The following is a 72,089-nucleotide window of genomic DNA, read 5'->3' as shown; positions in this document are numbered from 1 at the left end:
GTTGAATGAATCTCTTTTTATTTGCTGGAATTAGTTCAATCTAAAGCAAGGTCATTATATTGCATCATGACCGTATGAGAACTCAACCATGTTCATATGCTACCTTTGTTCTTCCCAGTCTGTGACTTACTTGCCTCACACCATGTTGCCTGAATGTTTACCCTCTTCCCTAGAGCGGTAAATGAATGTCCTATTTAAAGACGAGGTTTCATCCTGAGACAAGGTTATGCTATGAAGCCAACGTCGTCCATAATGTTACCCCTGGTCTTCCCACTGGGACTTCGACACCCCACCTGCTAGAGTTGAGCTGTTACCTAATATTTATCATTTTCACTGAGCCCAAGCGCTCATCGTTCTCTTCTGTTTACCTCTGGTCTGCCTGGTCAGTGTGACTGTTACACTCTTAGAAATAAATGTGCTAAGTTGATCCATGTAGAGTTATTTGGTTTGTCCCCATAGGCGAATGCTTTTTGGTTGCTAGGTAGAACACTTTTCTGAGGGTTCTACCTAGAACCTTCTAATTAGGGTTTGTCATAGAACCCTCTAGTCTAAATGGTTCTATCTAGAACCCTCTATAAATGGTTCCTACAAAGGACCCTTTTATCATCTAAAGGTTCTTCCTAGAATCCTCTGAGCGGTTCCACCAGCCTTTCATTAGTTATTCAAATTCAACTCTTTATGACAATACATTACGTATACTGAGTGTACAAAACATAAGGAACACCTTCCTAATATTGAGTCGCGCCCCCTTTTGCCCTCAGAACAGCCTCAATTCGTTGGGGCATGGAGTACAAGGCGTCGAAGGCATTCCACAGGGATGCTGGCCTGTGTTGACTCCAATACTTCCCAAAGTTATGTCAAATTGGCTGGATGTCCTTTGGGTGGTGGATTATTCTTTATACATGGGAAATGGTTGAGCGTCGTTCTTTTAACGTAACGTTACGTAATCAACACTGCTAGCTAGCCAGCTAGCCCCCGAATAGCAGCACTGTAGAAACTATTACACTCGACGGAACGACTTGATTAGTGTAGTGTCAACAACGTAGCCACTGCCAGCTAGCCTACTCCAGCAGTACTGTATCATTTCAATCATTTTAGTCAATAAGATTCTTGCTACGTAAGCTTAACGTTCTGAACATTCGATAAGTGTAGTCCACTTGTCATTCCAATCTCCTTTGCATTAGCGTAGCCTCTTCTGTAGCCTGTCAACTATGTGTCTATCTATCCCTGTTCTCTCCTCTCTGCACAGACCATACAAACGCTCCACACCGCGTGGCCGCGGCCACCCTAATCTGGTGGTCCCAGCGCGCACGACCCACGTGGAGTTCCAGGTCTCCGGTAGCCTCTGGAACTGCCGATCTGCGGCCAACAAGGCAGAGTTCATCTCAGCCTATGCCTCCCTCCAGTCCCTCGACTTCTTGGCACTGACGGAAACATGGATCACCACAGACAACACTGCTACTCCTACTGCTCTCTCTTCGTCCGCCCACGTGTTCTCGCATACCCCGACAGCTTCTGGTCAGCGGGGTGGTGGCACCGGGATCCTCATCTCTCCCAAGTGGTCATTCTCTCTTTCTCCCCTTACCCATCTGTCTATCGCCTCCTTTGAATTCCATGCTGTCACAGTTACCAGCCCTTTCAAGCTTAACATCCTTATCATTTATCGCCCTCCAGGTTCCCTCGGAGAGTTCATCAATGAGCTTGATGCCTTGATAAGCTCCTTTCCTGAGGACGGCTCACCTCTCACAGTCCTGGGCGACTTTAACCTCCCCACGTCTACCTTTGACTCATTCCTCTCTGCCTCCTTCTTTCCACTCCTCTCCTCTTTTGACCTCACCCTCTCACCTTCCCCCTACTCACAAGGCAGGCAATACGCTCGACCTCATCTTTACTAGATGCTGTTCTTCCACTAACCTCATTGCAACTCCCTCCAAGTCTCCGACCACTACCTTGTATCCTTTTCCCTCTCGCTCTCATCCAACACTTCCCACACTGCCCCTACTCGGATGGTATCGCGCCGTCCCAACCTTCGCTCTCTCTCCCCCGCTACTCTCTCCTCTTCCATCCTATCATCTCTTCCCTCTGCTCATACCTTCTCCAACCTATCTCCTGATTCTGCCTCCTCAACCCTCCTCTCTTCCCTTTCTGCATCCTTTGACTCTCTATGTCCCCTATCCTCCAGGCCGGCTCGGTCCTCCCCTCCCGCTCCGTGGCTCGACGACTCACTGCGAGCTCACAGAACAGTGCTCCGGGCAGCCGAGCGGAAATGGAGGAAAACTCGCCTCCCTGCGGACCTGGCATCCTTTCACTCCCTCCTCTCTACATTTTCCTCCTCTGTCTCTGCTGCTAAAGCCACTTTCTTCCACTCTAAATTCCAAGCATCTGCCTCTAACCCTAGGAAGCTCTTTGCCACCTTCTCCTCCCTCCTGAATCCTCCCCCCCCTCCTCCCTCTCTGCAGATGACTTCGTCAACCATTTTGAAAAGAAGGTCGACGACATCCGATCCTCGTTTGCTAAGTCAAACGACACCGCTGGTTCTGCTCACACTGCCCTACCCTGTGCTCTGACCTCTTTCTCCCCTCTCTCTCCAGATGAAATCTCGCTTCTTGTGACGGCCGGCCGCCCAACAACCTGCCCGCTTGACCCTATCCCCTCCTCTCTTCTCCAGACCATTTCCGGAGACCTTCTCCCTTACCTCACCTCGCTCATCAACTCATCCCTGACCGCTGGCTACGTCCCTTCCATCTTCAAGAGAGCGAGGGTTGCACCCCTTCTGAAAAAACCTACACTCGATCCCTCCGATGTCAACAACTACAGACCAGTATCCCTTCTTTCTTTTCTCTCCAAAACTCTTGAACGTGCCGTCCTTGGCCAGCTCTCCCGCTATCTCTCTCAGAATGACCTTCTTGATCCAAATCAGTCAGGTTTCAAGACTAGTCATTCAACTGAGACTGCTCTTCTCTGTATCACGGAGGCGCTCCGCACTGCTAAAGCTAACTCTCTCTCTCCTCTGCTCTCATCCTTCTAGACCTATCGGCTGCCTTCGACACTGTGAACCATCAGATCCTCCTCTCCACCCTCTCCGAGTTGGGCATCTCCGGCGCGGCCCACGCTTGGATTGCGTCCTACCTGACAGGTCGCTCCTACCAGGTGGCGTGGCGAGAATCTGTCTCCTCGCCACGCGCTCTCACCACTGGTGTCCCCCAGGGCTCTGTTCTAGGCCCTCTCCTATTCTCGCTATACACCAAGTCACTTGGCTCTGTCATAACCTCACATGGTCTCTCCTATCATTGCTATGCAGACGACACACAATTAATCTTCTCCTTTCCCCCTTCTGATGACCAGGTGGCGAATCGCATCTCTGCATGTCTGGCAGACATATCAGTGTGGATGACGGATCACCACCTCAAGCTGAACCTCGGCAAGACGGAGCTGCTCTTCCTCCCGGGGAAGGACTGCCCGTTCCATGATCTCGCCATCACGGTTGACAACTCCATTGTTTCCTCCTCCCAGAGCGCTAAGAACCTTGGCGTGATCCTGGACAACACCCTGTCGTTCTCAACTAACATCAAGGCGGTGGCCCGTTCCTGTAGGTTCATGCTCTACAACATCCGCAGAGTACGCCCCTGCCTCACACAGGAAGCGGCGCAGGTCCTAATCCAGGCACTTGTCATCTCCCATCTGGATTACTGCAACTCGCTGTTGGCTGGGCTCCCTGCCTGTGCCATCAAACCCCTACAACTCATCCAGAACGCCGCAGCCCGTCTGGTGTTCAACCTTCCCAAGTTCTCTCACGTCACCCCGCTCCTCCGCTCTCCCACTGGCTTCCAGTTGAAGCTCGCATCCGCTACAAGACCATGGTGCTTGCCTACGGAGCTGTGAGGGGAACGGCACCGCAGTACCTCCAGGCTCTGATCAGGCCCTACACCCAAACAAGGGCACTGCGTTCATCCACCTCTGGCCTGCTCGCCTCCCTACCACTGAGGAAGTACAGTTCCCGCTCAGCCCAGTCAAAACTGTTCGCTGCTCTGGCCCCCCAATGGTGGAACAAACTCCCTCACGACGCCAGGACAGCGGAGTCAATCACCACCTTCCGGAGACACCTGAAACCCCACCTCTTCAAGGAATACCTAGGATAGGATAAGTAATCCTTCTCACCCCCCCCCCGCCCCCTTAATGATTTAGATGCACTATTGTAAAGTGGCGGTTCCACTTGATGTCAGAAGGTGAATTCACCAATTTGTAAGTCGCTCTGGATAAGAGCGTCTGCTAAATGACTTAAATGTAAATGTAAATGTAAAAACCCAGCAGTGTTGCGGTTCTTGACACACTCAAACCGGTGCGCCTGGTTCCTGCCTCCATACCCCGTTCGGAGGGACTTAAATATTTTGTCTTGCACGTTCATCCTCTGAATGGCACACATACACAATCCATGTCTGTCTCGTCCCCTTGATTTACACTGAATTGTGTATGTGAAGTGGATTTAACATGTGACATCAATAAGGATCATAGTTATCAACTGGACTTGCTAACTCTTCTTGAAGTGCTCTGTTAAGGGCTTGTAAGTAAGCATTTCACAGTAAAGTCTACACTTGTTGTATTCGGCACATGTGACAAATAAAGTTTGATTTCATAGTATATGTAATTGAAAAATCATGTTTTGTAGACTCCGTGTATATCCTAAGGCCTTTTTGAGGGCATAGTCATACCCTAAGAAACACCTGGTTTACATGCCACATTAGACTGGTGTGCAAAGTGATGCTTAATTCCTATTGCAATCCAGACAGAAGATTAACCATTTTAATTTTTACTCACCGACAACCTGCATTCAAAATGACTGCCATGGTTGGAAAGATTAATAATCGAGATGACTGTAGATCTTTCTATTGTGTTATTGACCATATGTTTGTTTGTGTAACTCTGTTGTTTTTGTCCCACTGCTTTGCTTTATCTTGGCCAGGTTGCAGTTGTGAATGACAACTTGTTCTCAACTGGCCTACCTGGTTAAATAAGGGTAAAATAAAATAACCATGTAAACTGGATTAGCCATCTCAGTAACGAGTGCAATAAGTCCAATGACGAACAAATTAGATTTGTTCGGGAAATGTATTATAAACAATTCAAAAAAATCTACCTGCGATAGAGCATGCTGGGAAATGTGATAATGTGTGTGGTTGTGAGTGTTTTACCTTACACAGAGTGAAAATGACACAGTCACCCCTAGTTCACCACTTAGTGTTAATTTACCTCTTTGTTACACTGAAAAACCAACACTTGGTATCACTGGCCAATATGCTGGGCAGACATATTCTCATATTGGTACAGTTTAAAACATTCTTACACCTTTCTTTTTAAACTCTAGAGGGTTCAAGTTTAAACACTGAGGTGAACACTCATGCTCAAAGCGCTATTTAAAGAAAGGAGAAAAAATATAAAGTTTATTCAGATTTGGAAGGGTTCTGTATAGAACCATTCTTCTTTTACATTTTAATTCACCTTTATTTAACCAGGTAGTCCAGTTGAGGACAAGTTCTCATTTACAACTGCGACCTGACCAAGATAAAGCTAAGCAGTGCAACATAAACAACAGAGTTACACATGGAATAAACAAATGTACAGTCAACACAATAGGAAAAAAATCTATATAAAGTGTGTGCTAATGAGGTAAGATGAGGGAGGTAAGGCAATAAATAGGCGGTAGTGGCGAAGTAATTACAATTTAGCATTAACACTGGAGTGATAGACGTTCCGAAGACGAATGTGCAAGTAGAGATACTGGGGTGCAAAGGAGAAAAATATAATATGGGGAAGAGGTAGTTGGATGGGCTATGTACATATGCAATGATCTGTGAGCTGCTCTGACAGCTGATGTTTAAAGTTAGTGAGGGAGATATGAGTCTCCAGCTTCAGTGATTTTTGCAATTTGTTCCAGTCATTGGCATCAAAGAACTGGAAGGAAAGGCGGCCAAAGTGGGAATAGGCTTTGGGGGTTACCAGTGAAACTTACCTGCTGGAGCGCGTGCTACGGTTGGGTGCTGCTATGGTGACCAGTGAGCTGAGATAAGTTGGAGCTTTACCTAGCAAAGAAGGCTAGGCTTTACCTTGCCTTCCAAAGAATCCTTCTTGCCTTCCATAGATTCATCAAAGAACACTTTCTTCCAAAAACTGTTCTGATGATGAAAAGGGTTCTAGGTTGAATTTGCCCTACAAAGAACCCTTGTCCTCCAAAAAGGTTGGGGTGACCTGAGGCTGAAGCTGCCCTCTGAGACTTGCCCCCACTGCCCTACAGCCCGGCCCAGCATTAGAAGATGAGGCGGGACACTCTTCATTATAAAAGTTATGTTTATTGTAGATCCATGATTTAAACATAATCTGACATTTTATCAGAGACGTGACCCAGCCCTCTGAGTCCGGTTGCCCCAGCATTGCCTTTTGAGTTCATCCCACCCTAGGCCCCAGTCCCCCTGGGCCAGCACAGCCCCCACGGCCAAGCAGCCCCATGGCCGTCCAGGTGCTGAGGAGGCACTAACAGCTAACAGAGGATGTGAATAATGCAGACAGCCAGCAGATTCTGGGGCAGTGACAATGAGTCAGCAACACAGAGGCAGTAGAGGGGGGGGCACTGCTCTCTCTCTCTCTGCTCAGTGTTCCTGGTCGGGCAACCACACACCCACACAGGAGAGCAGAGTGCTTTCACACAACAAGCACCTCGCACATTCACAGCTGAAGTGATTTTGCACAATTGAGGCATGATGTGTATTTTGGAATTATAAATAGTTTTATATAATTGTTTGTAAGGCATTCTTTGGAGAATCAAGTATTACCTGAAGGTTGGAATCTGTAATGGTTTTCCAGAATATATGTTCCAGAGAACATATAGGCTGTGGGCTACATGACTGGGAAAGTCACTGTAGGAAATCCAATACTGTTTTTTAAAAGCTTGTGTGCGTGAGCGGGCTGGGTTGGCCAGTCAGATTCCTCTGGTTAAATTTGTCTTTGGCATGGAACAGGAAAGAAATCTCAAACACATAAAAAAATGATTGATTAACTTATTGATTGCCTTATTTTGCTGCAATGGTGTATTCATGCTAGTTACTGTAGTGCTTATTGCTATGTGAGAACAGGGAGACAGTAATGGACATGGTGATGAATCATACTCTGTAATAATGTGCTCATTGTTACTGTTTTTGCTGCAGCTTCTGCTCTGGGAATTGAATAGCAGTCACACGCACACACACACACACACACACACACACACACACACACACACACACACACACACGTCACTTAAAGGTCTGACATCCAGGTTTTCCTGCCTCCGAGAGGGACTGCTTGCTGCAAAATGTGTAGGGTGTTCTCTATAGCTGCTGTGCCTTATGTCTGTGCTGTCCTTGAATGATCCTCTGTTCCTGGGGGAGGGTACCATAATCCATCTCAGGAACACACACACACATACAGTACATATACACAATCCATCTCAGAATCCCACACACACAGGTTAACCCCTAGAGTCGATGTTCGCCCCTTGCGGAAATCTAATTAGCATAATACAAAACCCCCCATAAAAATCTGTCAATTTAAGCTAGAGATATCTGCAATGGATGCGTCTCAATCCGCCGCATCCGCCGATGTCACACTTCCGCATCTGCGGGGAAAGGTGACAAAGCTAGAGCGGTGTTTGTCAGACCATGAGACGTTCCGAAAATCGGTCTTCTCACAAAATCGTCTGTAGCGTTCGAATGTTTTGGCCTACAAACTACCATATATTACTGTATATACATACAGTGGGGCAAAAAAGTATTTAGTCAGCCACCAATTGTGCAAGTTCTCCCACTTAAAAAGAAGAGAGAGGCCTGTAATTTTCATCATAGGTACACTTCAACTATGACGGACAAAATGAGAGACAAAAATCCAGAAAATCACAATTGGTGGCTGACTAAACATGCACAATTGGTGGCTGACTAAATACTTTTTTGCCCCACTGTACCTACACAATGGTGTTCTCCGTTTAGCTCTACGACCCCCACAAGCGTCTTGGGACTTGTCTGAAGTAGGTACAGCTAGCAACTTCTTTCTGTAGAGGCCGAACAGTTTGGGATGCACATTAATATGACGCGTCTGTGGAAAGGTGAGACTCTCAAAAATATCATCGCCGCAAGACATGCTAACCTCTCACCATTACAAGAACAGGGAAGGTCAAAATTGTTGGGGGATATGATATTTGTGCGTCTGTCACTTTCTCACTTATTATTTTCACGATTCATTCAGGATCATCCGGCATCATGGTAGCATTCACATTAATGTAGAAGTGTTTAGAAACATATTCTATTATTATAATATTATAATAGTGACTCCAAAATGACACAACACATGATTTACCATTTATTTCTATTGGGCACAAAATCAACCAACACAGAAAATGCATCCAACAAATTGTAGTCAGAAGTTTGAAGTAGTCATTACTTGCTATGAATATGGGACCAAATATTTAAAAAAATTCTACTTGAATACACATATAAATGAATTTGTCCCAATACTTTCGGTCCCCTAAAATAGGGGGACTATGTACAAAAAGTGTGGTTTCACCCGATATGGATTCGCCCGATATTGATGAAAATACTCTCAAATGAAAAATGACAGTCGGCACTTTAACCTCATAGTCAGTCATTGTATCATTTCAAATCCAAAGTGCTGGAGTGAAGTGCCAAAACAACAACAAAAAATGGTCACTGTCCCAATATATGCCATTTAGCAGTTGCTTTTCTCCAAACTGACTTACCATTATGCATACATTTTATGTATGGGTGGAATCAAACCCACTATCTTGGCATTGTAAGCACCATGCTCTACCAACTGAGCTACAGAGGACCGCTGTGGTTGGAACTGAAAACTAGACACTGGCTGTAGGTCTGTTCTCTCATAGCCTAATATAATAGTAACTCCTGCAGAATTAGGCATTTCTTGCAGTAAAATGATACACAAAATGTAGGCTACATTTTAACTCGGGAACAGGAGTGGAGAAATAGGATTTATTTCTTTCAGCATCAGAGAACAAATGCGTGGTTAGGGATCGTCCGTAAAGGTGCTCTCTTCATCAGCATCCTAAAAGCTGATAGTGAAAAGGCATCAAATAAACATCCAAGCCAAAATGAAATCAAGAACATGTTGGGTCGTTTTTAAGAACTTAAAATTTTCTCAAAACGGTCTAAATCTTTCCCGTTCTTTTAGATTTATAGCATTTTCTTCCCGGTCCCTAAACGTCTTTGCTGCACGAGAAAAGCAGAGATGAAAGAGGAAAGAGAAAACTTTACCGATATCAACTAGATTGAAGCATTCTATCAATATATGCATTCTATCAATTTATGCCATTATTCTGGTAAGCAAGGATTTATTTAGTCTAACTATAGACAAGCTGACTAACAAATAATATAACAAACTGTCAAATTATAAGCAGAAACATAGGCCTTTGGAGAAAAAAAAATCACCATCTCTGACAGTACAGCGCACATTCCATATTTGGTGCAGAGTCGGGTGCAGGCCTCAGATTTTCACTATCACATACAGTCAGGCAGTTGCAGATGGGTTATTTCAATTGCTGGCGGGTGCAGGTGAACAAACAGCTGTCTCGGTCGTCACTAACACACAATCCATCTCAGGATCATATGATGATGGCCAGATTATAATTACCTGGTGCAGGGTGCTAGGTGGTAAAACCTGTTGGGACAAACAGCTCTCTCTCTCAGCATCTCAGCAAAAAGCACTCTTCCCATTTTTCAGCCCTGACAGACTACATCCCAAATAGCACCCTATTCACTTAGTGCATGACTTTTGACCAGGCCCAGGCTCTCTAAAGCAGAGAAAGAGATAGATTAGTCCTCTGTTGCTGCAAACTCACAACTCATAATCCTGTGGAAGGGGTTTACTGTAAATGTGCGTTGCAGTCATGCAGCTCCCGTTGGCCCACAGCCCCATTGTGTAATAATGAGTCTATAGGTCTGTTTGTGAGTCACGAAGGGAAGTTGTTTATGTTTAACTGCACTTTACTCAGTGCCCCGTCCTACAGTTCCTGGTAACAGAGAGGGAATCATATCTGGTTTCCCTGAATTTGCTATTTTCTCCTGGGTTTCCCTGTGTAAGGTGAGTCATACTGATTTGCCAATCTTGGACATCACAATATCCAACCCTCACATCACGTTTGGCCGATTACAACTAATATTCATCCCTATTTATCTCCCATAACACCAGAGTTGTAGTGTAACAACAAAGATACTCCCATAGAGACACAAGATAATGTGTTATTTTTCATTCTGTGGCTATCCCTCTCAGAGGTCAAGACCAAGTACTCTGGCAAAAAGTCGCCAAATGAGGAGGTTTTCCACAGAAGTATGTGAAGCGATACAAAATCAATAGAGAGGGAGAGGAGACCTTAGATGAATGACTTTCACACTGTGGTCCAGACAGATAGAGAGCAAGCTGCACTGATGGGACTGCCTGCTATGTGATCTATGGGTGAGGGGATGAGTGGTGGGAGGAGGAGCAGAGGGTGGAGGGGCGGAGATGGAGACGGGGTAAGGAGGGGAGTGAGTAGGTCTTGTAGATGATGAGCCTTTTCTCCAGTGATTTATCCAAAGCACTAGACTTAGCCATAGAGTCAAGAACTGTGGGCCTTGTCTAGATGTGCCTTGACCAATTAGAGGGATTGTAATGGGTTTGCAAAGCTTTCTACTGTACTGTACATCTATGGTATGGCTGCACACATTGTACAGCCTACGTCAGCATTCATTTGTGTGCTCAAACTGTCTTTTCCTCTGTGGTTTCTATTGGCTAACCCCTTATGTGCTGCTGTGGTGCAGTGTGTTATGTGCAGCGATGCTGTAATCCAATCGGTAAATTCATATAAATGCCTGGATTGGATGATGCTAACTTTCAGCTTTTCTCCCCCAGACAGGCCTGCTGACACTGCATGATGTATAGAGGGACTGTAAGATGAGATCCTTTTCCTGGGTTGGTATCGACAAGAACACATTCTAGACTGGTTTGCTGACCCAACAAGAACAGACTGGACTAGTCTGGACTGGATCTAGCTTTAAGAACCGGCAAGATAATGCAGAGGAACGGAAGGACTTCTGCTGTAGGTGAGTGGAAGATTTACACCTTAGATGGCCGCTGTCCACTGTCATGTCGTGCTGAACCTTAGAATTATGATTCAGTCACCGTCTGCTTTCGTGGTGCAGAATCGTAGATGGCCGCTGTTACAGAGGGTTTGTTTACTTTAGCAGCGTTTTACCTTTTACGTGTGTCGTCACACATATGGATGAACGAATGAATTGATGAATAGATGAATGGATGAATCAATGAAGATGTGGTTTTAGGCCACTCCACTCCACGCCTAGTAATCGATCCCTCATCTTGCTTTCCTTTTCTCCCTGGTCTGTCCTGAATCTCTCATCTATTTCTCATTTATTTCTTTGCTGTATTACTGCCGGGGTGTAGAGCTGTCAGTGGCGTGAGGTAAAGAGCAGGCACATTTAACCGCCCTGCCTGACTTCCAACAACAACAAAAAAACATTTTTGACTGCTGCGTCTCAAATGCCACCCTATTCATTATATAGTGCACTCCTTTTGACCACGGTTCATTGGCCCAAACGTGCCAGCCTGACAGCTCCACAAAGTAGTGCACTATATAGGGATAGGGTGCCATTTGGGACAGGCCCGTGGATTTCCACAAGGACAAAGTAGGGGAAATATGTCCTTAATAATTAAGCAAGTGTGGCAGCAGCACAGCAGCTGCAGCCTGCCTCTCCTCTCTCTTTGATGGAGGTAATGCAGCGAGGAAGTGGGCCACAGTAGAAATGAATGTGGGGGGAGGGGTGGGGGTGTTACATACACATACACAAAGGTATGTACACATGCGCGCACACACACACACATACACACAAAAACACTCACACACACAGACACACACACCCTTCCTTCCATCCTTCCTTCGGGGTTGGGTGGGGTAAAGGCCTAAGAGTGAGCGGGGTGGGATCAGGGCTATACACTATTCTACAGGAAGTGGAGGTACTACAGTATCGCTGTCAAAGCAGATTTTGTACATGTAAACACTTGATTGGACTGTTAGAGATATGCAAGAGGGGTTGCGTGCACTAATTATATATAATATAAACATTTTTGAATGCAGAAAACACATTACATGTGGAAATAACATGGGGTGAGTGCCTGTCTTTACCGATATTGATCTGGAAAAGTAAACCAGAAGCCTGACTCAGGAAAAACAGCAGGCCTTTGTGTGCGTGTGTGCGTGTGTCTGTGTGTGTGTCTGTTAAAAACAGATACACTAGTACATGGCTAAAAGTATGTGGACACCCCTTCAATTTAATGGATTCAGCTATTTCAGCCACACCTGTTGCTGACAGGTGTATAAAATTGAGCTCACAGCCATGCAATCTCCATAGACAAACATTGACAGTAGACTGGCCTGTACTGAAGAGCTCAGTGATGCCACCTTTCCAACAAGTCAGTCTGTCAAATTTGTGCCCTGCTAGAGCTGCCCCGGTCAACTGTAAGTGCTGTTATTGTGAAGGGGAAACATCGAGGAGCAAAAACAGCTCAGCCACAAAGCGGTAGAACACACAAGTTCACAGAACGGGACTGCTGAGTGCTGAAGAGCGTATCGAGTAAAATTGTCTATCCTCAGTTGCAACACTCACTACCGAGTTCCAAACTGACTCTGTAAGCAACGTCAGCACAAGAACTGTTCATCGGGAGCTTCTGGAAAGGGGTTTCCATGCCAGAGCAGCCATCACCATGCGCAATGCCAAGTGTTGGCTGGAATGGTGTAAAGCTCGCCGCCATTGGATTCTGGAGCAGTGGAAAGTTCCAGTGAAGGGAAATATTAACTCTTCAGCATCAATAACATTCTAGATGATTCTGTGCTTCCAACTTCAAATCAAATCAAATGTTATTTGTCCCATACACGTGTTTAGCAGATGTTATTGCAGGTGTAGCGAAATGCTTGTGTTTCCAGCTCCAACAGTGCAGTAATATCTAACAAGTAATATCTAACAACACACACAATCTAAAGTAAAGGAATGGAATTAAAAATGTAAAAATATTTGGACAAGCAATGTCAGAGCAGCATAGACTAAGATACAGTAGAATAGGACTGAATACAGTATATATATTTGAGATGAGTAATGCAAACATTATTAAATTGACTAGTGTTGCAGTTATTAATGTCTATGTATAGGGCAGCAGCCCCTAATGTGCCAGTTATGCCTCTTTAACAGTCTGATGGCCTTGAGATAGAAGCTGTTTTTCAGTCTCTCGGTCCCAGTTTTGATGCACCTGTACTGACCTCGCCTTCTGGATGATAGTGGTTGTGCGCTGGCTAGACCCTCTAGAGAGCCCTGCGATTGCGGGTGATGCGGTTGCGGGTGGTGCATTTGCCGTACCAGGCAGTGATACAGCCCGACAGGATGCTCTCAATTGTGCATCTTTGAGGGTTTTACATGCCAAGCCAAATGTCTTCAGCCTCCTGAGGGTACAGGAACAATGGTGGACATCTTGAAGCATGTGGGGACAACAGACTGGGATAGGGAGAGATTGAATATGTCCGTAAACACTCCAGCCTGCCGTACTGTGCATGATCTGAGGATTCAGCTAGGGATGCCGTCTGGGCCGGCAGCCTTGCGAGGGTTAACACGCTTAAATGTCTTACTCACGTTGGCCACAGAGAAGCAGAGCCCACTGTCCTTTGTAGCAGGCCGCATCGGCTTGTCCGGAAGCAAGCCATCGGTGTCCGCGATGTGGCTGGCTTTCTCTTTGTAGTCCTTGATTGTCTGTAGACCCTGCCACATACGTCTCTTGTCTGAGCCGTTGAATTTCAACTCCACTTTGTCTCTATACTGATGTTTTGCCTGTTTGATTGCCTTGTGGAGGGAATAACTACACTATTTGTATTTGGTCATATTCCCAGTCACTTGCCATGGTTAAATGCGATGGTTCGCACTTTCAGTTTTGCGCAAATACTGTCATCTATCGACGGTTTCTGGTTAGGGTAGGTTTTAATAGTCACAGTGGGTACAACATCTCTTATACACTTCCTGATAAACTCGGAGGCTACCCGGAACATATCCCTGTCTGTGTGATCAAAACGTGTGATTTTGAAGCTCAGATTCCGATTGATCAGACCAGCTTCAATAGTCCTTAGCACGGATACTTCCTCCTTGAGTTTCTGACTATAGGAGCAAAATCGTGTTGTGATCAGATTTTCTGAAGGAAGGGCGGGGGAGGGCCTTGTTGGCATCCCAGAAGTTGGACTAGCGGTAGTGTTTTAGCAGCTTGAGTACTACAGTCAATGTGTTAATAAAACTTTGGTAACGTTTCCCTCAAATTTGCTTTGTTAAAATGCCTAGCTACAATAAATGTGGATATGGTGGTTTCCTGTTTGGATAAAGTCCAGTGAAGTTCTTTGAGGGGTGTTGTGGAATCGGCTTGAGGGGCAAAATACACGGCTGTGACTATAACCGAAGAGAGGGATGTAATACAGACTGCATTTGATTGTAAGGTATTTTAGGTCAGGTGAACAAAAGGACTTGAGTTCCTGTATGTTATCACAATCACACCATGAGTAGTTAGTCATGAAACATACATCCCCAGCCTTCTTCCCGGAGATATATTTATTCCTGTCTGCACAATGAACTGAGAATCCAACTGGCTGAAAGAAGTCAGACAGTATATCCCGAGAGAGCTATGTTTCTGTGAAACAGAGTATGTTACAATCCCTGGTGTCTCTCTGGAAGGAAATCCTTGCCCTGAACTCGTCAACTTTATTGTCCAGAAACTGTACATTAGCGAGTAATATACTCGGAAGCGGTGGGTGGTGTGCGCGCCTCCTGAGTCGGACTAAAAGTCAGCTCTGAGTGCCTCTTTTCCGCCAGCAACAGTTTGTGGCAACAGTTTGGGGAAGGCCCTTTCCTGTTTCAGCAGACAATGCCCCCGTGCACAAAGCGAGGTCCATACAGAAATGGTTTGTGGAGATCGGTGTGAAAGAACTTGACTGGCCTGCACAGAGCCCTGACCTCAACCCCATCTACCCCTTTGGGAGGAATTGGAACACCGACTGCAAGCCAGGACTAATTTCCCATTTAGTGTATGACCAACAGTCAGTTTTCAGACAACTGTTCATATCATACCATTAAAAGAAATTAACATCAGGGAGGGATGAGATGGACACTGGGGGAGGTTTGATTGTTGTACCACTGACTTGACCGATAGTTCCTCAATTGCTGCAGCAGACAGACGGAGAGGGAGACAAGACAGTGATTTCCACCACAGTTTCAATTAAATTTTCCCCTCGCAGGCTCGCATGGATACTGCGGATAAGTGATCCCAAATACCAGGTACAGTATCTCCATGGAATTAGTGTCTCTTTACAACCTCCGGGTTTGGACACACTGTACACAAAACAAACACACACACAAACACAACACAGGGATGACACAGCCCTCTCTCACACAGCTACATGGTGTGAGACAGTTGTTTTGTGTGTATGTGTAGCTGGCTGTGGTGAAAAGTACAGTAGTACTTTTTTGTGGTATCTGCATGACATGACTATTTACAGTTCCAGTACAAAATTTGGACACACCTACTCATTCAAGGGTTTTTCTTTATTTTGACTTTTTTTTCTACATGGTAGAATAATAGTGAAGACATCAAAACACATATGGAATCATGTAGTAAGCAAAAAGTGTTACATATTACATACATATAAAACATATTTTACATTTGAGATTCTTCAAAGTAGCCACCCTTTGCCTTGATGACAGCTTTGCACACCTGGAAGGCATTTCAGTTAACAGGTGTGCCTTGATATAAGTCAATATGTGGAATTTCTTTCCTTCTTAATGATTTTGAGCCAATCAGTGGTGTTGTGACAAGTTAGGGGTGGTATACAGAAGATAGCCCTATTTCCCTATTTGGTAAAAGACCAAATCCATATTATGGCAAGAACAGCTCAAATAAGAAAAGAGAAATGACAGTCCATCATTACTTTAAGACATGAAAGTCAGACAATGCGGAACTTTGCAAGAATATTTAACGTTTCTTCAAGTGCAGTTGCAAAAACCATCAAGCGCTATGATGAAACTGGCTCTCATGAGGACCGCCACAGGAAAGGAAGACCCAGAGTTACCTCTGCTGCAGAGGTTCATTAGAGTTACCAGCCTCAGAAATTGCAGCCCAAATAAGTGCATCACAGAGTTCAAGTAACAGACACATCTCAACATCAACTGTTCAGAGGAGACTGGGTGAATCAGGTCTTCATGGTCGAATTGCTGCAAAGAAATCACTACTAAAGGACACCAATATGAAGAAGAGACTTGCTTGGTCCAAGAAACACGACCAATGGACATTAGACCGGTGGAAATCTGTCCTTTGGTCTGATGAGTCCAAATTTGAGATTTTTGGTTCCAACCGCCATGTCTTTGTGAGACGCAGAGTAGGTGAACGGATGATCTCTGCATGTGTGGTTCCCACTGTGAAGCATGGAGGTGGATGGTGTAGGGGTGCTTTGCTGCTGAGACCCTGTACCGATACCCCATCCCATCTGGTTTGCACTTAGTGGGACTATCATTTGTTTTTCAACAGGACAATGACCCAACACACCTCCAGGCTGTGTCAGGGCTATTTGATCAAGAAGGAGAGTGATGGAGTGCTGCATCAGATGACCTGGCCTCCAAAATCACCCGACCTCAACCCAATTGAGATGGTTTGGGATGAGTTGGACCGCAGAGTGAAGGAAAAGCACCCAACAAGTCCTCCTCATGTGTGGGATCTCCTTCAAGACTGTTGGAAAAGCATTCCAGGTGAAGCTGGTTGAGAGAATTCCAAGAGTGTGCAAAGCTGTCATCAAGGCACAGGGTGGCTACTTTGAAGAATCACAAATATGAAATATATTTTGATTTGTTTAACACTTTTTTGGTTATGCCATGATTCCATATGTGTTATTTCATAGTTTTGATGTCTTCACTATTATTCTACAATGTAGAAACTTGTCAAAATAAAGAAAAAGGTGTGTCCAAACTTTTGACTGGTACTGTATATTTTTGCCTACTTTAACTTCACGACATCCCGATAGCAAATAGCGTACTTTTTACTCCATACATTTTCCCTGGCACCCAAAAGTACTCGTTATATTTTGAATGCTTAGCAGGACAGGAAAATGGCCAAGAGAAGAAGAGAACAACCATGGTCATCCCTACTGCCTCTGACCTGGCAGATTCACCAAACACAAATGCTTGGTTTGTAAATTATGTCTTGAGTGTTTGAGTGTTCCCCTGGCTATTGATAAATAAAAAAAATAAAAAATTGTGCCTTCTGGTTTGCTTGATATAAGTAATTTTGAAATTATTTATACTAGTATATTTGAGCAATTCCATTTACGTTTGATACTTAAGTATATTTCAAACCAAATACTGTTTAGACTTTTACTCAAGTAATATTTCACTGGGTGGCTTTCACTTTTACTTGAGTCATTTTATGTTAAGGTTTCTTTACATTTACTCAAGTATGACAATTAGGTACTTTTTCCACCATTGCTGGCTGGTGCTGTAGCAGTGTAGCATAGAGCCGCTGTCTGTATACTGTGCTCTGTGCTACAGTACAGCAGAGCTTTGGTGTCGGTCAAAGCGTTTGCAATGGGACAGGAGCCAGCTTACCCCACCCCTGCTGCTATACTGCTGCCGGCAGAGAGAGAGAGAAGTGCTGCATTTCCTGAGGGCAATGCAGAGGACAAGAGAAAGGGAACTACACAGGGTCGCAATATCCCAAACACCAGAGAGAGAGAGCGAGCGAGAGGGGGGGAGAGAGGGGAGAGAGAGAGAGAGAGAGAGAGAGAGATGTAGCATTTACTATGATGACTGCAGAACCAAGCCTACTAGCAGTAACAAAGCTCTGCAGCACAGGCACAGCAGCAGGGGACAGTCAGAGTGGGGATGAATCATTTTGATTCCCCTAAATTTGCACAGACACAACGCATCTCACTCTCACACAGGCTGGGTGGTTTGGGACTCTAGAATTATTAAATATGCTGAGAAATGCACCATGAGTGTTGTTTACTTTGATTTGAACAGAACACAACACTCCTTGTCAACTATTTGCAATTTGCTATTTGTCATCGCTATGTCTGGATTGTAATAAGGCTGTTGGGCTTTTTGGGGTGGTAATTTACTAGTGGTTTTGTATTGGCAGTTTTCCCAGTGGTGGGAGAAGTGGGATTTGCACTCTTCAGAACCCGGAATGGAGTAATGACATGTGAAGTATGATGAAAATGAGAGAGGTCATCTCCTGAATACGGGGATTAGTGTAAAGGAAAACCTTTAAATTGGCTCCCCTCTCTGTAACATTCCCATTGGGAAAAAAATAACATATGGACTTGAAGTGTGTAGCACAATGGTAGCTACATAGATAGCTGAGCTATAGGGTAAGAGGGCTCAATTCCTGCAGCCCTGTGAACTCACAGTTCCATTCTCCTATGTCACATGCAGTAATGCTGTTCTCAGATGTCGTGTGCTTTGTGCTTCATAACAACCACATTGTGAGCAACAGGTAGGCAAGAGGTGACATGGACTGTTGCCAGGTACTTAAGGTAGTGCCTGAATGCAGGGTGGGTAGTTTTCAATCCACATTCATTAATACAGGTGTTTATCGATATTGAAGTACTAAGATGTTTGTACTTGATCAAGACTCCCCTGAATGTAATGTGAGAGTACCGGTGCAAACTGGCCCACTGACTGTGTCATTGGGAAGGTCACCAATGGGGTTTGGATAGAAGCCGAATGGGATACTTGAACTTTTAATGGCTCACAAGTACACAGTCAGCACCTATAGACTTGACTAGATAGCCAAACCTCCTTTTACCAAGTAACAAATGAAAATACACAATGAGATCCTTAAAAATTTATTGTATTTGATGTACGATGAAATCATGAGTTGTGACATAAGTAAGAAAAGAAATACCCTTGCATAGATCACAGATGATGCCTTTGTCAGACGTCTGACAAACTGAGCGTATCGTAGCATAATCCTCGTAAAACAAAACATGAATAATGACAATCAAACATAAAAGAACACATTTGCAAAGTTCAGTAGGCAAATGGACTACTTATAATAAAAAAGAGCATGGGTTTATTCAGCGACGTGAAACATTGAGAATGTTGCAGTTAGACATGTAATGGGTATAACTGATATGACTCACTGTTCTACATGACAGATGGTCATATCTCATCTGCACAATACATTTCTATCTGAATGTCTTGTAACGTTGCACCCTCATGAACAGACCCCAGGAGTCAACAGTCCCTCGTGCCACTGAGCTGTTTGCTCCAAAGCAAGCCAGTTTCCCTAAATACAATGCACTTGGTCACATTTCCATGGGTTCTTATAGGTTTTCTATAGGATGTCATTCCTCTATTCATGTAGATGCACAATGGTTGTATCCAAAATCACACCCTGTTGCCTTTTTAGTGCACTACTTTTTTAGTGCACTACTCTTGTCAAAAGTAATGCACTATATAAGTAATAGGGTGTCATTTGGGATGTGAAGCATGTCTGATGGATGGACAGGACGACAAACTCGTAGTAATCACACGTCTACCATCATATCCCTGTCATCAAACAAAAACTAGTCACCTCTCATCACCATTCTAACTAAAGTGAGGTTTGAACATATAGCCTGGTCAAAGATCTGTTTGTGCTGTACAGCCAACTCCTATGATTGTTGTCATTGGTAATTGCCAAACATGTTTGGCCTGACAACGACCAAATAGTTGGCAAGACGGCGCAAACAGACCTGAGACCAGGCTAGTTTGAACATGGTGGGATGTCAATAGTCAGAACGTATGCCTGATCCAAGATGAAAACCAGAAGGTATGCCTGATCCAAGATGAAAACCAGAAGGTATGCCTGATCCAAGATGAAAACCAAAAGGTATGCCTGATCCAAGATGAAAACCAGAAGGTATGCCTGATCCAAGATGAAAACCAGAAGGTACGCCTGATCCAAGATGAAAACCAGAAGGTACGCCTGATCCAAGATGAAAACCAGAAGGTACGCCTGATCCAAGATGAAAACCAAAAGGTACGCCTGATCCAAGATGAAAACCAGAAGGTACGCCTGATCCAAGATGAAAACCAGAAGGTACGCCTGATCCAAGATGAAAACCAAAAGGTATGCCTGATCCAAGATGAAAACCAGAAGGTACGCCTGATCCAAGATGAAAACCAGAAGGTACGCCTGATCAGAGATCAAAGTGTTTGTAAATATCTTAAGCAAACGATAATGTTTTTCAATAAAAATAAAACCAGAAATGTATAATAAAGGAGGGTATTTCATATTTAAAAAAAGGCTTTGGTGTAGATGAACGCAAGGGTTTTCTTTGAAGTGATGCAACTGTTATTATAGCTGATCCACAGTTTTGAAAAGCTCATGCAGTCTTCCGTTGACCATGCAGTTTTTGTGATCAGTAGGTTGCCGTTGAGATATGTATACATTATCTATACATTATCTGTTGGTTTTTAGTAATGGGCATTTGGAAACGCTCTTAAATGGTGTGGTTGGTTAGGATGAATTTTCCAGTATTTCTTTAAATGAAATGAGAAGACGTTCCATATATCCAGATGCTAATATAGTGCTAATATAGTGGATTGTAGTCCATATCATTCAAATGTAGGCCTACAATAAATTGATAATAGTAGGCTACTTCAGTTTAATTATCATGGCTTGCCAGAGGAACACATTATTATAGAGTATTTGATATTTCAGTATATTATGGCATGTTCTTCCTAAAAACAATCCGACAATCGTAGTACACTGCCACAGAAGTCAAAAAAATAAGACACACAATGAAAAGATAGTCATCATTGGTTTTGGCCTTTTGCAATATATATTTTCTTGCTATACTCTATTTTACTATAGCTAAATGATTTCTTTTTTAGATAGGTATGGTTTACTTATATTTTTGTTTTTGTGTTGTCATTTCTTTGAATTACATTTTTTAAAAGACCTTCTCACACACGTCTTTCTTCTGAAGGACATACATCTCTGAAAGCGTTTCAAATGAATGCAAAAAAGAAATAAAAAAATAACAATACAGGCACCTTCTCTGACTCTCCTTCACACTAAGTTCACACTAAACATACAGCCATTCAATCCAGCAGCTGGCTGTAAGTGCATTGCATTTCAGGCTATTAATTCCCTCCGGGATGGTGCTACTGACTACTTTGCCCCATTTGTCAACATAGGGTCCTAACTAGAAAACGACTCCAGATCAACCTTTGAGTTAGATGGGGATTGGATGGTCGCTGTAAAAATAACACTACACTACCGTTCAAAAGGATGGTCGCTGTTGTAAATGTCTTGTCAAGAGATCGTCTTTTTCCTCAACATCTTTTATTAAATAGATTCATTCAACTCCTATTTTACAAAGGTTTCTAAGAAACAGTTAACTGCAATTCTATTATTATAAGAATGCATTTTTTTTTTTGAATAATTGAATGCATAGCACCATACATAGATTGCCCTCACAGCAAGAGCAATAGATGCACTGGTATCGTGACATGAGGGGTTTTGCATGTGTTCCCTCAACCTCACTCTGAACTGTTGCATCATGGGTATTTGGTGGAATAGAACCTGTTTTGTCCAACCACACTTCTGGGCCATAAGAGAAACCACATATGGTAAAACTATATCATTTACCTGATGGTCAGCTAGCTACTGTACATGGTATAGATAAGGTTGCTGTGGATAATCACGTTTTATTTGTTGTATTTTGGGGTATTCTATATGTCTGTTCTTAAGACCTGATGGCATTCTCTTGGTTAGAAACCTTAAAAATCCCTGACACAGAAGTAACATTTTTTTGCACTTATTTGTCAACTCCACTGACATATTCACCTCATAATGTCAAATGAACTGACGTCTAGGAAGGCTCTCGCAAAGACAGACACCAAACCTGTTGTAGACAGACACATTCCAAGTTCCCCAGCAATACACTAGAACGACCATGAGCAAATAAAGAGAACATAGCCAATAACATATAGCACAAAACGACCAGCAACTCGATTCACAGAATCAAAAAAGGCCTTGTCCATAACCAATGTGCACATAGAGGCTTTCTGCTAGTCCACAAAAGGTACAGCCTTTGCACAAACTGATGAAAGCAAATGCTTCACTAGCTGAGACATTTTAGTTGAGGGGTTTATACATACAGTAAAGGCCAATGGAAAAAGAGAAAGGAAACATGGTACAGTACTTTTCACCAAATGACATACCATCACGAGGGCCTTTGAATCTTTAGCCATGTTTACGTGTGGTCTCATAACATCTGTCTTGTGTATAACCCCTCAACTTCAGTGTCACAGACATTGTGTCGCTACCATAGCAACATATATCTTGACCCTAAATCATCTGGTCATTTCACACACTTACAGGACAAATTTTGCTGCAATAACGAAACAAGATTCACACGGCATCAGTAAGCTTTGCGGAGAGCTGGAAGACTCAATTATGAAATACATGTAGCTATTGAGCAAATGGAACCTGCAAAAACGGTGTAGCATCTAATAATGCACTTATATTGCCCAGAGTGAAATTCCAATATGCTAAAAAATCAGTGTAAGAGCCCCTGGCTGCTCCATTGTCATTCTGTGACAGGTACACACTTAGAAATGGAATTGCTAGAATGGACATTCCCATTCAAGTCAATGTTCTGTGATGGATGTGAGATATTCTATTTCTATTAATACACATATCAATGAAGTGTGGCACACTTTCAGACATTCGCAGATAAAATTGCCCAGGGTATTTCTATGATTTAACAGTAGCAAACCTGCCTTACTTCTCAACAACTGTAATACTAAAGAATCCAAACCAAACCATTTGTATCAACAGGTTTTTCGAGAATCAGTCAGTCTACATCACTATGCTCTAGTCAACTCTACTACTATCGTAATGTGTTTATTTTATTTTTTGATTGTGCGTAGCTTGGAAGAAAAATGGGATAGGGGTACGGGTGGTTGGTGCAGTATGTCTGTCCTAAGACCTAAGTGCTTCTCTAAGGCTACTTTTAGGGGCCAATCTAAGAGTTTTAACATCCGTGTCTGTATTCATAAAGCATCTCAGAGTAGGAGTACAGATCTAGGATCAGATGAGTCTTTTAGGTCATAATGAATAAGATTACATGGACAGTGGGGGGACCTAATCCTAGATCAGCACTCAAGCACTCTGAGACCATTTATAAACCCAGGCCCTGATGACCACAGTCTACTCCACTTAGAGGCCATGTTGCATGTTTATGCATCGAAGAATAGCCTGGCTTGCAGCTCTGCAGTGAGTTCTGCAGTGACCTCACTGAGGTAGACACATTTAAAAGACTTTATGGCACATAAATCAATTGCAACAGCAACACAAGCAAGGCAAAGCAATGGATATTCACTTTTGATTTGAAGTGGTGCATGGGTGGAGAAGTATAAAGTACTAGGGGGGGGTGTTGGAATATTGTTCTAGTCTTGGGTCAACTCAACTATGGATCATGTTGGTAGTGCACCTCCATGGTTGTTTTCACCAAACATTCTCTGACTGTATTAATAATGATCTGAATAATCAATCCTCATCATCCTCATCATCAACAACAATAATAACAGCAAAATAGTGCTGAAGCAAGCAAGATCTTTTGCATCTGATCTGTTCAACTTGTCATGGATTTCCATTGTAGGCTATATACACAGAGGCACTTTCACTGAGCCTGTTGCATGGTGAGCGGGGTAAAGGCACTAGCAACTAATGTACAAAATGATTATTGGCAATATCTATTAAACAAAGGCTAATTTCAGTAAAATAACAGTTGTTTCTGTTGTTTTGTTTTGTGAAAACAAACAAACGTATCCCTAAATTTAGTGGTGAAATGGAAGGCCTGACTCATAATAGGTTTACTTTTTCTATGTTCAAAGGTCCATGCACTGCGCTAATGAAGTAATACTGTAACTTGGTGCTTTATGAGTATATGCATTTTGATAATAAGTATTTATTCTGTTTCTTTGATCTCCTACGTTTTAAATGAGAAAGTCAGCATCCCCGAGTTGGGTTTTGGATATATTTTGTCACATTTCAGAAACGGTTCAGAGATTATTATTTTTTTAAGTTTCCACGTTTCGTTTCCATGACAGTATGATACACTTTTCAGAGTGTCTGTAATTGCAACAAGCTGAATACTGACGTCATGCATTTAGATATACTAGGATACACAGTACCTTAGTCGATAGGCCATAATGCAGTTGACTTTTTCTCATGCTATGATCTTCGTTTAGTTACTGTTTCCCTTAAGATTTTTTTTAACATTCACTCGCTAAATAATTAGGAATTTTCAAATCAAAAACTATTTCAAACCAGTTCTGAACTCTAAGTGAAAACGAATAATAAAGGGGAATCGAATGAAGCCATAGGGGGATGGAAAAATTCGAAATAAATATATTTGTAGCATTATTATAAGGTTATGTCTCATCATCACGCATGCCAATATCAAAATGTATGGGGAGTCTCTTCTAAACATGCTCATGTGAAGCTCTTCTGTTATATCATTGTGCTGTCTTGCATCTAACGGGCAAAAATGCCATTGTACCACTTGCTGATATCATAATTACAGAATTTTACTGCTGAAAAATAGCAGCATTGCGGATGTCCGTAGGTCTTTCAGACTGAGGCAAGTAGATCATCAGCCTCTTTTTAACATCCAAACCAGGAGATCAGTGATCCTCCGTTATCAGTATTTTCCTATAAGGTGCTTTGCTGGATAGTAGATCCTTTGATGACAGAGGGGTAGAGGAGTCGCCTCGGACTTCAGGCCAGGTGTCGGTCGGCCTGACCACTAACTGGGTGCAGCAGATCCTGACTTGCGTGTCTCTCTCTTCCCAGCAGATGGTATTTATGATGAATTTTATCCTTGATGCAGTGTGCACTTGCTGAAATGTTATCTGTACCGATGCATAACGTTTTAATTATCACGCCTGGCGTTGTCTGATAAAAACAGAAACGTCGTCTAAGTGGTGTTGGTTAGTCGTCGTCCAAAGGGCGCGCGATTATGCGTGTGCGTGTTAAATAGAAGTTGATGTTTCTTTTTTATATATTTTGAATACGTATTTGAATGATCATTTTTAAAATAATGAATTACTCTAGCTGTCGTGTTCTCTAATAACAGCTTCATTTTCATATTTTTTCCCCTTCAAATAATTCCTTTCAAATTGGTGAGCATGGTTGTTGTCATAATGCCATAGAGCGCTTATAGGAGGCGAATGAAGCATTCAAAAAGGATGGCGTACTCAACGTGTGACGGCATCATGTAAGTCCCATGTTTTCTCATTCGATTCTACACATCTGTGAGCAGCTTGCTTTTATTTACACAGTTTTGGTTTGCGAGAGTGCAATTGCCAGTTCTGAGGTTTGCCTCTCTAAAATTGTCGATGCTATTATTAATATCTCCATCAATTTCCATGTATTCTGATTTGCTGACAGTGGACGAGCTGCGGCGACTAGAGTTGCTTTCACTAATGTTTGGTTCACTAACGTTTAAGAGTTGGGCCTGCTCCTCTCCCTCGGTCTCCCTATGGTAGAAGTAGTTGAAGTTGGACACAATGACAGGCACTGGGAGCGCAATCGTCAACACACCAGCAATGGCGCAAAGGGAACCCACTATCTTGCCCCCTATAGTGACAGGCACCATATCCCCATAGCCCACAGTTGTCATAGACACCACGGCCCACCAGAAAGCTTCCGGTATGCTGCCGAAGTACGACCCTTTCTCCTCGGCCTCTGCGAAGTACACCGCGCTGGAGAAGAGGATGACTCCGATGAAGAGGAAGAATATCAGCAATCCGAGTTCACGCATACTGGCCTTGAGGGTCTGTCCCAGGATCTGCAATCCTTTGGAGTGTCGTGACAGCTTAAAGATTCTAAACACTCTGACCAGTCTGATTACCCTAAGGATGGCCAGAGATGTCGCCTGCTCTCCCATGCCCTCGTCCTGGTCTTCGGGGTCCTCAGCCAACTCCGTGCCCAGTGTGATGAAGTAAGGGATGATGGCCACTATATCAATAATGTTCATCATGTTTTTGGAGAAGACTGCCTTGCTTGGGCACGCGAAAAACCGCACTAACAACTCAAACGAGAACCAGATAATACAAAGAGTTTCAATAATGAAGAAAGGGTCGGTTAGGATGTTTGGTTTGTAGTAAAAGGTATGATTCCCCACAGTCTTAAAACGACCCCTAGGGTCCTCTTTCAAGTCGGGTAAAGTCTCTAAACAAAATATGACTATGGAAATCAGAATTACCATTACAGATACTATAGCAATCCCTCTGGCCGGACCCGAGCTCTCTGGGTGCTCAAAAAGCAGCCAGATCTGACGCTGGAATTCCTTCTCAGGTAAAGGACGTTCTTCCTCCCTGACGAAGCCCTCATCCTCACGGAATTTCTCCATGGCATCCACTCCCAACTCATAAAACTTTATCTCTTCAGAGAACATATCCAACGGGACGTTGACGGGCCTTCTCAGCCTACCCCCGGACTGGTAATAGTAGAGGATGGCATCGAAACTGGGACGGTTTCTGTCAAAGAAATACTCGTTTCTCAGGTGGTCAAAGTAGCGCATCCTCTTCTTGGGGTTGCCTAACAATGTCTCGGGGAACTGGGAGAGAGTTTTGAGCTGGGTCTCGAACCGCATCCCCGCAATGTTGATGACCACTCTTTCGCAGCAGTCGTGGTCTTCATGGTCGGGGGGGTACGCGTCCTGCGGGTGCCCCGGTACGGCTGCGGTCTCATCCATGTTATCTCCTGCCACAACGGTCATCTTGTAGGTCCAAGGAGTTTTGGAATTCCGGTTATCCGGTTAATCTGATTGAACAGGCGGCATTCAGGTTTTGGGTTGATACAATTTACTTCTAAATTCCTCTTCTTTTTCTCCACCTATGTGTTGTGCTAGTCCCCAGATAAGGGGCTAGCTTGCTTTGCCTCAGTGCGGCTCCACTGCGGTTCTCGCTGACTCGACCATTGCTGCTCTCCGCTGCATCTGCTGCTGCTGCCTCTGTAACCCAGTCAGAGAAAAAAAGAGAAACGATTGGATCGAAGGAACAGCGGAGATATTTGCTAGCTCAGCAATTTCTGCCATTTATTTATTTATTTCGCCTCTAGGCTATATGTCCAGCCTATTTATCAGCGTCCAAAGGGGTAAATTATATTGTTTTATTGGTGATAATCTAGACATAAATTAATCGAATATGCATATTATAATTGGCAGGGTAAATGCTATATATAGCCTATATAGCAAATATATATATATATATAAATATAGGCTACCTCACGCAAATAATTAAGCGTTAAATGCACTAAAAGTCATATAGAAGGCAATACCAATTGACTGTCACAGTCTCTAAATACTAGTAACATTGTAACAATAGCCTTGAAATTATTCCCCCTGACCCCTCTTATGACAGACAGACAGACAAGAGTGCACCAGTTTCAATGCTTACCTGCGTCTTGTCCGCGACACAGCACAGTCATCCAACCGCTAGGACAGCCAGGACTGCCGTAGCTTTGTTGTCATGTGTTAAAACATGAACACTTTTCAACGCACCCCACCGCAACACATTGGAGCTTTCCTCTGTGCAGGCCCTGGTATAGACTGAAACACTCAAGACATCACTGTCTGAGCCCTTCGTATCGGTAAATACTTAAATGTCTTATTTGTCTACATCTTGATCCCGTCGCTTAATAACATTCGTTGTAAAATCACGCTGGAGTCGGAGAAACGTGAGCAACTTCTGTAGCCTACAGTCACTTGTGCGGTGGAGCACTTCGGTGTGAATGGCATAGAGCAGGATAAATTATTATGCTGCAATTCAGGGGGGAGATACATTAAGGGGCAATAAGCGAACCCTTGCCATTTCAAGACATTACCGCATCAGCAGAAATGTCCTGTTACGAGTAGACAAGATGACGAGCATTTTAGAATGTGTTTTACCTCGAGCCGGCACAGATGGAGGTATCGATTTATGTGAAGATATAATCATTTCTTAATAATGTTCAGTATATTGTTCTTATGTATTCCACATGCAAGGAGAGTGGATGAGGAGATAGAGGGAAGGGGCGAGAGAGAGAGAGAGAGAGGGAGGGAGGGAGGGAGAGAACGGGTTTCGACGCAATGCAGACTGGCTATACTAAAGCACGCTGCCACGAGTGCTCTCTACACTACAAAAAGACAAGAGTATTTGTGTGTGCCAGCACTGGTGCAATATCTGCTCCGCTGGAGGGTGATGAGCAGGTATCTTAATCATTATTTCCCAAAAACCCAACAATGGTCCTAATTATAGGCTACTTATAAACTGATATTCTGGAAAAAGTAGTCTAACTTGGCACGGTCATTACTTTATACAGTTTACATTACAACACTCAGCAGTGCGTATTCTAACTCCGCTCAAATCTGTGAGTGGCCAATGGCCGGAAAGAGCGGCCGCGGTGCAGACAGTTTCAGCACGACAAGGAGTGGCTTGATTCAGCGCCATGGACAGCGGTCGCGAGCACCGCGTCTCAGAACAGACCGCTCGATTATCATCCTCCGGACGTTCCACCCCCTGCCCTTCCTCGTGCATGGTGCAACGTTATGTTGTTGTTTGTCCTGTCAGTCTAATCGATGGGACGAAACACGCAGGTTACCGGTTTAAGATTGATTTGCGTCAAGTTGCACTGAGTTCATTCAAGGACAGGGGGCTTTTCAAAGGGCAATGAAGTGAGATGACTTTTTTTTTAGAAGGGCTGCGTGCATGATAACAAGGGGATGTCTGATCATTTGGGATAAGCTACAGTATACCTGTTCACTTGTTTTATAGAACACAATGTGAATAACTGCTTTAGTAACCTGCGTGTTTCGTCCCATCGATTTGCTATGTGTTTTTAAAATGGTCTAATAGGCCTAAACAAACAATAACATATTTCCATTACTTTTGGAAAGTAGGGGGCCTTTTCATGGATGTGAATAAAAAAACATATATACGGGGCTTCACAGGATGACAGAGAGGACAGAAGATCAGTTGGATACCAAAGCAAGCCCTCTATCATGTAGGAACTATCTTTATTTACGTACAATCAGTCAAAGCATTAGCATGTTGATTTAAATCTCAGTTGGTACATTCTAAATTAGCAATCCAAAATACTTCAATACATTCTGTAATATGCTTGCAGAGGCAGGACCTCCTGTTTCTCGTTTTACAGAATAAAAGATCCTACCTGTCACTACGTACAGGCCACATAATAGGGCAATGTTATACAGATAAACTCATCTCAATATTTCACATTGTTTTGTCTGCTTAATTTAAATCTAACATTCATTTGCAGGAGACACTTGATCAATACTTATTGCACTTAGTGCCACCAACTGGTCTGGTGCAGCCATCTGTGGTTGCAGTGACTTTGTATTCACACAGCTTCTAAGGACATATACATCGAGTTTACATCCCAATTTTACTGCCCCATGTCCATCAGTTCAGTTCTAGTGGCCAGTTGTTGCCCATGATGGAATCATTTACAGGGCTTGACATTACAGGGCTTCGGACAAGTAGGACAGATTTATTGCTTGCCTGTAAGCTCAAGTCACTTGTCCCAAAAAAAACTGTCTGTAACACCATGGGCCAAAAGGGGACTGACAGTTGTGTGTTTTATGACGCAACAGAGAATCAATGAGAATCAATGTCAAGCAAGACATGAAAGAACTTAGCTATTCCATCTAACATTTTCATGGAATGCATGATGCTTATTTTGATTTTCAACATGTCAAAATTGGATTTAGAATGATCCAATGTCTTTTTTTCCTGAAAGCGAGGTCAGTACAGGTGCATCAAAGCTGGGATAGAGAAACTGAAAAACATCTTCTATCTCAAATAGCCATCAATAGCCAACCTTCACCCAGTACCCTGCCCTAAACTTAGTCACTGTCACTAGCTGGCTAGCACCCAGTTACTCATCCCTGCACGTTAGAGGCTGTTGCCCTGTGTACATAGACATGGAACACTGGCCACTTTAATCATGTTTACATAGTGTTTTTCCCATTTCATATGAATATACTATATTCTAGTCAAGGCTATCCTATTGAACAATTGCTATACATACACTACAAGTAAAATGTTTTAGAACATCTACTTATTCAAGGGGTTTTCTTTATTTTTTACTATTTTCTACATTATAGAATAATAGTGAAGACATCAAAACTATAAAATCACACATATGGAATCATTTAGTAACCAAAAAAAGTGTTAAACAAATCAAAATATATTTTATATTTGAGATTCTTAAAATAGCCACCATTTACCTTGATGACAGCTTTGCACCCGTTTGGCATTCTCTCAACCAGCTTCATGAGGTAGTCACCTGGAAAGCATTTCAATTAACAGGTGTGCATTCTTAAAAGTTAATATGTGGAATTTATTTCCTTCTTAATGTGTTTGAGCCAATCAGTTGTGTTGTGACAAGGTAGGGGTGGTATACAGAAGATAACCCATATTATGGCAGGAACAGTTGAAATATGCAAATAGAAACGACAGTCCATCGTTATGAATGGACATGGAGGTCAGTCAATATGTAACATTTCTAGATCTTTGAAAGTTTATTCAAGTGCAGTCGCAAAAACCATCAAGCTCCATGATGAAACTGGCTTTCATGAGGACTGTCACAGGAATGGAAGACCCAGAGTTACCTCTGCTGCAGAGGATAAGTTCATTAGAGTTAACAGCCTCAAAAATTGCAGCCCAAATAAATGCTTCACAGAGTTCAAGTAACAGACATATCTTATCATCAACTATTCAGAGGGAACTGTGTGAATCAGGCCTTCATCGTCAAATTTCTGCAAAGAAACCACTACCAAAGGAGACCAATATGAAGAAGAGATTTGCTTGGGCCAAGAAACACGAGCAATGGACATTAGACGGGTGGAAATGTGTGCTTTTCTCTGCAGTCCAAATTGGAGATTTTTGGTTCCAACCACTGTGTCTTTGTGAGACGCGGTGTGGGTGAACGGATGATCTCCGCATATGTATTTCCCAACGTAAAGCATGGGTGAGGAGGTGTGATGGTGTGGGGGTGCTTTACTGGTGACACTGATTTATTTAGAAATCAAGGCACACGTAATCAGCATGGCTACAACAGCATTCTGCAGCGATACGCCATCCCATCTGGTTTAGGCTTAATGGGACTATCATTTGTTTTTCAACAGAACAATGACCTTAACATACAAATCTTTAAAATCCAGACAGAAAATATTTATACAAGAAGCAATCTAATATCACCCAGTCAAACTCTGTCATTTAGTAAGTTCACCATTCTGCGATTCGCACTGTTAAACATTGCACGTTCTCCAGGCTACACACCTCCAGGCTGTGTAAGGGCTATTTTACCAAGGAGAAGAGTGATGGAGTGCTGCATCAGATGACCTGGCCTCCACAATCCCCCGACCTAAACCAAAATGAGATGGTTTGGGATGAGTTGGACCGCAGAGTGAAGGAAAAGCAGGCAACAAGTGTGCCGCATATGTGGAAACTTTCAAAATTGGAAAATCATTCAAGGTGAAGCTGGTTGAGAGAATTTCAAGTGTGTATTTTTTTATATTGATTTCACAAATGTATAATTTGTAGTTTTTTATTAAACATTTAGTTATTTGTTATTTGACTGTGTAAAACCTAGCAGTACTACTTAATTCTCTGAGTGAGGCAGATATATAGCGTTTTGCAAAAATATACACTACCTACTGTTCAAAAGTTTGGGGTCACGTAGAAATGTCCTTGTTTTTGAAAGAAAGTTAACTTTTTTTCCATTAAAATTGTCACGTTCTGACCTTAGTTTCTTTGTTTTGTCTTGTTTTAGTATGGTCAGGGCGTGAATTGGGGTGGGCAGTATCTTTGTTTTTCTACGTTGTATTTTGAGTTTGGCCTGGTATGGTTCTCAATCAGAGGCAGGTGTCGTTAGTTGTCTCCGATTGAGAATCATACTTAGGTAGTTTTTTCCACCAGTGTTTCGTGGGTGATTATTTTTTCTGTTCTGTATTCCACCGTTCAGGACTGTTTCGTTTCGTTCTCGTTGTTTTTGTTTTTTTGTTCATATAATAAATACAATATGGACACCTGTACGCCTATGTAGATATTCCATTAAAAATAATTTACGACAGTAATGTCTACACTGTATTTCTGATCAATTTGATTTTAATGGACAAAAAAAAGTGTTTCTTTCAAAAACAAGGACATTCTTAAGTGACCCCAAACTTTTGAACTGTAGTGTATATTATTTGTCTCTGGAATGAAAGCATCAAGTGATAGATTTCAAACAAGCCCATGCCATGATTCGATAGTGATAAAAAAACATAGCAATCTCTTTTATAACTTCTTTAAACAATTAATGCACATTTGACCATTTACCAACATTTCTGATTTTTTTTCTTCTTTTCATTGGCTGATTGCTACCGACTCCTAAGAATCCCCACCTAGTTGACTACTTTAAAAATGGTGGAAGTCCTCAATTGCAATAGAGCCCCACAGTGGAAGTGTCATAATACCCATAAAACCTAGCTGTCAAACAAGGAAATGGTTCCAATCGTTTTTCCACCATTAATGTTTCCCATGGAAGATTTTAGAAATACTTAAAATAAGGACTATGTTTCATGTCGGCTTACCCTGGCGTGATTCGAAAATACTTATTAGCAAAGTAGATATCATGCAAAACTACAAATCGTTGCAATCAAATTTATTTATAAAGCCCTTTTTACATCAGCCGATGACAAAGTGTCATACAGAAACCCAGTCTAAAATCCCAAACAGCAAGCAATGCAGATTATCCATACACCTTAGCCAAATACATTTAAACTCAGTTTCACAATTCCTGACATTTAATCCTAGTAATAAATCCCTGTCTTAGGTCAGTTAGGGCCACCACTTTATTTTAAGAATGTGAAATGTCAGAATAATAGGTTGTGAGAATTATTTAAGCTTTTATTTCTTTCAACACATTCCCAGTGGGTCAGAAGTTTACATACAGTCAATTAGTATTTGGTAGCATTGCCTTTAAATTGTTTATCTTGGGTTAAACGTTTCGGGTAGCCTTCCACAAGATTCCCACAATAAGTTGAGTGAATTTTGGCCCATTCCTCCTGACAGAGCTGCTGTAACCGAGTCAGGTTTGTAGGCCTCCATGTTTGCACACGCTTTTTCAGGTCTGCCCACACATTTTCTATAGAATTGAGGTCAGGGCTTTGTGATGGCCACTCCTTAAGTGTTATCCTTAAGCCATTTTTCCACAACTTTGGAAGTATGCTTCGGGTCATTGTCCATTTGGAAGACCCAGTTGGGACCAAGCTTTAACTTCCTGACTGATGTCTTGAGATGTTGCTTCAATATATCCACATCATTTTCCTACCTCATGATGTCATCTATTTTGTGAAGTGCACCAGTCTCTCCTGCAGCAAAGCACCCCCACAGCATGATTCTGCCACCCCCTGTAATGGGATTCTTCCTGGGAAGGAGAGGAGGACCAAAATGCAGCGCGGTAATTGTCCATGTTTTTTTAATTAGAAAACTGACCATGAACACATAACCAAAACAACAAAGTGAAAACCCGAAAACAGTCCCGTGTGGCACGAACACAGGAAACAACCACCCACAAAAACCCAACACAAAATAGGCTACCGAAATATGGTTCCCAATCAGAGACAATGACTAACACCTGCCTCTGATTGAGAACCATATCAGGCCAAACATAGAAATAGACAAACTAGACACACAACATAGAATGCCCACTCAGATCACACCCTGACCAAACAAAACATAGAAGCATACAAAGCCAACTATGGTCAGGGTGTGACACCCCCGTGCTCCATGGCTGGGATGGTGTTCTTTGGCTTGCAAGCCTCCCCCTTTTCCTCCAAACATAACGATGGTCATTATGGCCAAACAGTTCTATTTTTGTTTCATCAGACCATAGGTCCAAAAAGTACAATCTTTGTCCCCATGTGCAGTTGCAAACCGTAGTCTGTCTTTTTTTATGGCTGTTTTGGAGCTGTGGCTTCTTCCTTGCTGAGCGGCTTTCTGATTATGTCGATATAGGACTCGTTTTACTGTGGATATGTATACTTTTGTACCTGTTTCCTCCAGCATCTTCACAAGGTCCTTTGCTGTTGTTCTGGGATTGATTTGCACTTTTCGCACCAAAGTACATTCATCTCTTGGAGACAGAACGTGTCTCCTTCCTGAGCGGTATGACGGCTGCGTGATCCCATGGTGTATATACTTGCGTACTATTGTTTGTACAGATGAACATGGTACCTTCAGGTGTTTGGAAATTGCTCCCAAGGATGAACCAGACTTGTGGAAGTCTACAAATTGTTTTCTGAGGTTTTGGCTGACTTTAAACTTCAACTGTAGAAGCACCTGCACTTCATCTCGAGCTGGCACATTTGCTAACATGTCAATTTAAAGAAATGTAGCCAATGTATTCATTACTACATTTAGCTAATATTACAGTTAGTCCAGATATTCTTACCTTTGCCAAGATTCGGCAGTGTCATCCAGATCATCATGGCATTTGTAGTTCTTTATGATAGCCACATTAGTAGGTCATTAGCATTTCATTAGTGGGGGTATATATAGGTGAATATATACTGTAACTGCTTTTAAATGCTAGTAAAATTAAATGCATGCTTTTCAACCAACCCTCGTAAAACTGACTATCCTGCCGATCCTTGACTTCGGCGATGTCATTTACAAAATAGCCTCCAACACTACTCAGCAAATTGGATGTTGTCTATCACAGTACCATCTGTTTTGTCACCAAAGCCCCATATACTACCCACCATTGCGACCTGTATGCTCTCGTTGGCTGGTCCTCGCTACATATTCTTCGCCAAACTAACTGGCTCCAGGTCATCTATCAGTCTTTGCTAGGTAAAGCTCCACCTTATCTCAGCTCACTGGTCACCATAGCAACACCCACCCGTAGCACGAGCCCCAGCATGTACATTTCACTGGTCATCCCCAAAGCCACACCTGCTTTGGCCACCTTTCCTTCCAGTTCTCTGCTGCCAATGACTGGAACGAATTGCAAAAATCACTGAAGTTGGAGACTTATATCTCCCTCACTAACTTCAAGCATTGGCTGTCATAGCAGCTTATCGATCGCTGCAGCTATACACAGATCATCTGTAAATAGCCCATCCAACCAACTACCTACTTCATCCCCAAATTTGTTTTTTGTTTTTTTCTGCTCTTTTACACACCAGTATTTCTACTTGCACCTCCTCATCTGCATATCTATCACTCCAGTGTTAATTGCTAAATTGTAAGTACTTCACCACTTTTGGCCTATTTATTGCCTTACCTTCTTACTTCATTTGCACGCACTGTATACAGATTTTCTATTGTGTTATTGACTCTACGTTTGTTTTATCCCATTGTTGTTTTTGTCGCACTGCTTTGCTTTATCTTGGCCAGGTTGCAGTTGTAAATGAGAACTTGTTCTCAACTGGTCTACCTGGTTAAATAAAAGTGAAAAAAATATATAGATATACTGTGTTACTCTATATCCATGTTAAAACTGGTTATATCTGTCAGGATTTGGCCAGGGTTGTTCCGGGTTTTTTCACTAGATGCCCCCATTGTGCTTTTTGACCTTATGTTTTTTCCCTTGATCCCCATTATTATTTGCACCTGTGCCTCATTTTCCCCCTGATTATATTTAAACCCTTTGTTTCCCTCAGTTCTGTGCTCTGTGTTTGTATGTTAGCACCCAGCCCTAGTGTTCTGTGTGCTCTTGTCGATTCCGGGTGACGCTCTTGTGGAATTCTGTTTTTTGTTTTTGTTCATTTTTTGTGAGTATCTCTTGGGGCTTTTTTGTGCTTTACCTTCCACCTTTTGGATTTGCCATTTTTGTATTAGAAGGACTTTTTACTTTATTAAATACACCGTCTTAAGTACTGCTGTGTCTGCCTCATCTTCTGGGTTCTGCTGACTATTCGTGGCTCAGTTGGTTAAGTGACTGTTTCTCACTCCGGAGACCCAGGTTCGTAACCGGGTCCTGACAATATCCATGATGAGTCTTCTATCTATCTCTATGCTACATACAAATTTGTCCCCTCTCTGCTGTGGGGACGATAAGGTTAACATACAGCTGGCGGGGTTTATACTTCATCGGCAAAATAGAACAGCTGCCTCTGGTAAGACAAGGGGTGGCGATCAGTGTATATTTGTAAACAACAGCTGGTGCACAAAATCTAATATTTAAGGAAGTCTCAAGGTTTTGCTCGCCTGAAGTAGAGTATTTCATGATAAGCTGAAGATGACACTATTTAACAAGTGAGTTTTCATCCATAATTTTCATAGCTGTCTATTTACCAGAACAAACTGATGCTGTCACTAAGACCGCACTCAATGAGCTGTATAACGCCATAAGCAAACAGGAAAACGCTCATCCAGAGGCAGCAGTCCTAGTGGCCAGGACCTTTAAAGCAGGGTAACAAATGGGTTTTACCTAATTTCTACCATCATGTTAAATGTGCAACCAGAGGGAAAAAACTCTACCTTTATCCACACACAGAAACGTGTACAAAGCTCTCCCTCGCCTTCCATTTGGCAAATCTGACTATAATTCTATCCTCCTGATTCCCGCTTAAAAGCAAACTAAAGCAGGAAGCACCAGTGACTCGTCAACAAAGAAGTGGTCAGATGAAGCAGATGCTAAGCTTCAGGACTGTTTTGCTAGCACAGACTGGAATATGTTACGGGATTCTTCCGATGGCATTGAGGAGTACACCACATCAGTCACTGGTTTCATCAATAAGTGCATCGATGACGTCATCCCCACAGTGACTGTACGTACCCCGACCAGAAACCATGGATCACTTTATTTAACCTTTATTTAACTAGGCAAGTCAGTTAAGAACAAATTCTTATTTACAATGACAGCCTACCCCATCCAAACCCAGACAACGCTGGGCCAATCCCCATGGGACTCCCAATCACGACCGGATGTGATACAGCCTGGATTCAAGCCAGGGACTGTGGTGACGCCTCTTGCACTGAGATGCAGTGTCTACAGGCAACATCCGCACTGAGCTAAAGCTGCTGCTTTCAAGGAGCGGGATGCTTATAAGAAATCCCGCTATGCCCTCCAACGAACTATCAAACAGACAGATAGGACTAAGATTGAATCATACTACACTGTCCCCAATGCTCGATAGATGTGGCAGGGCTTGCAAACTATTACAGACTACAAATGGAAGCACAGCCGAGCTGCCCAGTGACACGAGCCTACCAGATGACTTAAATTACTTCTATGCTTGCTTAGAGGCAAGCAACACTGAAGCATGCATGAGATTATCAGCTGTTCTGGACGACTATGTGATCACGCTTTCCAGAGCCGATGTGAATAAGACCTTAAAACAGGTCAACATTCAAAAGACCACAGAGCCAGGCTTATTACCAGGACGTGTACTCTAAGCATGCGCTGACCAACTGGCAAGTGTCTTCACTGACATTTTGAACCTCTCCCTGTCTGAGCCTGTAATACCAACATGTTTCAAGCAGACCACCATAGTCCACCATAGGTAACCTGCCGAAATTACTATCGACCCGTATCGCTCATGTCTGTAGCCATGAAGTGCTTTGAAAGGTTGGTCATGGCTCACATCAACACCATTATACCCAGAAACTCTAGACCCACTCCAATTTGCATACTGCCCCAACAGGTCCACAGATTATGCAATCTCTATTGCACTCCACACTGCCCTACCCACCTGGACAAAAGGAAAGCCTACGTGAGAATGCTATTCATTGACTACTGCTCAGTGTTCAACACCATAGTGCCCTCAAAGCTCATCACTAAGCTAAGGACCCTGGGACTAAACACCTCCCTCTGCAACTGGATCCTGGACTTCCTGATGGGATGCCCCCAGGTGGTGAGGGTAGGTAACAACACATCTGCCACACAGATCCTCAACACGGGAGTCTCTCAGGGGTGCGTGCTCAGTCTTGAGAGGTCCTGAGAGTCCTGTACTTGCTGTTCACCCATGACTGCATGGCCAGGCACGACTCCAACACCATCATTAAGTTTGCTGATGACACAACAGTGGTAGGTCTGATCACCGACAACGATGACACAGCCTATAGGGAGGAGGTCAGAGACCTGGTCATGTGGTGCAAGGATAATAACCTCTCCCTCAACGTGATGAGAGAGAAAAAAACAGATGATTATAGACTACAGGAAAAGGAGGACTGAGCATGCCCCCATTCTCATCGATGGGGCTGTAGTGGAGCAGGTTGGGAGGTTCAAGTTCCTTGGTGTCTACATCACCAACAAACTATCATGGTCCAAACATACCAAGACAGTCGTGAAGAGGGTGCGACAAAGCCTAATCCCCCTTAGGAAAGACACCAGCCACCCTAGTCATAGACTGTTCTTTCTGCTACCGCAGGACAAGCTGTACCAGAGCACCAAGTCTAGGTCTAAAAGGCTTCTTAACAGATTCTACCCCAAAGCCATAAGACTCCTAAACAGCTAATCAAATGTTTACCCAGACTACCCCTCTTGACTACCCCCCTCTTTTATGTTGCTGCTAATTGAAGTAGTCAATTTTCTTCTTCACATTTGTCTGATCCATCCTGATGACCCCATTGGACATATCTCCAACAGGGTCTCCAGGAGGGATCAGACAATTCAGTTGGAAGTCCCAGCCAGTTGACTACATTAAAATGGTGGAAGCCCTCAATGGCACTGCCCATGCTAATACGGCTGCCCATGCTAATATGGACTTTTGGCCACTGGTGGCCTCTATCATTCTCAATGGACTGCTTATAACAACGCCACCTATAGGCCAATTGGTACCACTCTTTTTGACCAAAAATATTGTCTTCACTGTGAACCCCTGATGACAATTTACAAAGCATGGTATGATTGTACACACTTTACAAGCAGGAATAAATACACCAATGGTAATATCCCACAACAGTTATGTTTGTTTATAACCACAGACATTGTAATTGAATAAAGTATGCGTAGCCTAATCGATGTATATCCTACAGGGTTAACATTAGGAATGAGTCTAATATTAATGTTACAACCCAAATAGTGTTATGAGAGTTTAGGCTTACTACACTTTTTATCAATTAGGCTACTTATTGTGCCCCCCCAAAAAGTTAATAATCAATATCCATTTAGGTTTTTACAGTCAACTGGGTACTCAACAACAGGGAAGGTATCTTTGGACATGATCCATTGACAATCCATTGATAGACATTTTCGGGGCCAAACAGCAAGTGGAGTGAGCTCTTAACTGCTAGTATCATTAATAAAGAATGGGCTGTCTTTCCAACCCTCCCTATCTGCACAACGGATCTCCTTGACTTCCTCTCTCTCTCTCTCTCTCTCTCTCTCTCTCTCTCTCTCTCTCTCTCTCTCTCTCTCTCTCTCTCTCTCTCTCTCTCTCTCTCTCTCTCTCTCTCTCTCTCTCTCTCTCTCTCTCTTTCTCTCTCGGTCTTTCTGTCTCTCTCTGTCTTTCCCCCACACTCTCTCTCTGCTTAGTTTATTCTGCTAAGATGTGCTGCTAGCTGGTGCTACAAGTGGACCTACCATATTGATTAATTAATATCATACACTTAATATATCACTGTCGCACTTCAATTAAGTTATTGGAGTCGTTTGCAATATTAACTAGTTACTTTAAAGTAAGGACACTCCCATCCCACTTCCTAATTATTGCATGGAACTCCATTCCATCTCATATTGCTCAAGTAAACAGCAAACCTGGTTTCAAAAAACAGATAAAGCAACACCTCACAGCACAACGCCGTTCCCCTATTTGACCTAGACAGTTTGTGTGTATGCGTTGTTATGTAGGCTACGTGTGCCTATAATTTTTTTTTATGTAGTTCTGTCCTTGATCTGTTCTTGTCTATTAATGTTCTGTACTGTGTCATGTTTCATGTTCTATGTGGACCCCCAGGAAGAGTAACTGCTGCTTTTGCAACAGCTAATGGGGATCCTAATAAAATACCTAATAACTCATATTATTGAAGAGTTACTATTATTGGGAGGATCTATGAAATTAATTGCAACTGCGGAATATTCAAATGTGTATTTCAGTACTTTGTAATAGAACTGTTTTGTCACTTGATTGTTTTGTTCTCATTTGCAAACTAAATAAAAAGTGGACCAAATTTTTTGTTGTTGTTTTACCTTAAACGTATATGTAACACAGGTCAACTAATGTTGAATACTTATCGTTACTAGTGAGATTCCAGTAACCAATCATATTTAACTAGGCAAGTCAGTTGAGAGCAAATTCTTCTTTACAATGATGACCTACCAGGGAACAGTGGGTTAACTGTCTGGTTCAGAACAACAGATTTTTACCTTGTCAGCTCAGGGATTCAAACCAGCAACATCTTGGCTACTGGCCCAACGCTCTAACCACTAGGCTACCTGCCACCCCATATTGTAACATGTTTAAAAGTTGACAACTATTACAAATCAACTGTCAGAAGCTGCTTAACGAGCTGTTTATTTTGAGCCAATCAATACTCTGGCCTGGCTCCCCCTCCACTTTGTTAAATAGAAACCCAAACCCATGGCAGCAGATCCACAAGATCTGCCATGAGAGGTGACTGTCTAGTTCCCTGAAGGAAAAGCACCTTTAGTCAATCTGCTTTCTCTGTGAGAGCTTCCCAACACACAGCCATTAGACACACATAGCTGCACCACATATCGCGCCTTCACAAAAAACATAAAGCCATGGCCAAAGGCCAATCAGACTTGTGAACATAATCCCTAGATGTGTATTGCCACTTTCCATGTTGTCTATAGTTTGTGAGGTGTGGAAACAGTTTGTTACGTTTATGTACAGTACTTTCGGAAAATATTCAGACCCCTTGGCTTTTTCCACATTTCGGTAGGTTACAGCCTTATTCTAAGATGTATTAAATTGTTTTTTTCCTCATCAATCTACACACAATACCCCATATTGAAAAAGCAAGAACAGGTTTTTATATTTGCAAATGTATTTATTTTTAAATCTAAAAATGAAATAACACATTTGCATAAGTATTCGAAACAAATCAAATTGTATTTGTCACATACACATGGTTAGCAGATGTTAATGCGAGTGTAGCGAAATGCTTGTGCTTCTTGTTCCGACAATGCAGTAATAACCAACGAGTAATCTAACCTAAAATTCCCCAACTACTACCTTATACACACAAGTGTAAAGGGATAAAGAATATGTACATAAAGATATATGAATGAGTGATGGTACAGAACGGCATAGGGAAGATGCAGCAGATGGTATAGAGTACAGTATATACATATGAGATGAGTAATGTAGGGTATATAAACATAACGTGGCATAGTTTAAAGTGGCTAGTGATACATGTATTACATAAAGATGGCAAGATGCAGTAGATGCAGCAAGATGCAGCAGTTTAAATGAGTACAGTATATACATATACATATGAGATGAGTAATGTAGGGCATGTAAACATTATATTAAGTGGCATTGTTTAAAGTGCTAGTGATCAATTTCCATTATTCAGACCCTTTACTCAGCACTTTGTTGAAGCACCTTCAGTAGCGATTACAGCCTCGAGTCTTCTTGGGTATGGCAGGGTAGCCTAGTGGTTAGAGCGTTGGACTAGTAACGCGAGTTCAAAAACCCCGAGCTGACAAGGGACAAATCTGTCGTTCTGCCCTTGAACAGGCAGTTAACCCACTGTTCCCAGGCCGTCATTGAAAATAAGAATTTGTTCTTAACTGACTTGCCTGGTTAAATAAAGGTAAAAAAAAAATGATGCTACAAGCTTGGCACTCATGTATTTGGGAGTTCCTCCCATTCTTTTCTACAGATCCTCTCAAGCTCTGTCAGGTTGTAATGGGAGGCATTGCACAGCTATTTTCAGGTCTCTCCAGAGATGTTCGATTGGGTTAAAGTCTGTGTTCTGTCTGGGGCACTCAAGGACATTCAGAGATTTGTCCCAAAGCCACTCCTGCGTTGTCTTGGCTGTGTGCTTAGAGTCGTTGTCCTGTTGGAAGGTGAAGCTTCACCCCAGTCTGAGGTCCTGAGCGCTCTGGGGCAGATTTTCATCAAGAATCTCTCTGTACTTTGCTCTGTTCATCTTTGCCTCCATCCTGACTAGTCTCCCAGTGCCTGCTGCTGATAAACATCCTCACAGCATGATGCTGCCACCACGCTTCACTGTAGGGATGGTGACAGGTTTCCTCCAGATGTGACACTTGGCATTCAGGCCAAAGAGTTCAATCTTGGTTTCATCAGACCAGAGAATCTTGTTTTTAGGTGCCTTTTTGCCAACTCCAAGCGGGCTGTTATGTGCCTTTTACTGAGGAGTGGCTTCCGTCTGGCCACTCTACCATAAAGGCCTGATTGGTGGAGTGCTGCAGAGATGGTTGTCCTTCTGGAAGGTTCTCCCCTCTCCACATAGGAACTTTAGAGCTCTGTCAGAATAACCATCAGGTTCTTGGTCACCTCCCTGACCAAGGTCCTTCTCCCCGATTGCTCAGTTTGACCGGGCAGCCAGCTCTAGGAAGAGTCTTGGTGGTTCCAAACTTCTTCCATTTAAGAATGATGGAGCCAACTGTGTTCTTGGGGACCTTCAATACTGTAGAAATGTTTTGGTACCTTTCCCCAGATCTGTGCCTCGACACAATCCTGTCTCGGAGCTCTACGGAAAATGCCTTCGACCTCATGGCTTGGTTTTGCTCTGACATGCACTGTCAACTGTAGGACCTTATACAGACAGGTGTGTGCCTTTCCAAATCATGTCCAATCAATTGAATTTACCACAGGTGGACTCCAATCAAGTTGTAGAAACATCTCAAGGATGATCAATGGAACCAGGATGCATCTGAGATCAATTTTGAGTCTCATTTGAAAGGGTCTGAATACTTATGTAAATAAGGCATTTCTGTTTTTTAAGTTGAATACATTTGCAAACATTTCTACAAACCTGTTTTCGCCTTATGTTTTCGCCTCATTATGGGGTATTGTGTGTAGATTGCTGAGGATCATTCTTTTTTTTGTAATCCATTTTAGAACAAGGCTGTAACATAACAAAAGGTGGAAAAAGTCAAGGGGTGTGAATACTTTCCGAAGGCACTGTATTTTGTTTTGTTGCTTTTTGTGCTATTGCTCTGTCTGTGTTGCTTGTTGCTTGTTCTATGTTGCTTTGCATGTGCTCACTGCTCATTGTTTGTCTGTATTGTTGTTGTAATTGTTTATGATATCCTGCCCAGGGACTGTGGTTGAAAATGAGCTGGCTGGCCAAAACCGGCACTTTTAATGAAACGTTGATTAAGGTGCATCGTCCCTGTAAAAATACAAATAAACTCTAACTCTTGCGCTAGCGCTAGTTAGCAACTTCCTTCAAACTACACGTAGAGACATAAAAGTGGTATCCACAAATTGACCTCACTCTGGGGAAGTACACTGAACAAAAATGTAAACGCAACATGGAAAGTGTTAGTCCCATGTTTCATGAGCTGAAATAAAAGATCCCTAAAATGTTCCATATGCACAAAAAGCTCTCAAATTGTATGTACAAATTTGTTTACATCCCTGGTAGTAAGCATTTCTCCTTTGCAAAGATAACCCATCCCCCAGACAGGTGTGGCATATCAAGAAACTGATCAGCATGATCATTACACAGGTGCACCTTGTGCTGCGGACAATAAAGGCCACTCTAAAATCTTGTCAGACAACACAATAACACAGATGTCTCAAGTTTTAAGAATGTGCAATTGCCATGCTGACTGCAGGAATGTCCACCAGTGCTGTTGCCAGAAAATGTAAGGTTAATTTCTCTACCATAAGCTGCCTCCAATGTCATTTTAAGGAATTTGTGATTACGTCCAACCGGCCTCACAACCGCAGACCATGTGTAACCACTCCAGCCCAGGACCTCCACATCCAGCTACTTCACCTGCGGGGTCGCCTGGGACCAGCCACCTGGACAGCTGATGAAACTGTGGGTCCGCAGAAACTGTCTCAGAGAAGCTAATCTGCATGCTCGTCGTCCTCACTAGGGTCTTGACCCGACTGCAGTTTGGCGTCGTAACCGACTTCAGTGGGCAAATTCTCACCTTCAATGGCCACTGGCACGCTGGAGAAGTGTGCTTTTCACGGATGAACTTGCATGGCGTTGTTTGGGCGTGAGGTAGTGAACAGAGTGCCCCATGGTGGGGTTATGGTTTGGGCAGGTATAAGCTACGGACAACGAACACAATTGCATTTTATTGACAACAATTTGAATGCACAGAGATGAGATCCTGAGGCCCAATGTTGTGCCATTTATCCGCCGTCATCACCTTATGTTTCAGCATGATAATGCATGGCCCCATGTCACAAGGATCTGTACTCAATTCCTGGAAGCTGAAAATATCCCAGTCCTTCCATGGCCTGCATACTCACCAGAAAGGTCACCCATTGAGCAGATTTGGGATGCTCTGGATCGACATGTACGGCAGCGTGTTCCAGTTCCCGGCAATATGCTGCAACTTTGCAAAGCCATTGAAGAGGAGTGGGGCAACATTCCACAGGCCACAATCAACAGTCTGATCAACTCTATGCGAAGGAGCCGTGTCGCACTACATGAGGAAAATGTTGGTCACACTGACTGAAAATGTCCCTACTGACTGGTTTTCTGATCCACGCCCCTACCTTTTTTAAAAGATATCTGTGACCAGTCATGTGAAATCCATAGACTGGGGCCTAATGAATTTATTATAATTGACTGAATTTATTATAATTGACTGATTTCCTTATATGAACTGTAACTCAGTAAAACCTTAGAAATGGTTGTTTTGCGTTTATATTTTTGTTCAGCGTAGATAAAGGGCCTCTTTGCCAAAATCCCGAAGTATCCCTTTAATGTGTGTAAAGGTGCACCCAAACCAACACATTGAGGTATTTTCTGAATTGTTTTATAAAAAAAATATTCTTCAAAAGTTCACATACATTTTAACAATCTTACAAAAATATAAATAAATCTTCATGACATTTCATGAGCACAATTGATGTCTCCTTACATGCATACTTAATAAGATTCCTATGGTTAAGTTATTTTAAGACTAGTGATTTTAAAACTAGCTTCCCAAGGAACGTTTATGGCAAAATCAGATACTCTGTACAATAAAATAGTTCAATAAAATAAAGGACTACCCAAATAGTTCCTTTGAAATCATCCACGTAAAGGCACACAAAGCAAGATATGTTCGCATTAAGATTCTGAGTCGAGCACAACGATTGAATTTACAGTATAGGCCTATTTACAACAATACACAACAGGATATCTACAGTAGTCATTTCATAGTTCATTGAATGGACAGCAAAATACTTTGAAAGGTTAATTGATTTTCAAAGGTTATCGGTTTCCTAAAGGCAGAGGCTCCAAACCCGTGTTTCCTTCAGCGAGCTCCCCATTGGATGTTGCATCAGCACCTGTCATCTCACATTGCTGGCCAATGTTCATGGAGACATGTCATGTGTGTTTTTTATTCACTCTCTTGACTTTTTCAGTTACAAGTACATCTAGAATTGGAAAAGCCATGCCTGCATTTCCTTTCAAGCGGAGCAGAAACGCAATGGTCTTTGATCTTGTCCCTTGGAAGTAAAAAGAAGATCATGTTGTTTTTCTTTCTGGGGTGACCTTCCATCACTTCTGTCTAAAATGTCCCTATAAAGCTTTTTAGGGAAAATGTATGGAACAGTCATAAGTAAATAATACACACACTTACATCAGCATTTCCTTTCAAGTGGAGTAGAAAGGCAGTGGTTTTTGATCTTGTCCCCTGGAAGTAAAAAGAAGATCATGTTTCTTTGTGTGTGGTGATATTCCAACACTTCTGTCTAAAATGTCCCTAAAAAGCTTTTTTATGGAAAATGTATACACAGTCACAAGTAAATTATACACACACTTACATCATCAGCAACGTCTTGCACACGTAACGTAAATAGCTGCTTGAATGATTTACCTGAGACGCGTCTGCTGCGCGATTGCGTTTCAACCACACAGTGGCGCTCCGAGTTCAGAAATTCTATAAACTCTCCAAAAGCAACCCAGTTTTAGAAGTTGTTGTAGCCACTCAACACTGTACGCTACTGACCTGTAATACAGTTTTAGACCTACTGAAGGTGTCAAACAAATTAATTCCAGCTATTTTAAGATTATATGCCAACAAACACCGTGCGTAATAGGGTGGGTAAAATTGCGTGTAGTTATTCAAACATGCACATAGGCCGGACACTGACCTGACATTACTGTTATGAAGCATTAGGCCAACTGAATGTATTCAACAAATGAATTCAAGTTATTGAGAGATTGCATGCCAACCTAACTGCTTGCGTAAAAGCGCCCGTAAATGTTCTCAGGCTGGCTACTCACCGATATCGTTTTTTTTCTGCTCAGCTCGGGCGTTGCTTGTTTTTTCATACATCTGTAAGCTTGCCAGTGTACTGTTCAAATGGGCTAAAGTTAGTAAATCTGAGTGTCTCGAGAGAATCATCTTCAATGTACTCTGATTTGGCGAGGGACTGCTTGCTGTCGCTGGTCGATTTGAATTCGCCAAATGAAGTATTCTGTTGACCACAAGTCACGTGAGTATACACGGCGGTGTCCTCATCATTGCGTTCTCTGTGATAGAAGTAATTAAAATTGGAAACGATGACAGGGACAGGTAGGGCTATGGTCAGCACTCCGGCGATGGCACACATCGATCCCACTATTTTGCCGCCAATAGTAACCGGGCACATGTCTCCGTATCCAACCGTAGTCATGGACACCACCGCCCACCAAAATGCGGCGGGGATACTCGTGAATCCCGATTCAGGGTCGTCTGTCTCTGCAAAGTAAGCAGCGCTGGAGAACAGAATAACCCCTATGAGAAGAAAGAATATCAAAAGACCTAGTTCGCTGATGCTGGCGTTGAGTGTCTGGCCCAAAATTTGGAGACCCTTGGAGTGCCTGGAAAGTTTGAAAATCCTGAAGACTCGAACCAAACGGATTACTCTGAGTATGGCTAACGACATGGCCTGTTCGCTTCCCGCTCCCTGTAGCTCAGCGAGTTCAAGTCCAAGGGTGATGAAATAAGGAGCAATCGCTAATATGTCAATGACGTTCATTGCGTTTTTGAAGAAAGCCGGTTTGCTAGGGCACGATAAAAACCTCATGAGAAATTCAAAGGAAAACCACACGATGCAAAGTGACTCAACCATAAAAAACGGGTCTGTCAACGGATTTTTTTTTTTGTGGCGAGTAGTCCCATTCGTGATGAGGTGATTACTGAGTTCTATGTCTGTGCTGTGATCTTCCCTGAACCGTGGCAATGTCTCCAAACAGAAGATCAGTATGGATATCAAAATCACACTGACTGATACAACAGCGATCATCCGGGCAGGCCCAGAGCTGTCGGGGTACTCAAACAACAACCACATCTGGCGCTGAAACTCGTTGTCAGGCATCGGACGTTCCACCTCTCTGATCATACCTTCATCTTCTTTGAACATCTCTATGACCTCCTCTTCGATTTCATAAAATTTGATTTCTTCCATGAAAATGTCCATGGTAACGTTGACAGGTCTCCTAAGCCTTCCCCCGGACTGGTAATAATAAAGGATAGCATCAAAGCTGGGTCTATTCCTGTCGAAAAAGTACTCATTTCTCAACGGATCGAAGAAGCGCATCCTTTTACGTGGGTCTCCCAATAGCGTAGAGGGAAAGCGCGAGAGGGTCTTCAGTTGTGTTTCGAAGCGCAGCCCGGAGATGTTGATGACGACCCTCTCGCTACACTCCTGGTCGCCCAGCTCCACGTCGCAATCATCTTGGTACCGGGGAGGGACTACCACAGTCTCGTCCTGGTTCTCACGGGATACAACAGTCATCTTTTGCCCCTCTCAAGGGTGAGCGCTTCACTCAACTCCACGGCCCCCACTGTCACTTTCTCTCGGTAGTTTCTTTCTTTCTTTCTCTCCCTCTCTTTCTTTGGGTAATGAATCCAAGTAAATCCTCACTGTATCACTCCAGCCTCCCAAATTGTATGATTAATTACTCCACCATATGTTTTTTTTCTGCCCAGTAAAAGTTCTTGTTGGTTTCCCCCATTTAAATCAATAAACTTTTTGTAGTTGCAGACGGTCCTGAAATACTCTCCAGTCTGTCGACTTGCTACCGTTGGCTGTCTACAGTATTGGCTGCATATTCACACCATTTTAAACAGCCAGAAGCCCTCCCCAAATTGACTGACGTGATGACACTCGCTGCACTGTCCACTGCTCACTTACTTCTCTCTCTGTGTCATGTTGTTGAATCTAACACAACTGGTAAACACCTATTACACTTCTTAAAAGTTCTCTCAACTCAGGACTTGCAGTGTTGACCAGTGCTCTAATATCTTATTTCAGAGAAACAAATCACTGACATAATTTTTTAAAGGACTGTGTAACGGTTTTCTTCTGGGGAAAGAGAGGCGGACCAAAATGCAGCGTGGTTACTTGTAAACATCTTTAATAAAGATGAACAACCTACAAAACAAGAAATGTGAAAAAAACGAAATAGCCCTATCTGGTGCCACAAACACAAAGACAGGAACAATCACCCACAAAACCCTTCACAAAACAGGCTACCTAAATATGGTTCCCAATCAGAGACAATGACTAACACCTGCCTCTGATTGAGAACCATATCAGGCCTAACATAGAAATGGACAAACCAGACACACAACATAGAATGCCCACCCAGCTCACGTCCTGACCAACACTAAAACAAGGAAAACACACACGAACAATGGTCAGAACGTGACAGTACCCCCCCCCCCAAGGTGCGGACTCCGAACGCACAACCTAAACCTATAGGGGAGGGTCTGGGTGGGCATCTGTCCTCGGTGGCGGCTCTGGCGCTGGACGTGGACCCCACTCCATAATTGTCTTAGTCCCCCTCCTTAGCGTCCCTTGAGTGGCGACCCTCGCCGCTAACCTTGGCCTAGGAACCCTAACAACGGGCCCCACTGGACTGAGGGGCAGCTCGGGACTGAGAGGAAGCTCAGGCAGGTTGATGAATCTAGCAGATCCTGGCTGACTGGCGGTTCCGGCAGATCCTGGCTGACTGGCGGTTCCGGCAGATCCTGGCTGACTGGCGGTTCCGGCAGATCCTGGCTGACTGGCGGTTCCGGCAGATCCTGGCTGACTGGCGGCTCTGGCAGATCCTGGCTGACTGACGGCTCTGGCAGATCCTGGCAGTTCTGGCAGATCCTGGCTGACTGGCAGTTCCGGCAGATCCTGGCTGACTGGCGGATCCTGGCTGACTGGCGGATCTAACTGATCCTGGCAGACTGGTGGTTCCGGAAGATCCTGGCTGACTGGCGGTTCTGGCAGATCCTGGCTGACTGGCGGTTCTGGCAGATCCTGGCTGACTGGCAATTCCGGCAGATCCTGGCTGACTGGCAATTCCGGCAGATCCTGGCTGACTGGCAATTCCGGCAGATCCTGGCTGACTGGCAGCTCTGGCAGATCCTGGCTGACTGGCGGATCTAGAAGATCCTGGCTGACTGGCTGATCCTGGCAGACTGGCGGATCCTGGCAGACTGGCCGTTCTGGCAGATCCTGGCTGACTGGCGGATCCTGGCTGACTGGCAGCTCTGGCAGATCCTGGCAGATCCTGGCAGTTCTGGCAGTTCCGGCAGATCCTGGCTGACTGGCGGATCCTAGCTGACTGGCGGATCTAACTGATCCTGGCTGACTGGCAGTTCCGGCAGATCCTGGCTGACTGGCGGATCCTAGCTGACTGGCGGATCTAACTGATCCTGGCTGACTGTCGGTTCTGGCAGATCCTGGCTGACTGGCTGTTCTGGCAGATCCTGGCTGACTGGCAGCTCTGGCAGATCCTGGCTGACTGGCGGGTCCTGGCTGACTGGCGGATCCTGGCTGGCTGACTGGCAGATCCTGGCTGACTGGCAGTTCTGGCAGATCCTGGCTGACTGGCAGTTCTGGCAGATCCTGGCTGACTGGCGGATCTAACTGATCCAGGCAGACTGGCGGCTCTGGCGCTCCTGGCTGACTGGCGGCACTGGCGGCTCCTGGCTGACTGGCGGCACTGGCGGCTCCTGGCTGACTGGCGGCACTGGCGGCTCCTGGCGGCTCCTGGCAGACTGGCGGCGCTGGGCAGACTGGCGGCACTGGCGGCGCTGGGCAGACTGGCGGCGCTGGGCAGACGGGCAGCTCAGGCGGCGCTGGGCAGACGGGCAGCTCAGGCGGCGCTGGGCAGACGGGCAGCTCAGGCGGCGCTGGGCAGACGGGCAGCTCAGGCGGCGCAGGGCAGACGGGCAGAAACTCAGTCTCCCGCCTGTCCGGCGCTTCCAGAGCTCCTGGCAGACTGGCGGCTCCTGGCAGACTGGCGGCGCTGGGCAGACTGGCGGCACTGGCGGCGCTGGGCAGACTGGCGGCGCTGGGCAGACGGGCAGCTCAGGCGGCGCTGGGCAGACGGGCAGCTCAGGCGGCGCTGGGCAGACGGGCAGCTCAGGCGGCGCTGGGCAGACGGGCAGCTCAGGCGGCGCTGGGCAGACGGGTAGCTCAGGCGGTGCTGGACCGAGGGGCTCTGGTGCCTCCGAGGGGCTCTGGCGCTCTGCCCAGCGCCGCCTGAGCTGCCCGTCTGCCCAGCGCCGCCTGAGCTGCCCGGACAGCGCCGCCAGTCTGCCCAGCGCCGCCAGTGCCGCCAGTCTGCCCAGCGCCGCCAGTCTCCAGGAGCCGCCAGTCTGCCAGGAGCTCTGGAAGCGCCGGACAGGCGGGAGACTCCGGCTGCGCCGGAGAGGAGGAAGGCTCCGGCCGCGCTGGACAGAGGAGGAAGGCTCCGGCCCCTGGACAGAGAAGCTCTGGCGCCTCTGGACTGAGGGGCTCTGGCGCCTCTGGACTGAGGGGCTCTGGCGCCTCTGGACTGAGGGGCTCTGGCGCCTCTGGACTGAGGGGCTCTGGCGCCTCTGGACTGAGGGGCTCTGGCGCCTCTGGACTGAGGGGCTCTGGCGCCTCTGGACTGCGGGACGGGAGCTCTGGCAGCGCCGGACAGGCGGGAGACTCTGGTAGCACTGGACAGAGAAGCTCTGGCGCCTCTGGACTGAGGGGCTCTGGCGCCTCTGGACTGAGGGGCGGAAACTCTGGTAGCGCCGGACAGGCGGGAGCACCTGTGTTGATGGGACGGAGAGACAGCCTGGTGCGGGGTGCCGGCACTGGTGGTACCGGGCTGAGGACACACACCTCAGGGCGAATGCCTTGCATACTACGCCAAATCAACTGCTCTCTCTCTTCACACTCCCCCAATTCTATTAACACCTCCTCGAGTGTCTCCTCATCTCCCATCCGTTCACGCTCCTCCATTCTGTGCAATAACTCCTCGACCCTCTCAGACTCAGCCCTCCGATAACATCCATGGCTCCTTACGGTAAACAGGGGGAGTTGGCTCAGGTCTGGCTCCTGACTCTGCCACACTCTCCCTGTGCCCCCTCCCAAGAAATTGTTGGGGCTGCCTCTCGGGCTTCCAGCCGCTCTGTCGTGCTAGCTCCTCATAATGCCGCCTCTCTGCTGTCGCTGCCTCCAGCTCGGCTTTGGGGCGGCAATATTCCCCTGGCTCTGCCCAGATTCCTTTCCCGTCAAGGATCTCCTCCCAAGTCCATTCTTCCAAATAGTGCAGCCTCTCCCACTGCTGCTGCTGCTGCTTTTGCTGCTACCTCTGTTGCTCCTGCACCTGTCGCTTCTCCTGCTGCTGCTGTTGCTGCTGCCTCTGTTTACCACACTGCTTGGTCCTTGGTTGGTGGGTGATTCTGTCACGGTTTTCTTCTGGGGAAAGAGAGGCGGACCAAAATGCAGCGTGGTTACTTGTTAACATCTTTAATAAAGATGAACAATCTACAAAACAAGAAATGTGAAAAAACCGAAACAGCCCTATCTGATGCAATAAACACAGAGACAGGAACAATCACCCACAAAACCCAACACAAAACAGGTTACCTAAATATGGTTCCCAATCAGAGATAATGACTAACACCTGCCTCTGATTGAGAACCATATCAGGCCAAACATAGAAATAGACAAACCAGACACACAACATTGAATGCCCACCCAACTCACGTCCTGACCAACACTAAAACAAGGAAAACACACTCGAATGATGGTCAGAACGTGACAGACTGACCGAGTTTCCTTTAGTTAACCTACACAACAATCACAACTCAGTCAACTTCACCAGTTCGTTTTTTTTTTAAATGTTGCATTTCAAATGTTTGTTTCCAATGTGGACTAACCGCAGGGCTTTAATGCAGCTTCACATTGGAACACTATTAGCAATTTTTGCACATCATGTCTAAATCATCCAAAGGTATCAATAAATCATTGTGAAGCTCTACGAAATTGGTTATAGATGTTGAGAAACAAATTGATGCTTGATAAATGCTGATATCGGTCCCATGACTTGAATGGGATTTGTGTCACAAAGGCTAAAATGTTAGCACGTGGAAACAGTGCCAGGGAAACTACACCAAAGCATGGATTGCTGTCATACCTTGGCCATAGACTGCTTACAGGGTAAGGAAATCATGAAATGTAATTTTGAAATTTGGGGAACTTTCCCCATAAGAACGACTGCAACCCTCAAAATGAAAAAGTATATATATTTTTTTTCTTCCTGGATTACATGTTCCTGATATTACAGGAAGCCCTCTGCCCACACTGTGAGTTAATGCTCTCTTACACAACTGGTTTCAGTTGCTTCACACATGGTGTGCTTTGAAGACTGTGAGAAATAAACCGAAACAAGATCAACCATCCTTCCTAGGAATATATAGTTGATTAATCCGTGTGTCAAAACAGAAGCCACAAACCCAAGATAGGCTGTGCATCTACAGATACTCCTCAAATGACCCATTTGTTGATACAGTAGCCTATGTAGCCTACCCAACCCATGCTATAACAGCTAATTGATGGCCAATGATGTTCACTTTTACTTTTGTGGTGATCAAACGTTTTCTGAATGGGTGACCATCAGTTAACATAGTGGACACAGCTTAACTGCTCCCTCTATCTATACAGACCCAGGGTTGGATGTTAGCGTCAAATGTCAGCCTCAGACATGGTTCCCCCCACCGATAACCTGTCACCAAACGGCTATCTAGGTCAGGCTAAGGTGGCAGGGCCTTCTGTCTTCATGTTGGGACGGCAGGTAGCCTAGTGGTTAGTGTTGGACTAGTAACCGAAAGGTTGCAAGATCAAATCCCTGAGCAGACAAGGTACAAATCTGTCGTTCTGCCCCGAACAAGGCAGTTAACCCACTGTTCCTAGGCCGTCATTGAAAATAAGAATTTGTTCTTAACTGACTTGCCTCGTAAAATAACAAACAGTCAGAGTCACTTCAGGCTGATGAATGTGTCAGAATAAAAAAAGGTTCTAAGAATGCCAGGTTCATCATTACTGTCAAGAATCTGGATCTAGAATTTCTCTGTCATTTTTCACCCCCCCGTTGGTCATGTAAGCTATGACACGCAGATGCTCTTACGCAGCCTTAACTGAAAACAGCACTAACTGATGACCAGTCACCTCATTTGCCTCTGAGAGACTCACTTCTTTCCCAGAGTTAATATATTGCATATGTGAATCTGAGGAAAAAAGTAACTCTGTAACTAATGTAATGGACATGGGTTATTATAGCTGACTGAAAAATAATATCATTTAGTTAGCCCCACCCCCCACCCCACCCGGCCAATGGAGCCTGAGGCGTGTAAACTGCTGACAGGAAGCACATTCGACCCCCTCATTATGGGTGTCCTGACCTATGGGTGCAGGAGACCCTCCATGGCAACAGGATATCCTCAAGTCATTCACACCACTAACGGAAGGCAACATAGAGGTCATGCCAGGTCCCACAGCGCTCCCATGTACACAGTACACAAGCATGCATACATTGAAGCACAACATGAACTCATCAACCAACGTTGACTTGTCAAAATAAATGCATGGATATAGTGTATATAATCCAAGTCTTTCCTTCTTATAGGACGTTAGATATTCTCATAGGACGTTAGAGACTGAGCGACAAGGACTGCATGTATACACTCATTGTCGATCACGCAACAGAAAAGCATGGCATTGGCAATGTATCCAGATCAATTCATTATTATCATTATCATGGAATAATCTTGGTGTTAGAGATTGACGTCGGAGATGAGGCATGATACCATGTGATCCTCCGTATGGAAGTATTAATATCAATATCATGATGATGAAACACTGCGCGAAGTTCCTTCTGGGTGGAAGTCGTGTTTACCGACTTTGAACACAGTTGCACGCATTTCACCATGCAGCCTCTCTTTATCTAAATATAGCAGAGAGGAGCTTTCCTCCTTCCTTTCACCAAGCACCACTAACGTGAGGTAATCACAGTGAGGACGGCGGGTGACTTCCTTGACTTTCAGTTTCCATGTGTGTCCGTCCGTCCATCTGCCAGCATTAACCGCACAAATTCAATAACTATATGAAGATGAAATACCATTTGTAGACCGTATGTGTGGTATGATATTGTATTTTCATTAGGTCAGTCTCAGAGGTCAACAGCTTTGGCTGACGGCCTTTGGATCCCATCATTATTGTGCCAACTATGTTGCTGGATATGGAATAGTGGGCCTTTGACTTGACCTGATAAATGCATTGCAGCGGAAGTGGTACCAGGGCTTCAATGGAAGGGATGAGTATGTGGATGTGGAGCTTGAGTCAGAGTCAGAGTCTGGGAAGCCTCTGTTTTGAGTAGGTTTCCATTTACACAGAAGTCTTACAGTAAGACCACCCACTTTTGTCTCTGTCACGCCCTGGCCTTAGTATTTTGTGTTTTCTTTATTATTTTGGTCAGGCCAGGGTGTGACATGGGTATTTATGTGGTTTGTTTTGTCTAGGTTTTTTTTGTAGGTCATGGGATTGTGGATTAGTGAAGTAGTCTAGGTAAGTCTATGGTTGCCTAGAGTGGTTCTCAATCAGAGGCAGGTGTTTATCGTTGTCTCTGATTGGGAACCATATTTAGGCAGCCATATTCTTTGAGTGTTTTGTGGGTGATTGTTCCTGTCTCTGTTTGCACAAGACAAGACAAGACAAGACAAGACAAGACAAGACAAGACAAGACAAGACAAGACAAGACAAGACAAGACAAGACAAGACAAGACAAGACAAGACAAGACAAGACAAGACAAGACAAGACAAGACAAGACAAGACAAGACAAGACAAGACAAGACAAGACAAGACAAGACAAGACAAGACAAGACAAGACAAGACAAGACAAGACAAGACAAGACAAGACAAGACAAGACAAGACAAGACAAGACAAGACAAGACAAGACAAGACAAGACAAGACAAGACAAGACAAGACAAGACTGTTTTGGGTTTTCACGGTTCTTGTGGGTTGTATTTTCATCTTTATTAAAGATAACCACGCTGCATTTTGGTCCTCTCTTTCGACAGAAGAAAACCGTAACAGCCTCAAGACTTCCTGAAGGTTTTGTCATTTAGACAGCCAGCAGGTGAGATACAAATGATATCTAAGAATGTGGGGAATATCTCAATATTGTGAGTATATTGTATAAATTTTTTTAAGGAAAATAATGGCTGTTTTAGTGTCAAGCATATTTTGTATGGTCAGGAACAACATTTGCTGGGAACTAAGGGTTTAGTTGAACTCATTATACATAGTTAAAGGGTAACTCTCAACCCCAATTTCAGCCTTTGCCCAACTCCTTAAAATAAATAAAAAAGCATTCAGGTGAGCATTGTGGGTGGGGGAATTGCTTAATGTAGGTGGTTTAAGTTCGAGTCTCCCATTGGCACAATATTATTTGAACGTGCAGTCACATTTAATGCAGTATTGTGTTAGGAAGAAAAGTGCAATCATCACTTTGAAAATTGTGATCTTTTCATATGGTCAAATTAACTCACAGATTGGTCTTGGGTACTGTATATAAACTACAGCCAGGGCAACCCTTTTTACAGGTATTACCTTACTCTTCAGAATTAGACGTGTGTGGGCATGGGAGGAATGTTGTACATAAAGGATTACACCTGGATTCACCTGGTCAGTCTTTCATGAAAATCAAATTTATTTATATAGCCCTTCGTACATCAGCTGATATCTCAAAGTGCTGTACAGAAACCCAGCCTAAAACTCCAAACAGCAAGCAATGCAGGTGTAGAAGCACGGTGGCTAGGAAAAACTCCCTAGAAAGGCCAAAACCGAGAGGAACCAGGCTATGTGGGGTGGCCAGTCCTCTTCTGGCTGTGCCGGGTGGAGATTATAACCGAACATGGCCAAGATGTTCAAATGTTCATAAATGACCAGCATGGTCCAATAATAAGGCAGAACAGTTGAAACTGGAGCAGCAGCACGGCCAGGTGGACTGGGGACAGCAAGGAGTCATCATGTCAGGTAGTCCTGAGGCATGGTCCTAGGGCTCAGATCCTCTGAGAGAATTAGAGAGAGCACACTTAAATTCACACAGGACACCGAATAGGACAGGAGAAGTACTCCAGATACAACAAACTGACCCCCCCCCCCCCCCCACACACAAACTACTGCAGCATAAATACTGGAGGCTGAGACAGGAGGGGTCAGGAGACACTGTGGCCCCATCCGAGGACACCCCCGGACAGGGCCAAACAGGAAGGATATAACCCCACCCACTTTGCCGAAGCACAGCCCCCACACCACTAGAGGGATATCTTCAACCACCAACTTACCATCCTGAGACAAGGCTGAGTATAGCCCACAAAGATCTCCGCCACGGCACAACCCAAGGGGGGGGTCACAACCCAGACAGGAAGATCCCATCAGTGACTCAACCCACTCAGGTGACGCACCCCTCAGGGACGGTATGAAAGAGCCCCAGTAAGCCAGTGACTCAGCCCCTGTAATAGGGTTAGAGGCAGAGAATCCCAGTGGAAAGAGGGGAACCGGCCAGGCAGAGACAGCAAGGGAAAAGAGGTGTTCTTAGATTTTTGTACACTCAGTGTATAATCCTCATAGCCTACTTGTTTTGTTTTTCTTCGTAAAAGCAAATAGATTTGTATGAAACGTTAAGCAAAACATTGAATTTGGTCATAATATTCTGAAATGTGCCTTACACTGCCTTTTGAATTTTTTGTAACATCAGTAGTCTAGTCAAGGAAGCATCACAAAAAATATATTGTCACACTCCACTTACCAAGACCATTGCCAAATAAGTAATGATGGGTTGTTCGCAAACTAACAGCTCTTTTTTTTTGGTGAACGTCGGGAACCGAATCGCATCTGTGAAAGTACCATTCACTGGGCTCCCTGAAGATTGTAAATCCTCACTGCACGAACAATAGATAGTGATGAGAGATGCTCTTTCTGGTCCACACACATTTTTGCAGTGAGTACATGTTTTTCCTCATTTTTTTTTGCAGGTCATGTAATAATTTGGTAATGTAAAAAATGTCTTTGAACTCACATGTCACGATCTGACATAATGGCAGGCAACTGCAGGCTTTACATGAGAGATATTCAATTGTTTCATGGCTGTAGGTATTTTTAAGCGCTACTGAACGAAGAGCCGTTTGGGAGCCAAATGAATGGCCCTTTTAGCAGAACGGAGCCAAATGAGCCGGCTCACTAGAGAGTCTAAAAAGAATGCCCATCACTACAAATAAGGTGCTTGCTTTTATAGTAAGCCTTCAGGTGGTACCATCCAGCACGTGCAGAAGGGAGAGTATTTCATACCGAACCCCTCCACATGATTTCAATGGTATAGTTGAACCACTAGAGGCAAAAATAGCTAGATTCACTTTTGCTACAAGCAGTCAAAATGAAGACCAGAATTGACATGTTTCACTATAACTAAGGCCAAAATATCTGGTTTTATTAATGAAAGTTACTCTTAAGTAATGTAAGAATAAAATGTCATGATATGAGAGTAAATTAGTTACAAAAGGCTACTGTATATCTTGACAGACATTTACTGCTTCCTCCTTCCTCCCCCTAGTGTATTATAAATATGTCCAACATAGAAAGCATGAGAGCAAACTCATCTCATTAGAAGTGTGAAAGTGTTGGATCTAAACAACCTTAAGATCTGTTAATGCTATCCCGATTAGCCCCTGTGTGTGTACACTAAATGACCAGAAATATGTGGACATCTGCTTGTCGAACATCTCATTACAAAGTACATAAGTAAAAATACTTTAAAGTACTACTTAAGTAGTTTTTTGGGGGTATCTGTACTTTACTTTATTTATACTTTTGACAACTTTTACTTCAGTGCTTTCGTAAAGAAAATAAGGTACTTTTATTTTGGTCCGCCTCTCCTTCCCAGGAGGAAAGCCAGTACAACTCCATACATTTTCCCTGACAACCAAAAGTACTCGTTACATTTTGAATGCTTAGCAGGACGGGAAATGGTCCAATTCACACAATGGTCCAAGACACAAATCCCTACTCCCTCTGATCTGGCAGACACACTAAACACAAATGCTTAATTTGTAAATGATGTCTCAGTGTTGGAGTGTGCCCCCGGCTATCTGTAGATTAAAAACAAACATTGTGTCGTTTAGTTTGTTTAATATAAGCAATTTGAAATTATTTATACTTTTGATACTTAAGTATATTTTTAGTTACATTTACTTTTGATACTTAAGTATATTTAGAAACAAATACTTTTAGACTTTTACTCAAGTACTTTACCAGGTGACTTACACTTGAGTCATTTTCTATTAAGGTATCTTTATTTTTACTCCAGTATGACATTTGGGTACTTTTTCCACCACTGCCAAAATCATGAGCATTAATATGTATTTGTACCCCCCCCTTACTGCTGTAACAACCTCCACTCTTCTGGGAGATGGCTCTCCACTAGATGTTGGAACCTTGCTGCAGGGACTTGCTTCCATTCAGCCACAAGAGCATTTGTGCAGTCAGGCTCTGGTGTTAGGCGATTTAAGCCTGGCTTGCATTCCAATTCATCCCAAAGGTGTTCGATAGGGTTGAAGTCAGGGCTCTGTGCAGGCCAGTCAAGTTCTCCACACTGATCGACAAAACATGTCTGTATGGACCTCGCTTTGGGCACGGGGGCATTGTCATGCTGAAACAGGAAAGGGTCTTCCCCAAACTCTTGCCACAAAATTGGAACACAGGATTATCTAGAAAGCCATTGTATGATGTAGTGTTAAGATTTCCCTTCACTGGAGCCTAGCCCAAACCTGTTAGGTGGAGCAACCCAAGAGCAGACTCACACAGAGAGGTATGGAGTACAGATCCGGGGAAGCTTGGATGAGTTGCAGAAAAAAGAGGTTGGAGTAGGCTGAGTAGAACAGGGTAAACAGGTCCCGAGGGAAACCCAAGGTAGTGGTGAGTAAAATCCAGTGCAAGGTAGTTGTGGAACTGGATCATGAACTAACTGAGCAGAGATTACGATCTGGCAGAGTGGAAGTGGCAGGACTGAGTATTTGTAGAGGTCTTGATTATGGAACGAGTTGAAGTGGGTAAGGATCTGCTCTGACTCCAGAACACCTGTCTCCAACCACACAATCACACAGAGAGGGAGAGGGAGACCGAGAGAGAGTGTACAGGGGGAGTAACTGCAGTTCAAGAAGACACCGGATGAACACAAGGGCATAGCAGGGGCAGATGTGACAAATCCATGAACAACAGTCCCAGACTTTACAGTTGGCACTATATATTGGGGCAGGTAGCAGGGGTGCGTCACCTGAGTGGGTTGATTCACTGATGTGGTCATCCTGTCTGTGTTGGCGCCCCCCCCCCTTGGGTTGTGCCATGGCGGAGATCTTTGTGGGCTATACTCAGCCTTGTCTCAGGATGGTAAGTTGGTGGTTGAAGATATATCTCTAGTGGTGTGGGGGCTGTGCTTTGGCAAAGTGGGTGGGGTTATATCCTTCCTGTTTGGCCCTGTCCGGGGGTGTCCTCAGATGGGGCCACAGTGTCTCCTGACCCCTCCTGTCTCAGCCTCCAGTATTTATGCTGCAGTAGTTTGTGTCGGGGGGGGTGGCTAGGGTCAGTTTGTTATATCTGGAGTACTTCTCCTGTCCTATTCGGTGTCCTGTGAGAATCTATGTGTGCGTTCTCTAATTCTCTCCTTCTCTCTTTCTTTCTCTCTCTCGGAGGACCTGAGCCCTAGGACCATGCCCCAGGACTACCTGACATGATGACTCCTTGCTGTCCCCAGTCCACCTGACCATGCTGCTGCTCCAGTTTCAACTGTTCTGCCTTATTATTATTCGACCATGCTGGTCATTTATGAACATTTGAACATCTTGGCCATGTTCTGTTATAATCTCCACCCGGCACAGCCAGAAGAGGACTGGCCACCCCACATAGCCTGGTTCCTCTCTAGGTTTCTTTCTAGGTTTTGGCCTTTTCTAGGGAGTTTTTCCTAGCCACCATGCTTCTACACCTGTATTGCTTGCTGTTTGGGGTTTTAGGCTGGGTTTCTGTACAGCACTTTGAGATATCAGCTGATGTACGAAGGGCTATATAAATACATTTGATTTGATTCTCCAGGCATCCACCAAACCCAGATTCGTGCGTCAGACTGCCAGATAGTGAAGCGGTACTCTTCACTCCAGAGAATGTGTTTCCACTGCTCCGATGGCTGCAAGCTTTACACCACTCCAGCTGACACTTGGCATTGCACATGGTGATCTTAGGCTTGTGTACAGCTGCTCGGCCATGGAAACTAATTTCATGAAGCTCCCGACGAACAGTTATTGTGCTGACGTTGCTTCCAGAGGCAGTTTGGAACCCGGTAGTGAGTGTTGCAAGTGAGGACAGATTATTTTTGCACACTACCCGCTTCAGCACTCGGCAGTACCAATCTGTGAGCTTCGCAGCTGAGCCTGAACTATAATAGCACCTACAGATGGCCGGGACAGTTCTAGCAGTGCAGAAATTTGACGAACTGTCTTGTTTGAAAGATGGCATCCTATGACGACGCTACCTTGAATAACTGAGCCCTTAAGTAAGGCCATTCTACTGCCAATGTTTGTCTACAGAGATTGCATGGCTGTGTGCTCGATTTTATACACCTGTCACCAATGGGTGTGGCCAAATCCACTAATTTGAAGGGGTGTCCACATGCTTTTGCATATATAGTGTACTGTATGTGTGTGATCAGAGGCTTAGGGCACAGGCATCCAGACCTGGATTCAAATACTATTAAAAATGATTTAAACAAATGTATCTGCTCTTAATTGAGCTTGCCTGTTACAATGGAACCAATAGAAAAGGCTCAAAGTGCAAACCCCCACCCACATGGCACTCCAGGTAGGTGAAAACAACTGTTCAAAGTATTTGAAATATTTGAAATAGTATTTGAACCCAGGTCTGAACCATCTTCAGACACCCAGAGATGTCTGTCCCAGCCTTTAGGCTTCCTATGTGGATTAAGGAGACACCCTAGGTCCCCAAGCCAAGCTCTATTCCAGTTCCTGGGGAGGGTTTGATGGCCGCACACCCATTTTAGAAGGCTGTTATCTAACGTTGCTGGCCATGGTTTCACTGATAAGTAACTAACCAACCGGGCATGGAGCAAGAGGAGGCTGAAACCCGACACTGTGGGTTCCTCCTCAAAATATCCTCCTCTGCATTCTACATTCTATCTCCTCCTCCTCAGAGCATGATTTCACTGCTTGATCATATCAAGCCCTTTGCCCTTTTTTAGTAGACAGCATTGGCAGTCGGAAACTTCCAATACAAGCAAACCTGGGTTTCAAATACTGTTTAAAATATTTTCAAAAACATTATCTATGCTTGACTGAGCTTGTCTGGCTTTAATGGAGCAAAAGAATATTTCCAAAACTGCAAATCCAACTCATCTCACTCTACAGGCAGGTTAAAGCAAATGCTCAAAGTATTCAAAAGATATCAAATATTATTTAAACCCAGATCTGAAACCAAGCCCTGCCTGGCATCTGTAAGTGGATCAGTTCCAGGACTGAGACACTGTCCTCTTCACAGTTGTTAATCAGGGGGGAACATCAAAGGTCTTCGTGAATGTTCTTTTTTATTTGAGTAATAACTCGTGTGGCAAAGTATCTAAACTCAGCAAAAAAAGAAACATACCTTTTTCAGGACCCTGCCTTTCAAAGATAATTCGTAAAAATCCAAATAACAACAGATCTTCATTGTAAAGGGTTTAAACACTGTTTCCCATGCTTATTCAAAGAACCATAAGCAATTAATGAACATGCACCTGTGTTACGGTCATTCAGACACTAACAGCTTACAGACGGTAGGCAATTAAGGTCACAGTTATGAAAACATAGAACACTAAAGAGGCCTTTCTACTGACTCTGAAAAACACCAAAATAAAGATGCTCAGGGTCCCTGCTCATCTGCGTGATCTTGCCTTAGGCATGCTGCAAGGAGGCATGAGGACTGCAGATGTGGCCAGGGCAATAAATTGCAATGTCCTTACTGTGAGACGCCTGAGACAGCGCTACAGGGAGACAGGATGGACAGCTGATCGTCCTCGCAGTGACAGACCACGTGTAACAACACCTGCACAGGATCGGTCCATCTGAACATCACACCTGCGAGACAGGTACAGGATGGCAACACCAACTGCCTGAGTTACACCAGGAACGCACAATCCCTCCATCAGTGCTCAGACTGTCCTCAATAGGCTGAAAGAGGCTGGACTGAGGGTTTGTAGGCCTGTTGTGAGGCAGGTCCTCACCAGACATCACCGGCAACGACGTCACATATGGGCACAAACTTATGATAGCTGGACCAGACAGGACTGGCAAAAAGTGCTCTTCACTGACGAGTCGCGGTTTTGTCTCACCAGGGAAGATGGTTGGATTCGCGTTTATCGTCAAAGGAATGAGCGTTACACCGAGACCTGTACTCTGGAACGGGATCGATTTGGAGGTGGGGGATCCGTCATGGTCTGGGATCTAAACTTGTTCCGTTTATGTCTCAGAGTAAATGTATCATTCGTAAGCCACTAGAATAACTTATATTGAATAGACAATATTGTCCTTGTACAGCACTGAAATTGACTTTGTGCTCTACTGTACATTCCCTATTTCTAAACAACAAAAGGTGTGGAGAAGATACAATCCAAAACCTCACTGTCCACATCCATGTCATGATTTAACTTTTGTAAAATTGCCCCAGTTTCAGTAACACTCTGCTTGTTTCTCCCACAACCATGTTGGTTCAAGTATTTATAGACAGTATGTCTAGTTTTCTCCACTTGCAAACAGTGGGTTAATTGCCCGCATGTTTTAAATGTACTGTTGTCTGGCAACACAGCATCACATCAATGTGTACCGTCTGCACCGAACACAACTTGTGCATACATGGGATCTGTATAGTAACACCAATACATGTGTAACAATGTTGCTTCTGTCCCTCTCCTCGCCCCAACCTTGGCTTGAACCAGGGACCCTCTCAACACATCGACAACAGTCACCCTCGAAGCATCATTACCTATCGCTCCACAAAAGCCAAGGAAACAACATCTTCAAACATCTTCTCACGTTCACTCACCATAAAAGAAATACATTGTTTTATTTGACAAGTTTAAAAGATTGATGTTTCAGCCTTCAATGGCCTTCTTCAGAACAACTTGCAAACAATTACCCATTCCTATAAGTGAGTACTATACAGAACAAAAATATAGACACAACCTGTAACGTGTTGGTCCATACACACAAAAAGCTTATTTCTCGAAAATGTTGTGCACAAATTTCTTTACATCCCTGTTAGTGATAATTTCTCCATTACCAAGATAATCCATCCACCTGACAGGTGTGGCACTTTAAGAAGCTGATTAAACAGCATGATCATTACACAGGTGCACATTGTGCTGGGGACAATAAAAAGTCACTAAAATGTGCAGTTCTTCACACAACACAATGATCTTATATGAACTGTAACTCAGTAAAATTGTAGAAATTGTTGCATGTTGCGTTCATATTTTTGTTTGGTATATTTTAAAATAATATGTTAAAAATAATACACCTTGGCTGTTAAGTCAATTATACTTCATGACCGTTGCCTCCCGTTTTAGTTTATTGTGATGGTAATGACTTTAAAAATTAAAAAAATTAGTATAAGGCTGCGTGATGGAAATGTTTATGTTTGCGCTTTTCTAATAACCAATTTCTGTGTTCATGCAAGTGACTGAATGAATCCTCACTATCAGTATTGGTATAATTCAGTTTCAAGGTCTCAGCTTAGAAAGAAGAAGCCTCGTGGGGTATTGGTCATGCATGACCCAGTATTGCATGACCTAGTATTGTTTGTCACATGAATGAAGTAAATGTTAATGAGTAATTAATTATGAATGATGAATAAGCTGAATCATGCAAATATAACTTATCTGTATATAAAATAACTAACAGGACTTCCCCATGTAGAGCTCCTGATCAACGTGTGTCCTTGGTGCATTGAGTTTGTTGGAACCTCTCCAGCTTGCTGATAATTAACACTGATTCATTTAAGATTGACTTCGAGTGTCTTTGTGTAGAATATCCATGACAATTTGGCGCCGTGAACATCATGATTGATTCTTCCTGCGGAGCTTTCCAGTGGTGGTCTGCGAGGAAAACCGGTGCCACCTTTTATGAAATGTGAGGGAAATTCCAGTCTAACCAAAAGACGACGAGACCCGCCCATACCAGACCCTTACTGTGAGCTGCCCAGGAGGAGACACATCACCTGAAAACAACTAAGAGACGGAAACTGATTTCAGTAAGTCAATTTAAATGAATTGTTTATGATAAAACCATTAAAATGAAGGCAATTAACGCATAAAAAGATACCCATAGTCTTATAGAGAGGAAGCTATACACTAGTTTTATGAGAAGACTAGAGCAAGGGTGTAACGGTATCATGGAATGCCCCACTGACGGCTGTCTGTAGGCATTTATAAGAAGTGTCTACGTGGTCTGCAGCCACTAACAATAACACTTGGTGTTATTATATATGTACAGGAGATACATATGGTGCATAGCATATGGTGCACAGCAAGATGCGCATGGGATAATAAGGGAGATTACTGAGTGTGTTAGGGAATAGTACTATTAACCTTTTCACACGTGCCAACAAACGGGTGTGATCATTCTACAGTGGTGCCTGTAGCATACGCTCAAACCGGTGTGATTAGAACGCTTGATTAGAATGCTTATTTACAACGTCCAGTTTCACTTGACACAACAATCAGCATTTGAGCTGGTCACACTGTTTTTTCAGCATTTTGCACAAACACTGTCCTTACAAGTTATGTCCAGAATGTGACCAGTTTATTTTTGGAATCAATGTTCAGACATTCACAGAAGTAGGTACAGCATAACACAATCATCCAAACTGGAAAATGTAAACGACCTTTGTCCTAGCGCTAACTGAGGAAAGATTAACGTAACACAAGCGGTCATATTTTTAGGTCAAACTCTCAGCTGACAAAAACTACACTATGAATTAGCTAATAGCAATTACTATTTATAATTAATCACATCACAGCTGAACTCACCATTGATCAAAAATATTTGAGTAAAACACTTTCTAGAAATCGGAAGTAATCCGACGATATGTAGTTTGTGCACGCCCCATGTCTGTTTTTTTGCATCAACCAAAGATAATAAGAGGAGACCAGATGAGTTTGGTCTATAGTATGCATGTTGAAGGGGATGTGTCGTGTACCATTGTAGCAATGTCTTCAAAAGGAGACAACTCATAAATGCGGAAATTCTGGAGATTTTTATAAATTCTGACGATGAGTCTGAGTATGAAAGTCAGAAATTCAATTCTGACAGTGACAGTGAGGAGCTGCCCCCCAACCTTGTAGCCATTTAGAACTCTGAATCTGAGGCCCCCTTGTCCACTTGACGAAGTCCCAGGTCCATTTGAAGATGCTGGTGGTGATGGAGGCAGACCAACAGTGGATGCAGTACAGTACATTGGAGTTCTGTGGTAGCTGGAAGGACGCCAACCATTTCACCCCTCCTGGCCCTGCTGTTTGCTTTGATGAGTCCCAGTCTGGAGTGCAAATCCCCTTGCCATTTTCCTCTGAGGCAGAGTGCTTCAAGCTGTTTCTGACAGAGGAGCTGGTGGGAGACATAGTAGAGGAGATTAATCACTATGCCTTGAAGCTACAGGAGAAGAGAGAGCCAGGAGTGAGGGGGAAACTCGCTAAATGGGAGACAACCACTATTAGTGAAATGTGTACCTTCCTGGTGACAGTCCTTCTCATGGGAATAGTAAAGAAGAACTCCCTGACAGAATACTGGAGCACAGATCCCATGTTTGCAACTCCCTTCTTTGCCACCCTCTTTTCCCCAAATTAAAAATTGCTTCGCCCACCCACTGGAGCAGGTTGTTCGTCGACTGTCAGATAAGAAATAACACAGAAGAATGATCACCTCAAAAGCACGGATCATTCCTTAATGGGCTGGCAGTGAAAAATCAGTATGAGTTTTACTTTGGAGAACTTACTGTGAAAAGGACAGAGGGAGAGAACTGTGTCTTGTTAAAAAAAAACAGGACATTGCTGTTGTACAGAATGTGGTCGTCAATGAAATGGGCAACACTTTCGTAGTCTACAAGAGGTTCAAGAAAATGGTTGATTTCTTCACCTACCCCTTTGCCATCTTCCAAGATAGGCATTTTTCACCTCTCTGGATTATCAGATAATCTCCTCTTCACCAACGCTACAAATGTGCTGAAGAATTCTTCTTCCTTGCCAGAATGGATAAGCTGGCTTTCCATTGAGCCACTTGTAGACATGGCATAGCCCTATTTGTTTCTGTTCGCCTCTCACAAGGTAAATATCTTAGGGTTTCACTGGGTATTGTGTGATTGGAGTGTAAATTATTATTTTTGATTGTAAGTGGTCTCTATGCTTAGTTCTCCCTCATTCTCTCCTGTCTTTAGATCATGAAGTTTGCTGTAATTCAGTTCCTGGATGAAAGGAACGAGCCATATGCAGTAGCTCTACAAGTATGTATCAAAGACAACATCTGTTATTGGCCACCACTCAGCCTCAGAAAAAATAACAAAAGTAACAATTTAGCCATCGAGTATACTCCACCAGACAGCACCTGAAAAAAAAGTTGCTTTAAGATCATGAAGGGAGCAGGTAATTTTGCCTAATATATGTCTCTGATATGCTCTCATTTGAACTTTTAGTGTAATTAACTTGTCTGATGTGACAGTCCGTGTTTTGCAGAATGATTCATTCCTCTACCTTGTTATTCACTGGTCTAGACAATTAGGAAATGGCACAAATGTGATGGGAAAACATTGAGGTGCTAGTGGACAGTAGAGTTGGTATGTTAAAAAGCTTCGCTTCCAGACACACCGCCAGTCCCACCGTATCAGGAGCTTCTATCGAACCGTGAAAACATTGCGGTGCCAGCAGACTTTAGAGCTGGTATGTAAAATAGATTTTTTTAAATGCTTGATTGTATGCAAAGTTCAATTTCTGAACCATAATCAGCGTTCATGGTCAATTTCCAAAAGTATTTATGTATTTTTGTATTCTTAGAACTAGTTGTCTCCCCTATAACACATATGCCACGTCAGGGGCCAAGAGTCCGAATACAAATTAGGGAAGCATTATTCATTCAAAAATCCATTGGAGGATATATCCTGTCCTGCTAAATGAACGTGGTACATTCGTGGTACATTCAGGCGTTTGGAAATTGCTCCCAAGGATGAAACAGACTTGTGGATGTCTGAAAATCAGGTCTTGACTGATTTCTTTTGATTTTCCCATGATGTCAAGCAAAGAGACATTGAGTTTGAAGGTGGGCCTTGAGATACATCCAGAGGTACACCTTCAATTGACTCAAATTATGTCAATTAGCCTATCAGAAGCATCTAAAGCCATCGCATAATTTTCTGGAATATTCCAGGCTGTTTATAGGTACAGTCAACTTAGTGTATGTGGACTTCTGACACAGTGGAATTGTGATACAGTGAATTATAAGTGAAATTATCTGTCTGTAAACAATTGTTGGAAAAATGACTTGTGTCATAAACAAAGTAGATGTCCTAACCGACTTGCCAAAACTATAGTTCATTAACAAGTATTTGTGGAGTGGTGGAAAAACAAGTCTTAATGACTCCAACCTAAAGTGTATGTAAACTTCTGACTTCAACTGTACTACATTTACACCCCCCCCTTTGGTTCTGAAGTCACCATCACCTACTAATTAACTTATCATTGTTGCAGATTAAGTGTTTGAACTATTAATATATCAATATTTATCATTTACAAATTAGCTATGACATAGCCAATGACTATGTAACACCATTTTGGATTTCACCCCCATTCCACAGGCCTAATGGAATGGTTTAGGCCAGTTGGACATTTTTATGGAGTGAGTTTATTTTCTTCTCCCGCTTCGACCATGCACATTGCAAAAGTGGATTGCTGTCATTGACATGGAAGGATCAACTTTACCCTGTATATCTAAAAATGACCATATACAGTACATAGATTTTTTTAAGCAAAACTACCAAAAATATTGCTGATGGTGAACCTGAACAATCAAAATCAAATCCATTGTAAACCATGTCCATCAGGTATTGCCAGATTAGTTGTTTCTACTTTTATTCCGGTAAAACACCATTTTCAACAGCCCTTAGATAACTTATGTCATTTGCTAGGTTATTATTGTTGTCACTCAACTAATAAAGCCTAATAACACAAAAGCCATTTTAGCATTTGAAGAATGAAGGTGCTGCACAGATGTGCAAGAACAGGCCGCCTACCTCCAGGTGGCCAGCGTGCGAAGCTGGGCACAGTGCGCAGTTTGACTGCAGTAGACCACTGATATCGCCTGGGGTTGTTAGGCATGCAAAAGGTCTTGTAGATCAATGACTGGGTGTTCCCTACATGTGTTCGTGCGTGCATGCGTGCGTGTGTACACTGCGAAGATGTCGCTGTGTTTTCGGCGTCCACCAGAGCAGTAGGTGTAACTCAATCCAGCTCAGAGAGCAAATGTCTGCTAGGGAACCTTAGAGGCACCTATAAATAGACACAGATGCATACCCCTCCAACGCTGGTCTTAGTGGCCTATATGCACTCATGAGCTCATGGCAACAGGCGTCTTCTGATCCTGTGGGGGTGTATCTACATAGTCTGATCCTAACCCGAATTGTTCCGTTTCACTTAATCATGAAGCAATTTAGTTTGGTTCCATGCTAGAATGTTAATGGTTCATCTTGTTACAAATAAAATTAATAACATCAACATCAATCATTTTATAATGGTGCAAGTTACATACAATATGGGTGTGTGAACATGTGTCCAATGCAGTTGTCTTCAATTCCCTCATTATGACCTTTTCTCCTCGTGGCTCAAGACCCCTGTCAACAACATTTTCCCTGCCACCTGGCAGGTCATTACAGACCATTTCAAAATGAACAATGTATATGATATCTAGCGTGAAAGCAGCAGTGCATGATGAACAGTAGTGTCTCACGCCACACGGGATAATGAAGGTAAGAGATGAATGAAGGTGATGACGGTAAGAGTGTTCCAACGTTACCCTTTTTTTTTGTCTGTAGCAAATGACTCTATCTCTTTACCCTCCTTGACACTTGACATTATGCACTTGGTTCTCTGACCATTTCAAATAGGAAGCAGAGCCAGCCAGTAGGTCTTGTGGTGTGGTTGAGAATTGACCACAAAGTTCCAGCAAACAACCCAAATACCTCAAAGAAAATATGTGTTGGAAAAGGGAAACTTTTATTAGTTACCAGTTTTATCATTGGAATGTGATACAAAACGAGGTAATGGTGTGCTTTAGGACCGAGCGGTCGGGTAAGCTGTTTGGAGTGTTTATCCGACTGAATATTTATTTATTTATTTCCCCCGACTTCTAAAACTGAAGTTGCGCCCCGTCAACAATACATATTTAGCTATATCCCTCTCAATATGAAAGAGAGTCATAAATGAGAGTTGAGTGATACAGAATAAACGTGTAATTTTGCATGTTGTAATGGTTAATAATATTGACTGCTGGCTGTCAGTCCGTCTGACGCTGCACAGGAGCGCAGATTTGAAAAAACACTGGTGGTTCTATGGCACAAAGTTGCTTTGACGTTCTTAGGTTGAGCTTCTGAATGAACTGGAATTGTGGGTGTTTTTCATTCAGGAAGGGATGTAAGCATATTTTCCTAGTGCAACACTTTTCCTAGTGCAACGCTTGTTGGACCATATTTCAGGCTTGTCAGTACGCGACTGCCAGCAGCATGTTGGACACTATGGATTATAATCACGAAAGCCAGCTCTGTCTACTGGTACATTTTTATACAGTAGAGTAACCTACATGCTTGTTGTAGGCTACAAACAAACGAGAACCAGTTTTCTGATACTGACAGATGGAAGGGTGGCTGGCCCAGCAGCTGCTTGAGAACTTTCAGATAGAGTACGTTATGACATCCTGCGTCTTGCCTGGGTTTGTTTACATTGTCTTTTCTGGGTTTGTCGCCCTGACAGTTTAATATTTCATAATCACAAATGACATAATGAGATTTATTGAGTCTGGCTATAATGTCATAGAAATAACAAATGAATAGAAAGGCATCTCCGTTCAAGTCAGTGGTGGCATAATGGGTGGACTGGCAGCCATTTTGAGTGTACCCATCCCAGGAAGTAAAATCAGGAAATGTACCCTTCAATTTGTGCTGTGATTTCAACTGACATGACAAAAACTGCATTCCATTGCATGAGCCACATCAGTTAGCATCATTTGAATTAACATTCTGCATTACCATGGCAATCCAGCATCAGCTGACAGAATATTCCAAAATACCATGCAATTATTGCATCACAATAGCAGGCAGCAATTGTTAATGTGCTGTGTATGTTCTCAACCAGGAGGATAGGCCTGTGCTGGGTTTGATACATTTTTCATGAAGCTATCATGCATTTCTATACATAAACAACAATGTGATACTTGTAACTTCATAGTCTTGTTGTTCTTATGCATTAACATCTTGATTGATACTTGTGTGCTTAGAACTAGCGGCAATATGGCGTCTTTCGATGTGACATCAGAAGATTGTGGGGGATTTCGCACCATGTTGGTTTTCACTGTGGCCGTGTAAACGGTTCACTTTCCACTTGGAGGGTAGGTGCGTCCCAAAGATGCCGACTCTTTCCACTTCATATTTTTTAGCATTTTAGTAATTTAGCAGACGCTCTTATCCAAAGTGATTTTAAAGAGAAATTAGGTTGAAGTGCCTGGTCCAACGCTCTTAACCGCTAGTCTTCACCTGAAACACAACACTCTGCCCATGATGCTGTTGCAGACGACAAACTGAGAGGCATGAACGATGATTTATTTCTATTATGCCGTAGATAGTGAATGCATAGGAACATATATTGACAGCTAGATAGACAGCTAAGTAGTTTCAGGCTAACCAAACAGCAACAAAGAAGATAGTTAGGTAGCTAGCAAGTTAGTGGCTAACCACAGATGGAGTAATGAGTTATAAATAATATACATTTGAGCTAAAGTTAGCTGACTTGCCACTGAATGTGTGTTGTGTTGTTTGACAGGTGACAGCTGATGTTTACAAAATCATGTATGAATTACATTTTTAGCAAAATGTACATGGTTGCCTTCTTGAATGGTTGGTTTAACCAATGAAACCGAGCTATCACAATATTAATGCATTTAAATGTATGTTTTTGTTAGAAATACGCTTTAGTTTGCTAATTTCATAAGTAGCTACATGAAACCACAGGAAATGTCACAGGAAAACGATTGTCTGTTTAGCCTCTATCTGGAAAGTGTGGCTGGTCTTTTTGAATGTCAGTGCTCCAAAGTGAGATCAGGCCAGCAGGTTTTAACTGACGGGGTGCATTTCTGTGTAGTCAGGTGGAATTACAGTCAGGCTGGCAGCAGCATACTGAGTTCCAGTTAGCAATGAGCAATCGGGAGGC

General features: G+C 43.5%; 2 protein-coding genes across 8 annotated transcripts; both read right to left on the bottom strand.

Moving 5' to 3' along the window:
- Positions 1-23,557: 23,557 nt before the first annotated feature.
- LOC135524079 (potassium voltage-gated channel subfamily A member 1-like) lies at positions 23,558-27,108 on the bottom strand. The gene has a single exon (XM_064951257.1). The coding sequence runs from the start codon at positions 26,900-26,902 to the stop codon at positions 25,424-25,426; it is 1,479 nt and encodes a 492-aa protein (XP_064807329.1). The 5' UTR covers positions 26,903-27,108; the 3' UTR covers positions 23,558-25,423.
- Positions 27,109-45,044: 17,936 nt separating this feature from the next.
- On the bottom strand, positions 45,045-48,360 carry LOC135524077 (shaker-related potassium channel tsha2-like). 7 transcript variants are annotated; one of them, XM_064951254.1, is made up of 4 exons: positions 46,521-48,360; positions 46,111-46,182; positions 45,874-45,927; positions 45,045-45,739 (listed from the first exon to the last, which is right to left on the bottom strand). In XM_064951254.1, exon 1 carries the CDS (start codon positions 48,014-48,016, stop codon positions 46,565-46,567), a length of 1,452 nt encoding a protein of 483 aa, XP_064807326.1. In that variant the 5' UTR covers positions 48,017-48,360; the 3' UTR covers positions 45,045-45,739; positions 45,874-45,927; positions 46,111-46,182; positions 46,521-46,564. The 7 variants fall into 7 exon arrangements, with proteins under 7 accessions (XP_064807326.1, XP_064807327.1, XP_064807323.1 ...); XM_064951255.1 differs by having other exon boundaries at positions 46,111-46,173; XM_064951251.1 differs by having other exon boundaries at positions 46,111-48,360.
- Positions 48,361-72,089: the final 23,729 nt, after the last annotated feature.

This window comes from Oncorhynchus masou, chromosome 31, assembly GCF_036934945.1.
Source record: "Oncorhynchus masou masou isolate Uvic2021 chromosome 31, UVic_Omas_1.1, whole genome shotgun sequence".
NCBI lineage: Eukaryota > Metazoa > Chordata > Actinopteri > Salmoniformes > Salmonidae > Oncorhynchus > Oncorhynchus masou.
Note: the sequence above shows the minus strand (reverse complement) of the source record. Positions and strands in the feature narration are given on the sequence as shown.

What these genes read in the sequence shown, in the direction of transcription:
- LOC135524079 (XM_064951257.1), bottom strand. Translation starts at nt 26,902, where the DNA reads ATGACCGTTGTGGCAGGAGATAACATGGATGAGACCGCAGCCGTACCG.
- LOC135524077 (XM_064951250.1), bottom strand. Translation starts at nt 48,016, where the DNA reads ATGACTGTTGTATCCCGTGAGAACCAGGACGAGACTGTGGTAGTCCCT.